Below are 63466 nucleotides of genomic sequence, written 5' to 3' on the forward strand. Positions count from 1 at the left end.
GTCCTTCATCGTTCTGGCCTCACTGAACATTGGCCTGCAGGTTGCACTGGGGCTGTTTCTAGTATTATTTCCTCCGAGTCTGAGGAAGACGCTGGACTTGCTGTCTCGGGGAGGAGTTCAAGCATCTCAGGAAGGAGCGATACTCATCCACATTGAAAGGAGACAGTCGGGTTGGTTCAAGCATCTGATCAGGAGGAGATTCCAGCTCAAACCTCAAACAAACTGGAGATATTCTATTCCCTAGAAGAGTTGGAGGAGGTGGCTTGGAAGAGTTAGAGCTGTGCTCTTCAGCTTAGACTGTGGCATTGTGACCTGGGCCTGGATAAGTGACAAAAAATGGATGGCTGGATGGACAAACGTCCCACCAGAAACAAAGACTTTGATCGTCAGTGACTAGAACACAGATAGGTTTTTGTTCCCATATATCCAGGAGTAAGAGGAATATCGTGTGTGACCTGGAGTGGGCAGTTTTTAAAAAACTATAAAGGCAGAAATCGGCACATAAAATCCCTGAGCACAATCCTGTTACCAGTCACAAACATCCCCACAGATATTCCCAAAAGAGGAAGGCAAAGAAATTTCTTTTTTAAATTTTGGGGTGTTTTTTCCAAAGATTTTCTGTTGCAACATCTCCCTCTGTATAATCTGTGGCTCTGAGCTTCTGTGTAGACAGATCATTAAAATGGCAGTAACTCGTGGCTTCAGCCCGACTGGGAGGTTATAAAGACAGACGTGAACAACCGTGGGAAACAACACCAAAGTGAGGCTTGCACTAACTGTGAGGGTGAGAATAGTTTCTATAATGGTCCCCTCAGCTGTAACATGCTTACATCCGCTCATCACTGAGTACGCCTGAAGCCCAGTCTGCTCTCGGATCTCCCACAATAAGCTCTGAATCATGAGACGAGTGCATGACCTTTGATCCTGCTAACAAGATGTTTTGAGCATTAAGTCAAAGCAGCTGTTTCTGATTAAAAACCTACCAAAAACAACCAAACACAAGAACCTTTAAAGGCACAAAACCTTCAGAGGAAACAAACATTTTACTGCTTTTCACCACCTAAAATTACCTTTTTAAATTTTCCATGTGTAGCAGCATATAGCGCTTATAGAAAGTAACTCTCTGGACGGTGTGCAAGCGATCAGTCTGCGATCTACAGCGGTAAAAAATCTGTTTTTACAGTAAGTTCTGTCGTGTCATGATTGGTCAGTACAGAAACCAATCTAAACCCGCCCAATCCAAGTATCGATAGCAACGCTGGTATTGGTATCAGGCCGATACTAGTGCAACAGAATTGATGCTTTGGGTTGTTTGTCTTCCGTAAGTTCCCTACATTGTTCACGCGAGTTTCTGCGGCCTATAGGTAATTTTATATTTTTATATTTTAACCATTTTTGCGGTAAAATAAGCATTTTCTAGCCTAAAAAAACCATAACAATACAAATATCGTCTTACCGCTGAACACCACATTGATGATCCAGCCTATAGAGCAAGGTGTTTTTTACATGCATTTAAGGCGTCTTATATACGAAACGCCCTGCACCACCGCCCTGCTGAATACACACAGAAGTGTCTCAAAAGTGTTTTTAAGAGTGTCAGGAGGGTTTTTATGGCTTTAAATTGATGAAAATAATAAAATAAACACATGGTTTCTGATTCGCAGATTTCCCACATCCTGGACCATAAACCCTGTGTTAATCCAGGGGATGCTGTATTTGGTGGGTTGTATTTTCACACACAATATTGTAATACGATGCTGTAGTGGTCCCACCCACTACTGCATAGCCCGGCCGGATTGGACCCTTTAGCGTGCCACTTCTGGGTCCCCGGGCCATATGTTTGACACCCCTGCACTCACCCCTTTCCTCTCGGTTTTTTAATAATGGGGTCTGGGTGAAGCAGACTGCCTCTGCCTGCAGCTTTATAGCTTTTTGTTGTGACCTCCTCAGCAGACTCTTGATCTCCACCCTGTCCTGTTCCTCACCAACACCCTCGTTGTGACCGTCCTCGCCCCTTCTTATCAACACAGCGCAGTCACACCGTGTGTGGTTGAATCAGGACCTTTCACAGCCGTACACACCTATTCTGTATAACTTTACTTCGGGTTTCCAGATGATATCCAGCATTTTCCGCTGCTGCTCGATCTGCGCCTCGTACCGGACGGTGGTTTCCTCCAGCGCCGAGCACAGCTCATCGCCCACAGCCGACATCCGCTGCCTGAGGCGCTCTCTGAAAGACCCAACCGAGGACATCTTCACTCCCACCGACGGCTGGGTTTAGTGCGAGCACACAACAAAGAGGTCCTCCAGCCGAAAAACACCGAGATAATGCCGGTAGCGCCTTCTTCGTCTTCAGCCGGGCAGCAGTGGCGCAATGCTGCCCTCTGCCGTTCACTCGTGAAATCCACATGGAAAAACATGCAGGACATTAACGCTTTTTCCTGTATGTTAAATTTGATCTGTTTTGTGCTGATGTCACTGATGCTCAGAGAAACCGTAACAAATTTGGATTTTACATTGTGACACTTGGCGAAGACATAAAGTTATTTCGGTTGCATTTTGATGATATCATACACTGTAAATGATGAAATATTCAAAATCTCTCCCAGTTTTACGTTGATGATTATTCTGAAACTGTTCCACAATTTGTAGGTGCAGTTTTTTGCTGATTGGTGAACCTCTGCCCATCATTACCTCCGAGAAACTCTGCCTCTCTATGATTTTAGAGGACGCTTTTTATACCCAGTCACATTAATGACCTGCTGCCAATTAACCTAATTAGTTCCCAAAAGTTCCTCCAGCTGTTTCTTTATAACACCACTTACTTTAAATTCATGATTAGCTCATATTTTTCTTAAATTTTCTCAGTTTAAACATTTTGTATGTTTTCTGTGTTTTAAATAAAAAAAAAGGGTTCATTAGATTTGCAAATCGGTGCGTTCTCATTATTTAAAAAGCTATGCAATACTTAAAATCACTTACATTATAATTATTTCTTTGTTTTCTGTAAGGACCGGTTTGTTACACTCTTTAAGCATTTGTAAGTAAATATAATTACATTGTAATTTCTAATAAAATACATTGTAATCCCATTTAATCACAGGGGAATTATGCCCCTAGTTGCAGGTCATATTTCAAAGTGTTGGCTTGATTTACATTCCTGACTGTGAGAAAATGACACTGCCATCGTGTAACATTAAAGCAGTGACTTCTTTATGCAAACCCAGACTGAGGCCTGGGTCAGGACTCTGTGTGCACCAACACTCTGGGTGAGCTGAAACCAAACCAAAAAGAGAAACACAGTTTTTTTCCCCCCCTTGTGGTGTTCACATCAAATCATTTCTCATTAGCAGTGTGCCTTTGTCATGGATGCATGCACGTGGTCAGCATGTAAGAGGAAGAACAAAGTCTTGGTGAACTTTAGCTGCCCATCACTCTTCACAGGAACGCAGAACTGATCCAGGGGCTTTCACAGGCCTGAGCCCATCGCACCAGGCCGCCGCCTCTGAATGTGAACGTTCTTATAATCCTCAAAGTCCTCCGGAGCCTATAGCTCCTTCATTCCCTTCTTCAAACAGTCCCCTAAGCATTTTTTTTTTTTGGAAAGGAGCGAGAGTTTGCGATAGTGGAGATCTTTTTCATGTCGTGTGTTTCGTCCTCCTCCCCCTCGGAGGTCCACAGATTGCTCTTCTGTTACATCTCTCTCACTTTTTCTGCACCCGGTCCTCTCATGACTGCTTGAGTTAGAACGTGACAAGAACGCCAAATCTCAGGTTAAAGTCTTTTAGACAAGTCACTTTATTTATAAGAAGAAGCAACACCTGTATAAAAAGAGATACAAGCTGGAATCAATGATAACAATTACAAAAAAAACCCCTTTTAGCTTAGGAAACAGTTATGCAGCAGTAAGACGTTAGATATTATTACACTGTGTGCATTAACAGGGAAACAAACTGTTTAAAGTCAGCTCATTTACAGAAAATAGAACTTTTTTGTGTTTATATTTCAGCTGAATCTGTTTTCCCGTGTAATGAATCTAACACAGCACAGCAGTGCAAACAAAACTACTGCTGAGAACATGCCAGACACGAAACGAGTCCTGCACACTTAAAGTACATCAGAAATTCAACTACTTTCCACTTTAATGAAAACAGTTTGCAGTACCAGCATAGAGGAGGAAGAGGGCGCTGGTATTTCAGAGTAAAGTGGAGCTCACAGTGGGCTCAAAGAAGTGAAGAACTCCCACATTTATTATTATTATCATATACATTAATAGTGATCATGCCGCAGGTCCCAGCAGAAGGTTTTAAAGCCACATATTCCCGTCAGATTCAGATCTAGGCTTTGATTAGCAAAGCAATCAGTGGATTTGGAATATTTTGCCATCATGAAGAGCGCACTCAGCAACTCTATCTCTAAATCTTCCTGTCACCGAGACAACAGGTAATAATTGGGAGGGATTAGAGTGCTTTATTTCTGAGGGGTAACCCCCTCAGGGAGCTCCTCACAGTTTACAGCTGAAATTAGCATTGTCTGCTAACAGGACGAGGACTGAACACTTGAATCACCCGACTGGATTACTTCAGCCCAGAGGTAAAGGACAGAATACACACAGAAGAGCCTAAGTGATGCATCAAGAACCTGATTTATCATCTTTTAAACTCCAATCCGGAGCTGATTTATAAACAGGAATTTAGTTTCTTCTGGGACTTTGTGCAAAATTTCATAATGAGGCAGAAGGTAAGACTGAATAAATGGAATTATATCCTATTAGTTTGGAAATGAAATCATTTGGCCTTTAGTATTAGAGTCACAGCTTGTATCTGCTTTGTGCAAACCTCACCTCCCTTTGGTGGAGCTGCCAATAAGGCCCTGGTGATAAAATTTAAGAGTTTACTGAGCAACATTGTTATAGTCTGGCTTATTGGACAAACTCTTATTATGAAGAAAGCCAACGTATTTCTTTCTTATTAGAAACAGCATGCATTTGGTTTTGTCTAGATGTTATACACACTCACTGGCCCTCCATGTTGCTATTATGGACATGGTCACCAATCTTATGTTGTCCAGTTTTCTGTTTTGGTTCAAAGGTTCCTCTTCTAGGCTAACAGGAGTAGCACCTGGTGTGGTCTTCTGCTTCTTCTGCTGTTGAAGACTGAGATGCTCTTCTGCATACATTGGTTGCAATGAGTGGTAACTAGAATTGAATTGCTGTTGCCTTCCTATTAGCTTAAAGCAGTCTGGCCGTTCTCCTCTGAAGATATTTTCTTCCAGAGAACGGCTGCTCACTCAGTATTTTCTCTTTTTTGTCTGATGATTCTCTGCAAACTCTGGAGATGGTTGTGTGGGAAAATATCAGGAGATCAGCAGTTTCTGAAATACAGTCACTTAAATCACCTTTCTCCCTCTTTCTGATGCTCACATTGAATTCCAGCAGAATGTCATGACCATGTCTACATGTTTAAATGCTGCCATGCGATTAGCTAATTATACATTTCAAATTAAATTTAAAATCAAATTAATTCATATTTAACATGGGCTATTTGTCCTCCTGAATGTTTTTAAATCTGCCAACTTCAAGACAAAGGATAATTTAAAACATTATTTTACATAACCTTGGCTTTTCTATAAAGTCCAACATGCTCAAGTGACACCCAGAAGAAAGCATTATTTCTCTGACATCAGCTTAGCTTAGTTTTCATTTTGTAACTATTTTCAAAATGTTTGCTGGGTATTTTAAATGTTATGCACATAGAAAGGTAAGAACTTATAAGAACAGGGGTTTAGCCTCAGTTTGCCTTTCTCAGTCGTTTTTATGTGTGTCCTCAGTAAAAACTGTTTATTACAATTTAGAGTAAAAAAACCCTATTTAGAGTAAAATAGATGACAAAGCAGGATAGTTTTTATTCTGCATGTTTACCCATTTGTTTTCTCAGTCAGATCAAACCCTCACCTGTCACATCTGGTCTCTAAGGACCAAGAAGGCAAGGTTTTACATCAGGACTGCCCTACCATTGGGTTACATTATGGGCCATCTTTTATATACCAACTGACAACATCTTCCCAGGTTTTTGGCTTCAGTCCTCAACCATTTGGTAGCCCTTTTCCAAGCACAACATTCAGAACACTTTGGATATTTGTGGAGAAGTAAGAGACATTATGGAGGAAGATAAAAACAATGGTCTTGTTTGACGTTGAATCTTTCTCACTTGCATTCCAGTTACTGGAGTAGTGGAGGTAGTTCATAAGACATTAAAGGGTGACCCTAGCCTTCACATCAGGACCAGTCCTCAGTCTACATTTCACATACAAGTGCCATTACTTCAGGCAGAAACATGGTTGCACCAGTTTTACCCAATGTAGGTAAAAGAGGGCTCCAATATCCTATCCTGAAACACCACCAAGCCATTGAGTTTGTTAGACTGTTAGTATTGAAAAGCTGATGTGTACCATAGGCCAATGCATATGGATACATTAAGGCTTGAGCACGTCATGTACTAATCCAAAAGTTTGTGGTTTGATCCCCTGGCTGCTCAAGTCTGCATGCCAAATATCCTTGGCAAGATACTGACCTGAAGTTATGTGAATGTTAGATAAAAAAAAAGTGAAAAAAGTGCTTGGGTGAATGAGGCATGTTGCATTAAGTGCTTTGAGTGCTGTATGAGAACCAGTCTATTTACAGGTAAGTGATGAGGATGTGCACATCCTGGTAGGAGTCAAGGAAGCCATTTGTGTGAAAAGAGAATGACCATCTCTGAACTGAGGAGGGGGCCTAAGGGTGCCATGTCTTTGTATTTATACAACATTTTAATCATTATTTATTATTAATCTCCATCTCTTTTTGACAGTGTGTGTTTTGTCCTCCTATTACTCCCAACTCGATGCCTAGTTTTGCCAGAGGTTTCTTCCTGTTAAAAGGGGCCTTGTCTTTCTCACTGTCACTACGTGCTTACTCATACACAATACAATATAAAGCGCTCTGAGGCAACTGTTGTGATTTGGCACTGTATTGCAAGCATTCCCCAACTCTGTGTGAATGGTACTCATAGCCACTGATCAGTGGTCATGACATTTTGCATATTAGCAATTATCAAATTGAGCCCGGTCCTAGTTTCAGTCTTTCTTTAATAGCACTGTTTTTAAGATCAGGGAAACCTGATCTTAAAACCTGCAGTCAGCTGAGACTCATGTAGTCAGTTGGATTAGTGATGAAATGTTTGTTCAGATTGACAGAATCTACTTCTTCTGATTACCGAGCATCCATTAAGACATACAGTCCATAATGAAACCAAACTTTATTTTAAACTGCGCTCCAAGCACTGTAAGAGCCAAATGGCAAGAGAGAACAAATACAATGTATGCTTTAGAGAGGTTGAGTTTAATCCTCATCATTTCCAGATATAGTTACAGTATGTAGAAAATAACTCCGGCCTGAAAACACCAACTCAGCTTTGTGTTTATCTGCAGAAGCAGCCAGAAGGTGAAGCTGCACGTCTACAACATGCTTCATGCTATAAATGATAAATGTTGAGATTAGAGTCCAGTCAAACTATGCAATCATCAGTGTGGTGACTTATTTTTACATTTAACGAATATGTATTGATTTCTGGATTATCCATTCTTAAAAGAAAAATGACTATTGATTATTGAAAATGTTTGATAAAAGACCGAAACAATCCAGCTTGTTGTTTTTGTCTGGGGACCTCTAAAAGTGGTTCATGCATGCTGTAGGAGCTGTAGCGACTTCAAATGGAAAGTATTCATTTATAATTATGACAGCTATTGATGCATCTGTCCAGTAATCTGTAATAATCTGCAATGGATTACATGTTTAAAGTAACAGGGGGGGCCCCTGCCTATAAATCTGTCTGCGGTGGTCCTGATGCTGGCGGGCTCTGGGCTGCTAGCGATAAGGGTTAAGCTGTATTGAAGCTGGATGGATGCAGAGATCAAAGTCAGAGCCTCAGAAAAACCCCACGAGTTGTGCACTTGAGATAAAATACTTGACGCTCCTGAGCGACCATGGCCAGCCCGAGGGGCTTCACGAGCCCCAAAAACAGCCCATTTCTGATGGAAGTTGAGTTGTTTGACAGTGAGAGACAATCAGAGGTCTGTTCTCACTGCTGCCTGAACTCTCTGACCTTCTGGATCTCCATACTTTGTCTTATATAAAATCCATAGCTTATGAGGATTCCTGTTGGTGTTCTCCCCTATTTTCCTAACATTTATAAAGCATACCCAAAGTTTACTATTATAGTTGTGGCTCTCTTTCATTGATGATGGGTGAAAAATCTGTGCAGGCCAGATTAACTGTTCCAACCAAACCTGGGAAAACCACTGCTTTATGGAGCTGACTGTGTCCTGCTAATACGGGAAAGGAGTTTCCATATACTAAGGTAAAACATTTTGAAGCAACCCATTGGTGGATCCATACACAGGAAGTATAGTTATGGTCAAACATTTACATCTACTCATCATGGGCATGAATGCCATGGCTTTTAGTTATTTCTTTGCAGTGTTTTTTTTTCCAAGTGAAATTGCTCTTCTTGATGGAGGACACAGTGAGCTCCATAAAGACGTGGGTTTTCCACTTTGGGTTGGAATAGCTACAACTTGGCGTCATAGAGGATTGGGCTTGGATGAATCAATCAAGATAAAGTTACACCAAGAAAAGAAATATTTAATAGAACTTACAAACAGCAGAAAGCAGTGCACAAAAACTGGCAGGTTGAAAATATGAAGCAATAATACAAAGATCTAAAAGGAGCACAAAGAAGGCTAGGAACAACACAGTCAGAGAAGCACAGGAAATGACCACAGAGGACTTACAGGTGGGGGGCAGTGGGGCCAGACAATCACAAAATCGGGGGGAAATTAACAAAGGCAGGAAGTAAAAACCACAATGAGGGAAAACTAACCTTCGATGGCTCTGACGTGGCCACTGAAGCTGATCACGCCAACTCAACACAATGCTTCCTTGTGTATTTTATAAGCGTCCCCATGGTGCCAGGTCTATTTTTTAGGAGGCTGCACAGAGCAGGTGAAGAGGGCAGGAAGTCAGATACAAGCAGTACATAGGGATCCAGGGAATTTTCAAAATAAAAGACCCCACACAGACTAAAGGCTCTGTTTCTGAAATGCTCCCAGTGGGATTTGAAGCTGTGCAAAGGATGGAACAAAACAGTGATGGGAACGTGACATTAAAGGCCATCCAGTGTAGTCCCACGGTAATGCTGGTAAAAAGTAAGTGACAGACAGCGACATACAGAAGGCAGGAGGAAACGGGAAGTGGAAACAGAAAGGAGTAAAATAAAACGAATGATTACTTGTAGAATGATACAAACCAGATGTTTCGCACTGTGCAGCAACCCCTCTTCTTTTGACAAGAATCTGTAACACATCTTCTTTGCATAATAGAAGTTTTTTTGAGTTCTATTTTTGTGTTTTTGAGCCCTTTCACTGATGTCCACAACAGAAACGTGACTGTTTTTGATGCAATGCTGCATGAGGGCCTGAAGATCCCAATCCAGTACTGATTTTCAGCCTTGTGCTTTGCGCACAGAGATTCCTCCAGATTTTCTGAATCTTTTGATGATATTATAGACTGTAGATGATGAGATATTCAAAAGTCTATACATAGAGGACATTATTCTGAAATTGTTCCAGAATTTGTGGGTTTTTGCTGATTTATTTAAGATGCTGTTTTTTTAATACCCAATCACGTTGCTGACCTGCTGCCAATGAACCTGATTGTCTGCAAAATGTTCGTTCTTTTTAGGTAGCACTTACTTTTCCAGCCTTTTACTGTTTTACTTCATTGAATATATGAGTTAAACCTTTCATTAAAATATTAAACTGTCTTAGTGTAAACATTTAATATTTTTTCTTTGTTCTACTGCAAATAAAATACGAGTTTATACGTTTTTTGAATCATTGCATCACACAGCCTACCAACTTTTTTTTGGAATTGAGTTTGTACATTTCATTCAAAATTCCTGCCCAGCCTTCTGCGTGGGAGTTTGCTTGAACCCATCTTCCCTAAACTAACAATACCTATTTCCAGTGACAGAGAGCTGGTGCAGTTGCTGGTGCCTTTTGAGAAGCTGCAGACTGACAGGTTTGAGAAGCGATTGTTAGGATAGTTGGGGAAATTAAGGTAGGAAGAGAATCCTGGCGGACAGAATCTGCAAGCTGCATCTGTGAATTATCGATGAATTTCCTGGAGCATCCTCTCCTTTAGCTGCTCATGTCAGCAGTTCCAGCTTTAGCACTTTTCTTTTTAGTGGAGCTGGTTTCAGAATGGCCACTGGGACTGCATCAGTGGAAAGAATGACCTGGACCTGACCTTGGTCAGTGGTTTCCTTTTGTTTGGGGCAGCATATTGACCTCTGTGATGTTGCCTGTTTCTGGAAGTTGTATCTGATTAATTATTTGACTAAGCTGTGGATTTTTGTTGCTTTTTTTGTTCATTATTGTGTCTTTATTTGATGTACTAAAGCAACATCTGCGCATCTGCCAGCTGTTTCTTTGGAAAGGCTTTTGATAACTAAATGAACACCTTTATTTCCTGGTCTTACTTTAACAAGTGTGCCAAAGAAAAAGAATAACCCACTAACCCCAAGGTCACATCTCTACAGAGGAAGCATGAACATGCCGCAAAACACAAAAACCTGTGTTGGTCCCTTTGTTAGTCTGGGAATGCACCATACAACACAGGACTACAACATTAGCTAAAAGTGAGGATACATCAAAGCTAACACAGCACATAAAAATGTGAAGTAGTTGATCCATTGTTCACATTGTTTCACTTAATCACTCCAGGACTATTGTAGTGATAGTGATGAATTAAAGAAGAACCAACTAGGAAATGTTATATTAGTAAATCATTGGGTACCAGTTACTTCAACATTTGTTCCTATTTTTGTACACCATATTTCATATTTAATTTAACAGACACACAGTGAATTTTGGAGCCTTTGAGGCCTTTATGAGCTAAATATCCATAAATGCAACATGAAAGGTGCTTTTACATGTTGTTCTTACACCTGATATCAGTTATGGGACATTAAAAGTGTCTTTTTGCAATGAACTACAGCCTGGGTACACTGTCTGCTGCTCGATCTTTGTGTAAAAAGTGCATGAAAGAACTTTTAATCCCTTTTTCTTGCGCTCTGTAGTTTTGCTCTTTGGTTATTAGCAATATGAATAGCAAATGATTTCAAACTCAAGCCAACATCTTCTTCGAGGCTGGGATCCAGTGGTAACAGCTGCACAAGTTTCCTTTGAGCTCCAGACGGGGGTGTCTACATACTTTTGGTTATACAGTGTATTACAGTATTGCAGGGACTTGGCACTGACATATACTGTGTATGCGATGATGCCCTAGCATGACTTTGTGGATCAATAGATTTCCTATAGGCTAATTTTTGTAAAACATTCCTGTCTGTGACCTTAATTCAAGGTGCTATAGGAACTAGCACTGTTTGGCTGTTAAATATCAGTTATTGTATTGCACTCCCTTTCTGCACCTGTCAGTCACCATCATCATCAGAATAAATTGGATGTTTCTCAGATACCGTTATCGATTTATCTCTATCTCAGCTCGCCACGCCAGGGCACCCGAACGGCCCCAGATATCGACCTGCAGGCCTATTAAAACCTCCTTGGGAACATCATCCTATAAGACCTTTTTTTCAAGTCATGAAATCAATGTTTTCAGCCAGATAGAAGAGAACACATGTCACCAGCTGCAGAGTACAAATCAGCTGGAATAACTTGAAATATTTACATATGTATGACTAAAAATGTTTAGGCTGCTGTTTAAAGGATTTGGCTTTTCACTGAAGACTTTTAGAATGTAATGTTTTAGAAGAGATTTTAATCATATGGACAGGAGCGACACAAGGTCGTAGGATATATTCAGCATCGGCGCCTCCATTTATTTCCTCTGTTTGGCCTTTCTTGGTGTAGGTGCTGAATTCGGGGCCTTTATCTTTGCTAACGGCAGCAGAAACTGACTTCTTTAATGCCACATCTAACCAAAGGGCTGCAGAAATGTCAGGCAGCCGATGGCCAGAAAACACACACACACACACACACACACACACACACACACACACAAAAACACACTTACACACTCCTACAGTCATGCCTCGGAAAATTCTGTGTAAACTCTGCCAACTTTGAAAAAACACTGCCAGTGTGACCTTTACATTCATATACAGGCATACATACGGTTTCTTATAGCTTATTTTTTAATGGATCTCCAAAGTTTGCTTTTCTCATTATTTATCAGAAAAAACTGACAAATTAACTAAAGAGGAGAAACGCTGCTCATATTACTTTTGCTTCTTTTCATCTTACTGGCAGGCGTTAGCATCCATATTTACTGTTTCCTGCATGAATCGTGCAAATTTTGCATTAACTGTGTTGCAGCATTTCACACGAATGCAGCCAGCTACCCATAATGTGTTAGTACGGGTGAGTACTTTATGGCATTTTTGCATGCATAAAAAATAATAAGCAAGGACAAATTGTATAATTGATTGATGGACTTCTTTAAAATAGTGGTTTAGGTATCTTTTCTCAAATTAAAAAATTTGCATTAATACGAACCAACACGTACAGAAAGAATGAGCTTTGCATAAAAACAACGTGACATAAATTCGGTCTATGCAAGAAGTACATTTAAAAAATGCAAACTTACATATAAGTTTGAAAACATAATTAAAATTTAACAGCAAAATAAAATAATTGAATCTCTTTAAGAATGCGTTTTTACATCAGTAGGTGTTAGAAAATTGAATTAAGTGTTATATATTGTAATTAGAATTGTTAGTAAATCTAATATAATATTTTTAAAGGGACTTTGAATTTCCTCCGATTAAAGATCAAATGTCCAACCATAGTTTCAAATAAATGATAGAAGGCCCAGCAGTCCAGCCAGTGTAACTTCATTTAGTCTTTTATTTATGAAAGTGTGGACAATGACATCTTACTCTGAGAAGACAACAGAGGTTAATGAATATTATTAATCACTAATAAACATGATGGGACGCCTTGTCTCGTATCAAAATGCCTTTGTACACAATGAGAAGCAGGAGAAAGCGTAAAATAAAGTCGTCTGAGTCACTTGCAGTCCATGATTTTGGCCTGACGGGCTCATTAAATCACACTGTACAGAGTAATAATCGTAGGAAAAGCTTATTTCAGTCTTGCAATGAAATTAATCCTCTTTTTCAAAGTCATCAGCATGCTTCAGTGACGTTATATTTAGAAATAAAGTGGTCACAATTCTTGGATTAAATTGCTTCCGCTTCTCATATCACTTGTTCTCATCCCAATGTGATCTTCTGGCTCGGTATTAGTTTTTAAAAAAATTTTTGTTTCTTATTTTTTTGTGCACAACATCCAGATAGTCAGCAATTATTATCGGGAACAAAGCAAAAGAGGTCTTACAGTGCCCTCGGCGAGAAAACCACAGAAAAACGTCCCCGTGTGTGTCCTCGCTTCTCTCTAAAATGGCAACGTGTCGAGGAATAACTTATCTATGATGGCTGGCGGTGGCACCAGATCCTCCAGCTTCAGGTAGAAAATCCTCTGCAGGCCCTGGATGCACAGAGTGCGCAGTTCCGGCAGCTTTTCCAAAAGTCTGGACAAATGATTGGACCAACAGCTTGAGCCTCCATCCACGCTCGTCCCGCCGTCCTTCAAGCACCTGACCACGCTGCTCTGTAGCTCCTCAACTTTCTTTGGCTCCTTCAGCCCATGCCGCTCTGCAGAGAATTAAGCAAAAAATTAACTAACTTTACAAAGTTAACCACTACAATAATTTCATTTAGTAAAATTACTACTTGTAAATCAGATTTCTAGTAGCTACATTCATCTCAAGGCTTTTGTTCTGAAATAACAAAGAATGTGAACTTTTTAAAATTCAGTTTCATCAACCAAATTTCAATCATTCAATTCAATTTATCTTATAAATCACATATTTAAGATTGTTTTGCTTGGGTCTAATTTTCAATCCTTTTCCAGTGATTATTTTTAGCTAAGATTTTGCCAAATAGGTTTGACTAATTATATTAATAATTTATTCAATTAATTTTAAAGCCCACTTATTGGGCCCCAACTTGTAGCTAACAAACTCATTTGTCTCAAACTTTTAGCTGTTTCAACTATTTTTCTTTTACTATTTCAAATTAGCTTTAGCTAGTTTTTCAACCCAATTACTTTTAGCTAACCTTTTTTTTTAAATAACATTCTAAAAATTATTTATCCCATATTAACTTTTTTAAAAATTTAATTATATGAACCACATTTCAACCATTATCAAATAAATTGTAGACTAAAGAGTTTTTTGTTTAGGTAGAAGTGTCAATGCTTTTCCAATCATTGCTATTTGTAATGTTAATTAGCTGATAAGTTTAGCTAATTATATCAACCATTTATCCAATAAATTTAGTTAAAAAATTTTTGAGCCTCTAGTTGTCGCTAACAAACCTATTTAAACAATTTACTTTTATCAATTTGGTTTTCTTTATTTCAACCACTTAAAAAAAAAAAACTAATTACACTATTAAATTACCTTAAACTAATTATTCCCCAAAAGTTTTTAATGTTTTTACCATTTTTGTTATCTTAAAAGATTCTATGTAATATTACTTCTTTGCTTTTAGCTAACTTTAGCTGTTGTCTTTACTTTTTCGCAGCCATGTTTAGCTAATAGAAATGTATCCATTACTTTAAAATCATTTTTAAGATATTTTTAACTAGAAAGTTAGTTATTATAATTTGCTATTTCAACCATAATTACATGACTAAATTTTATCAACAAGTTGTCACACAAACTATTGTTTTGTTGTTGTTTGTTGTTTTTTTCACTATTACCAGCCATTACCCTTTACTTTGGGCTAATTACTTGGAACTTTTAGATAACTATTTAAACTATTTACACTAATTTTTGCACTTATTGTTCTACATGATATCACAAATTATGTAAAATTGCACACCTTTTGCCAAGTTTCGCATATTATGTTTACGCATTTTTACTTGATCAGAAGAAAATGCTTTTGATTAGGATTACATTCAGGGTAAGTACCCTAAAGCCTCAACTTGGCAAGATAAAATGCAAAATTGTGATTTTAGATAACAGGAATTGTTTCAGCTATTTTTTTCTATTATTTTTAACTGTTTTAGTTGATTATAATTTAAAACATTTCTGCTAATGTCTTATCCAGTTATCTGTCATTTCACATGTTCAGATGTTACCACTGACTCATCAAGAGGATATATTTTTTCTTATTAAAATCTAATCTTTCTTTATTATTTAGAAATTACTTCGGTCAATCAGTGTTGCAGGTACCTTTGACTGGAAAATAGTCATGAGATAAGACAGAGAAACTAAATCAATAACAATCAGTCCAGCTTACGTGCCATCCCTTAAACATGTGGTTCACATTCAGGAAAGTTTATCCGCAGTAAATTAAAGCTTCACATCCCGGCATGATTTAATAATGTGACTGTAGATTATAGAGCATTGTTCTTTTATCTTTATTTTGATTTTTCTTTTTTTAAACTGGACCTGTGTTAATGACAAAAAAGATTGTAAATGGTAACATTCCCATGTTGAATATTATGAAAATGGATAATCCAGGGTCACTATCGGTTATGTCTTTAAGCTTTGTAAATAGCATGAAGCGGAAAATGTTCTTGGACGTCTCACCGGTGACCAGGGCGAGGGTGCATATACAGGAGAAGGTGGAGACGTCCAGGTTCATCCTCTGCAGATTGGCAGAAAATTCAACAATGCTGTCAATCCATTCCCCAAAGCCCCGCAGACACTGGAGCCGGTGCCACACTGACCCGTCACAGAAGATCAGTTTCCCTTCTTCTGGGTTGGATCTGAAATGTTACAACAGCCTGTGCTTAACGTGTGAAGCTGGAGGGCAGAGGTGAATAAATAAATAAATAAATAGGCAAATAAATTCTATATAAAATGTGTAAAAGCTTATTTACCTGTACGACAACCGTAAAACAAAAAGTTCCAGGAAGGCCGAGTAGAAGAGAAGGTCTTGGTCGTGTTTAGGTAGAGACGTGAAACCCGGGATCTTCTGCGCCCAACCCCGAATAACCTCCATCGATCTGGTCAGGAGGTCATAAAACTGGCGGACATGCTGAGCATCGTCTCCTGGGGGACTTCCTGGATTCTCTTTAAACTTCATTTAAAGGTCACCGGTCGGATCAGATTGGAATGAAGGACGATACCAATGATTATAACTCTACTATGTCTTAGTCTTTTATCAACAGTGTCAGTTCTACTTACTTTGGAGTAGTCCAGGCGAGAAGGTGGAGGATTGGACTCCACATGCGCCCTGATGAGGGCGCTCAGGAGGGTGCTGCCAGGTGAGGAGGCATCTGGAAGAGCTCTGGGTTTGGACGGCAAGCGACCCCTTCGACCTTTCAGGCTGTCTGTCCTCACCACTGCAGAGCAAAAGATGAAGAGGGCGACACTTTTCAGCTCTGACCTCCTAAACGGCACCAAGAATAATGGTTTAAGAAGCTTTTCGGGTCTATCTGTTTACCTTCTTTGACCATTCCCACTGCGAGGCACTTCTGGAAGCGACAATATTGGCATCGGTTCCTTCTGCGTTTGTCCACAGGGCAACTTTTGGCAGCCAAGCACACATACTTGGCATTTTTTTGCACTGTGCGCTGCACAGAGAGAAGAAAAATCTGCATATTACTCTATATACATTTTGAAAAATGCAATCCTGGACTTTAATAGGTTCATGGCTCTCGGGCTGAGGTGTGGTCGAATTTACATCAGTTCAGTCTACTTCCTGATCCAGCAAACACACCTGATGGTTAAAGGACTCTTTGGTTAATAAAAATCTAACTTGTTGGTGTATTTCTTAAAAACTTAAAACAACTTTCAGTGCTCTTTGGAAATTTTCTTGTAAAAGTTTCAAATTATAGCACAATTTCGGGCTCTAGAAAGGTGTGCTGATGGATTAGTCTCTAATATGGAACCATATGGATCTTTTAAAAGATCTAATATGAGAAAAGGGAACAAAAAAAAAACGGTCCCTATGAAAGAAACAACTAGAAGAGACATAATAATAGTAATAGCGGACTTTTTTTTAATAAACATACTGTCATGACAATACATCTCGGAGGGCTCATTGTTAAAAAAAAATACTTTTGAGCCATTTTAGAAAGATAAGAAAGCTAAAAGTAACCTAAGAAAGGGGTTAAATTGTCCCTTCAAAATTAACAGCAGCACTCCTGCTCCTGTGGGCCATCTGAGGCACTGAGCAGTCGGACAGGCAGGTCTGGGTAAATAGAGGGTCGTGGTCATTCATAATTTGGAGACTGGCCCCGGGGAATCTCCCAGTGAGAGACGAAGGGGAAGGTTTTGATTCATGGCACGTTGGTGGCCATTTTCATACAGGACATTTGCGACGTTTAACGAGCGTGTCAAGAGACCAAGAGAACAAAACGTGCCTCTGGAGTCTAATGTCCAATTTAGAAGGCCGGTCAGAGCTCCCCGGGGGAAGCTTTATATTATAGCCAATTACTTGGAATTAGAGTTGCATTATGGGATATAATTCCCGTGGGTGTGTAGTTATTTTTTCACCATATTTTCACAGAAATGTTGGAAGACTTTTGAGCTTAAAAAAAGAGCAAATATCCATAAAAAACAACTTTCAGATCTTCATCCTCTAAAACTGCAGATTTGTAATAAACCTTCACTGAAAACAAACCTTGAAGAACCCCTTGCAGCCCTCGCAGGTACGCACTCCGTAGTGCTGGCAGGCTGCGTTATCCCCGCACACCGCGCACACCCCCTCTGAGCTCAGCGGTCCTCGGCCGGGCGCAGAAGAAGTCTGGTATTCCATAAAGTGGTGGCCGTGCGCGAGCTGGAGAGGGTGAGCAAATCCAACACCGCTCTGTTTGCCCAGGCCGGTGGAGCCCAAAACGGTGGGTGTTTCCAGCTGCTGGTGCGCCAGAGCTCCGTCAAACTTCACCTGGCACGTGGACAAACTCTGGCCGTCGTGTTGCGCGTGTTTTAGGGACAGCAGGGAAAACCTGGACAGCGCGTTTTTCCTGTGCGCCGCCAAATAGTCCTGCCGAAAGCTGTACAGGGAGCCAGAGTCCTCCCAAATGTGTCCCGACGGAAGCTGGAAGTTGGGCGTGAGGGAGGAGTGCGGGGAGGGGGAGCGGTAGTAATAGACGGGGCTCGGGGAAGAAAGGAGCTCGTCTGACTGGTGCGCGGGGTGCTGATTCGGCTGATAGCGCGGGCACCCGTGCGCATCCTCCACCTTGACGCACGGCAGCTCCCCCTGGACCTGCATCTGAAACAGACACGGGGGCTTTACGTCGTACCCGGAGCCATAAGAGTCCGCCAGGGGGCCGAAGGTGGGGCCCGAGGCTGCAGCCGACACTTCACTGTTAGTAAGATCCATGCTGAACTTGACAAACTCTGGGGTGAGGAAATCGCAGCTGCGCTCTCCGCCGGAGCTCTGGGAGGCTGGGCTGGCTCCTTGAGGAGACGAGCCGCACTGGGTCTGGACGCACGGCATAATCACTGCAACAACACACGTAGATGATGAGACGTGTTTAAAAGTGCGAAAAAGTGATGCTCTAGTGAGGCAATGTAGCTGGAATTCACCGTCAATGCTTTTTTGTTGATATATTTAATAATAATAATTTTAAAAAAGGTGGAAACAAGCAAACTTACCTTACAACTGATTTCCCACAACCTCCTATTGTGCCCCAAACTTCTCCTGGCACGAAACAGAAACAACAGATAATTTGGAACCGTGCCCAGTCCCCCCATTTAGCTCAAAAGAGTAACATTTCCACTACCTTAGATGTGGATCCAGTGCGGGAGGACGCTGGTGAGTAATCCCATCCCTACTGTGTTGCTGCTCGTGGATCTTCTGATGCTCTCTGGCAGTATGGAGAGAGCGATGGAAATGACTGTTCACTTCAGCCACTCTTTGGCTTTGCAGACTGGCTGCCAGTGGCACCGACAATGTGCTTTTGTTTACGTGCTTACGCGCTCCAAACCCCATTACGCACGCACTGGCCACAGAGGGGTGGTGTGAGTGAGTGTATGTGTGAGTATGTGTGTGTGTGTGGTTAGAAAGCGGCTCAGTGAATTTGGAAATTATGTTTATAATTTAGTTTAATGTAGTTTTTATAGAAGATGTGCGGCTGCAGTGGGGGGATTGATTCAAATTGGACTTATTTAGTGATAAACGTGTGTAAAAGTATATAAAAGTACACTTTTTATGTAGTTTTTAAACACACAAGAATACCATTACACATGCTTTAATCTGCAGGGTGCTTGGTTTACTTATATGTGCACGCCTTCTGTCCTAAATAACAGAGAAAACGACAGCTGGCGGCAGCTCTGGCTCGTTATTATTATCCCCAAGGAGGATGAAGAAAAGAGCGGAGTTGCGCAATCCTGCCTTTACCTTACGTCAATTTACGTGGCCCGCCTCCGCTCGAACCCAATTGGACGCTCTGAGCCGAGCTCCGCCCTCCGATTGGCTCTCCCCGACGTCGCTCGACGTGCCCGCCGGGCTTCCTGGTTGTAGCTGTCAAGCGCTCACTCAGGCTACGGTTTGGATAGCTACCGATGCCCCCAGTCGCCGCCCTGCATCGCCCCGAGCGACTTTTATCCAGCCACGAAGCACCAAGTCCTGTAAGTGGGAATGTTTGTTGTGTCACCCGGTGATTTTCAGACATTTTAAAGCCGCTCTAAATGATTGGCTAACCCGTGTTTTTCTTTTTTTTCGGCCCCAATAAAGGAAAAAAAAAAGCAGAACATCTGCGAATTTTTCTTCGCTAGCCGCTGTAGCGCTGGGAGACTACCCTTCAGTTTTATCGTGTTCGTGGAGCTAAACACGGGCCATATTTACGTGTCTATTTAGGCTATTTAAGCCCGCATGAACGGCTAAATATTCCACACACCCTTTGAAATGTATGGCGCCTTTTCTTTTTCTTCTTCTTCTTTTTTTTTTTTTTTTTTTACAACGTAAAGTCGAAGGTCGATGGTAATTTCCCCCCTCAAAGACCACACCGACACTGATCGCTCACATTTTAATCCACGGCAGAGCAACAGTTAAAGATCAAACCGACTTCCTCTGTGGCCCGGCGTACCTGCATCGGTATACCACCACCTGCTGTTAAAAGCAAACACTCCTAAGTAGCACATTTTGAATTAAAAGAAAAAGCCACAAATTTCACGTGTTTCTTCATAAAAATCACCCCCCTCCTCCTCTTCCTGACTCATAATGAGCCTGCAGGCTGCTCTAAGTGAAAACTGGTGACTTTCCCCAGTTACACGAAGAAAAAGAAGTTTCTACCTGCCAGTGGTGGCATGAATATGGTGTGCCATGTTAATAACGTAGAGTTTAAGAGTCCTAGCTGCTTCACTCACAAAATCAGGGGTGTCAAACATGAGGCCCGGGGGCCAGAATCGGCCTGAACTTTAAAAAGCATGAATGAGGGCGTAAATTCTGGCCTTTTAACTATATTTCAAAGGTTTTAGCTTTATCTTAACTGATAAACACCTCCCACATGGCCATTCATGCTACACCAAAGTAAATAGCTACATAATAGATTGTTTAATGATGATAAAGGGGTTTTTTGTATCTACCAAATTCTTTTTTTCTTTTTTTTTTTACAATGGATTCAATTACATTGGATTTTGTTTATATAGGGCCAAATCACATCAACAGTTGCCTAAAGGCGTTTAATAAAGGGTATTAAAGATACATTGTGTACCCATGGCTGAATTTACACATTTATTTCTTACAGTTTAAGCCCTTACGTTTTTTTTTCTTACAAATTAAGAGTCGTGGTGACAGATTTCTTTCATTCATCGATCATGCACTTTTCCTTCCCTTGTACTACAATATCTCAAGGGTTAAATTAGTAGTTAAACTAGTTGTACTGGTCTAGCCCATTTCAGGTCAAAGTGGGCTGTATCTGACCCACGATGTAAAATGAGTTTGACATCACAGCACTAAAGGAAGCACTGATTGTGAAAGTCTGGGCTAGTGCTCATGTTTTAAAATACCAGATTTCCCCACACAGCTGGTGCAATACCATGTGTGTGGGTTTTTTTTTAGTTAATTTGTATAATTTATTCCTGTCTGTGAGAGACAAACTAGTATTTAGTCTTTGAACACTTAGCCAGCACAAACCTAGCATGACATTCGTACACTTTTGGAAAAGATTGTTTTCTTTTTGGAAAAAGAAAAAAAGTGAAACGATGAAGTGACCGATCTCATTGCGAAACTTCAGGCTGATTATTTTCATCGTCACTTTGTTGGCGTCCACATTATGGGGACCAATGATGTGGACCACAAATGGGACCTTAATTTTCAAAATTAGCGTCATTTTCTTTTAAAGTAATGATTTAAACTTGTGATTGGGACCATAAACATATTAGAATAGTGCTTACTGAGGCCATAGGTCAAGGAAGACCTATCAGGGCTGTCAGATTTGTTGTTGAAAGTAGGGAAGTCGGCCCCTGCTGGACTTTTGGAGGCAATAAATTGCACACTGAGCTAAATTTGTCAGACTCACCTAGTCTTAATGCAGCTATTCACACAGATTGTGTAATTTAGCCAAGTTAAAGTTAACATAGCGAAATTGTGCTTTGTTAATTGATAACTGGCTGTTGGGTAATTGCTAATAGTTAAAAAGCTCACCCCATTCGACAAGTCAGATGGCATTTACTGATCTTTGCGGCTGATACTTTAAGTTTGAATCGGAATCTGGTCACAAGAGAGTGAATCCACACATCATTTTTCCTCCATTGATCCAAAGCTGTGTCACAGTGGCAGCAGACCGAGCACGGTGTTCCTGATGTCCTTTTCCCCAGGAACGTTTTCCATTTCCACCTCAAGGAACCAGAGGTGCCCCCAACGAGATGAGATATGTACTCTCTCTGGGTCTGTCCCTTGCCTTCTTTCCATCCAGGCTTGCTTGGAAACTTTCAAAGGGAGGTGCTGTTTAGATGCCACACCGCATCAGCTGGCTCATGTTGACATGAAGGTTCAGAAGCTCTACTTCGACCAAAAACCTTTTTTTCCAAGACTGCTTAAAGTCCTCCTGTAGGGTCCATGCGTATTTGGTACATTGTGGTGTAATAACTAGAAGATAAAATGCAGACTGGGGATGGACATTTCAAGCAAAATGACTGTTTGTTTGATTTTGATGTCTTTTGAACATGTTTTAATTCACCCAAACAAAATCAGAAGAAGGCAAACTTCAGCCTGACTTATAGGTGTGAAAAAAGTTCATACTGTTATTAATTTGTAGTTGTTGTTTTAAAAGGAAAAGTTTAGAATTTGGTCAAAAGTTGGCAGTAAAAATAGTAAAAGACAGCGTTTGTGTGGCTAATGTCTGGCTGCCACAGTGGTATGCTACATGTAATAGGTCATTAATTACAGCAAACTGCTTGTTGACCTTTGGGCCATCTGCTTTATTAAAATGCATTAGAATCTGCTGCGGTGCACTGCGCTCCCTGGAAACCTGTTTTTCGGCGTACGTTACAGTAGGAATGCAAATACTTTACTGGGGCTCACCTGATGGGAATTGAGGCTCGTGGGCCGGCGTGCAGAGCTGGTGTCACGTCGTGCTCGTTACGACACAGACACATTATCAGAATATTAAAGAGTCAACAGCATCAGATTCATTGGGGATCAATTTTAGTTGCATTTTATTCAAGTATTATTTCCTCTGATGTAACCTGTAAAACCTGACCAGACGAGTTATTAATTGTAGTTGTTTACTGCATGTAACCTGGTTAGACTTCATACTTCCTTTGTCAGAGAGCTGAAGCAATTATGTTTTTTGGCATGTTATGCATTTGAGGCTAAAACTTTCCCCAAGTTCAGCTTCTTCTTTGCCGAGATTTGCTGTTTTTTTCTTTGTTAAATATCAGCACTTACTATTTGCTACCCTTTTATACACCAGATGACCGTGTAATGTGAGGCAGTAATCGATGGGTAGGTTAATGATGAAACTGTTCCTTGTATAGTCCCTGTTTAGACCGGTAGAATTACACTTTGTGGCCAAAGGTTTGTGGACATCTAAACGATTTACTGATATGTTCCAGTAGAAATGGAATTTGGATTCACATTAAGGGTTTTTCTTGGTTGAGAGTGAGCCTTTTTGTTCCACATATACATATAAATATATTATAAATATGAGTAACTAAAATCCATACTTGTTAGAAATAACAGTGATCACCTATTTAGCTCATCAGGCAACAGCTATGATGTAAGGCTAATGAAGAGGCCTGCCCCAAGGCCATTTAATGTAAATCTTCTCCTGATCTTTTTCTCCTGAAGTTTTTATGTCTTCTCTCATCTGAGCTAGCTAAAATGCTGATATTTTTGTAGAAATAAGCCGTTGCATTAAGATCCACATTGAATTGAACTTGTGCACCCTACATGTCACATCTCACCTGATAATCTTTAGCTTTGTTTGAAGTAAAACAGGATTTTAGCTGCTATTGCCATGGTTCAGCAGTGTGGAAGGCAAGAAGTTGATCCCAATGCAAGGCTCAGGAGACAGGACTTGATAAAATTACAGCTTTATTGCTAGCAGTCCATTAAAAACAGGGTCAAAAATATGCTGAACAGGGAACTTACTTGGAGGAAAAGTCAGGGAGCGCTGGACAGTGAAAACACACTACCATGTGGGGGAGGATGCGACAAAGAACAGAGAAAGACTGAAAATAAATCTGCAACAGGTAACTAGGGAGATGGGAAACACCAGGGAACACAACTGCAATAAATCAGGTAAAATAGAGAAGGTAAAACTCAATACAAGGTACACGAGACTATCAAAATAAAACAGGAAATAGCTAACACTGAGACACACTACGACATGCAAACTTGACGTGAATAAGCAAATGCAGAAACACGACAGAAACAGAATGAAGTTCCAAAAAGGGGAAAGCCAGACAACCACAGGGACACAACTGAGGAAACAGAAAGACATCACACAAAATGGTAACTAAATATTACAATACCAAGAAGATGAAGTGGAATATAAAGAGAGACTGTTGACAGAGGGTAAAATAAATGATGAGGGAAAATAGCAACCCAACTAAAATACAGCGATGATTTTCAAAAACAAAAGGAGCCACTAAACCAGCAGAGAAAACACAAAAGCCATGACAGCTGTCATCAAAGATAAAATCAACCTAAATGACTTCCTAGTATCAGGTCTGTGTTTGCATGTTTAACAGGACTCAGAAGAGCGCCTGAAACTTGAAGTTTTCACAGCTCTTGTGGTTTTCCTCCACAGTTTGAACGCCCTGCTGGGCAGCAGTTACTTATGAAAGCGTGCTGAATGTGTTAATCCTGCTCTGCTGGATACACATAATGATTTTCCAGGAGGTTTAGCTAACAGTATTTTCCTTATTGATATTTTCCAGTAATTTTATTCTGATACTTTAAATGACACATGGCGAATAAACTTGTCTCTTTCATCCTGACTTGCAGTTTTTGGACCCTCCCACCTTCCCTTTATTTGCATACTACCTCACAGACCCGCATGCCTGTTTCATATGATCACCTGGCATGTCAAAAGCCTGCTAACCCGGGCGTCTCTGCTCTCTCTCTGTCTCTGTCCTGCACTGTACCTTCGCTGCAGGCCCGATGGCATTCAGGAGGGCTCTGAAACGGACGGCCCTTGTAGGCGGCGGGGCGGTTGCCACGGCGTTTGGCCTGTCACAGCTGATCGAGTACAGAAAGACACAGGTAAGAAGAAAACTCGGTCCAACAAATGTTTGCTTTCAGTTTTGTTTTGTGCATGGCTAGGACATCCACACAGATGTTCTTTCACGTTACATGGAATAGTTAGTTTATACTTTATGAGAACTCCTTCTCCTTAACAAAAGAAAAAGAAGAGGGAGACGTCTGCTTTTTAGGAAGGGAGTGCCATTCAGGGCATGTCCTGTCTAGATGTTGGAATGTGTTTCAGGTCTATTGGGTGTGTTTTCAGTCTTTGTATTTGATGCTTCACCTGCTGCTGTGCAGGAGGTCATGATTGTACCTTGAGCTGCACAGAAACGGTGATTACAAATAGTATAATTGGCCACAGCAGCATCGGGTTTTACAGTGTTGTTAGGCTGTAAAATGGAAGTAATCACCCACACACTCTGCTTCCTCCACTGGTTCACTGCCTACCCACTCACCATGGAGGTGTGGCCATTTTAGTATTTGGCCTTTCAACATAAAGGTCAAGTGCCTGTCACTAGCATTTTTTTTTATTTTGTGCTATACTGGGAATATTGACCCCCCGCTCATTATTATGCTCTTTCCAAGAGTTAAATGAGAAAATTGATACCACTGTCATGTCACTTCTCTGAATATGAAGCGACTTTTAACAACCAACAAACTTAGCATAAAGACTGAAAGTTGGGCCAAAGCCACGGTTCTCAAAGTGTGGCCTGCAGGCCAGTGGCAGTCCCTGGTAATTGGCAAGAATCCTCTGCTGTACATTTAATTCATTCACAGTTTTTATCACAGTCATAAATCATACATGTAGTGTTGAAAAAGAAAGAAAGTTCACCGACACTGGTTCCACAGAAATCAAGAAGTTAAGCAATAGCCAAGTGCTGCTAAGCAACTACACTTTATTTTCTCATCTGCAAACGTGAGCACCTCTGTAGATACATAAATTCTGCTGTGTCTTAACTCAATGCCACAATATTCCTACTAACAGACCTCCCAGCAAATTAAGCCCAGGGTCAGATCATGCAATACTCGGAGAAAGTGCAAAAAACCCAAGAAATGTTCATGACAGAAAAATTAGAAAAAAGACTGAACAAGTGTGGCCTGTTTGGAGAGTTTAACAGGAAAAGCCTCTTATCTCTAAAAAAAAGAACTTGGCTGTGCAGCTTAGGCTTACAAAGTTACATCTCAACAAATCACAAGACTTCATATATGTGCCATATCAACAAAAAGACCTCATACTAGCTGTCAGCACAGTGGTGGAGGGGTCATGATTTGGGCTTGTTTTGTAGCCTCAGAGCATCTTGCAGTCATTAAGCTAAACGACCATGAACTCCTCTGTATACCAAAGTATTCTACAGTCAAATGTGAGACATCTGTCCAACAGCTAAATGTTGGCCAAATTATGTCATGTAATAGGATAATGATCCCAAGCATGGCAGCAACCCTACAAAAAAACATCCATTAGCCAAAAGGAAGGATGAAACTATCCACAGAGGCTAAAACATGTAATATGTTTGTTTCGACTAGCCATACTTGTTCAGTGAAGTATGTGAGGATTGACCCACTTTTGTAGCCAGCTTCAAGTGGCCATTAGAGAAACTGCCGTTCAGAACAACAGTAAGGAAGCATTTTTTTGGACAAGTAGGCTCCAGCGGTTACTGAGAAATACAAGCATCATCCTCTAAGCAGAGAGATTACAAACAGTGAAGTTTTTTAATCCTTTGTTGCCTTCATTTGCGCTCATTCATGAAAACTTTGAGAAGCCCTGGTCCCTGGATTGTACATTTAGTGGAACTGTAGGACTCTGTGTCCTAATAATGAGCCCATACTTCCTGCCTGTATCTCTACTAATGTTGTCCAATATAGCCAAAAACAGAAGTGTCAGGGTGTCAATTCCTTCATTTAACTCTGAGCAATACATGTTTCTACCTTTGTGTTAAAGTTTTCCTTCTTAGGAGGAGCTATAATGGAAAACTTTTTTCCAACTTTTTTTTTTTTTAAAAAAGCACATTGTTGTTGTTTTTATTTATTTTTTTCATCCATTTGACGCTTTGCGAATCTTGTGTTTATCCACAGGCGACATCAAAACTCTTCATACAGTAAATGATGATTTAGGATCTTTGAGAACAGCCGGAAAGATAAGAATAGATGATGTCTTTACATTCAAGCTCCAGTCTCAAGCTTGTCTTCTTCAAAAAAAACCTAAACAGCTGTTCCCACTGACTTTATGACGTGTTTTAGGCTTATTATAGGCATGCCACACAACTACATACCAGGCTTTATTTGACTGCACAACCTAATGTGAACTCTGCTTTGTGTCCCGGTGCGATAATGTCTTCTCTTGCCCGTCGTCGTCCCCTCAACCAAGCGTGGATTGGTAAGCAAGAAGTCGACCCTGATGAAATATAATTATTTTTCACAATAGTTTGTAATCATGCATGCCTCTAATCCCAGTAATTGCAATGCTGATGAGATGAATGTCCGTCTTGTCTCCTTTAGCAAGGGCACATGGCTTGGAGAAGTTTTCAAGACAGCGGCCGATTGGCTATTAGCGTGGGCCTGGCTGCGCCACTCTGACTTAACTTGATTACGTTGGGGAGGGTGGGGGGTGGGAGCACACACCGTCGCTTAATTCTGCGGTGGTGTTTGTCTATGTGCATCATCAGAAATAGACAATGATTATATCATGGTCTTGTTTGCGGCTGCAGGCTTAAATTACAAAAACGCCTGCTGGTATTTGCAAGTCAAATGCCGCGGTGGCTTCAAAGCAGCTTGATGCAATCATTTAGCTCGAACTGCTAAACGAAAAAAAAGAAAATTAATAAATATTTCATTAGAAGAGAAATCCTGCATCCTTGTGTCAGAGATGAGCTGTTTTCTTTTTTATTGTAGATGTGATTATTTCTTCTTTAAATTCATTATTTTGCTAATCAGACAGTGGGCAACAACGATGTTCAAAACCTGCAGTGTGAATTTATTTTATTTATTTTGTATTTTTGTAAAGCTGAGCAGCATGCTGCAGCAGGTGGTAACCCTCCACACTCTTTGCTTTGCTACTAATCGCACCAGGAATGTGTTCTGTTTTTTTTTTTTTTGTATTAGCAACACTTCACTTGTCGTGGGACATCATAAGCACGTTGTGATTCCACTTTCTGCCAAAAGTAGCTTCATAAGAACAATTTTCAGATTTGAGCCGGAGAGCTCGTTCTTTGATTTGTTAAAAATGCCATCTGTAGTCACTTTGGTAACTCGACCATTTTTACAGTCCCCTAATAACTTCTTTCAGTCTTTACCAACCTGAGCCCCTACAAGAAGATATCTGTAGGTGATGAGCAACATTTTGTTACCCGCACCACACTTTCCATTTGTAGTGTATGCAACAGTCCCTGTGAAGAGCAAAAAGAGAGGCCTCTTGAAGCCATCTATCTTCTGATAATGACGAGGCTGGGCGCAACTTCATATCCTGTGTGGCCCTTTTTTTATAGCTTGTCGCTATTTACCTACTTATTACTTATTTATTACCAGCTGTGCTTAGCAACAAAGTAAAATAATTAACTTCAGTGATTAAAAGGATGATGGGAGAAGTAATAAGAAACTTTTCTCGTAAGTGAAGCGTCAGGATGATGAAGTAAAAATTGTTAATGTGCCTCAGTTAACTGTGTCTAAGACTGCAGTCACCCACCTGCAGCTAGCCTGGGCTGCAGGACCTTCAGAGAGCAGCATCCCCCTTTGACAGGAAGTTGGAAACAAGTGAGGTGGAAAGTAAGATGACCCACATCTACGTGAAACGCCACGTTCTGCAGGTTTTTGATTGAGAACATCAACTTTTTAAAGTTGGGAAAAGTGACATAAGCACTCAACTGGGGAAATACGCAACCATGTTAAACTGCTTAGGCCAGAGCATGACTGTGTGTGCAATGAACTTGCGATCTCATTGCCTTTGTACTGGGTGCTTCAGAGACAGAGACCACAGTCGAATCGACTTTGGTGCATGAAGATGGCGATAAAACAGCAATAAGATGGAGTCGGTCAGCTATCAGTTTTGACTGAATGGGGTTAAAGTGGCAAATGCATGGAATCTGTTATCGATAGTACAGCAACAAAGTGTAGGGAATCAGTAAAACAACGTAAATCTGTTGCTTTCTGCATGCACAGAAATTCATAATAACTACTTTCATTCAGAGTTCAGTCCGAACCTCATAGACTTGAAACAGAGGTTCCTGCACAAATAGTGACGTAGTTACTGCAGGACTGCAGTTTAACTGCAAAAAGCCATAGGTGCTCGGCAACCTTACTTTTATATAGGAACGCAACCAGCTAGCAGTCAGTTAAGTCGAGTACGATATTGGAAAGAGATGCGACTCAGACTGATTGCACCGCGTCAGCAATCTGTCTGCATTTATAAATTAGACAGCAGTTATTTGTAAACCTTTGCCAATCTAAGAGCGATTGCAGTCCAAGTTGGACTGTCACTGTTTGGAGACGGGTTGCATTCCACCAGGCGACCTGTGCAGGTAGTTTGTAAACAAAAAATGTTGCACATTCAAGCCCTGCGGTGTTTACCCGACTGACTGAGTCATAATTGTTGTTACGTGGCAGAAGTTGCCACATATTTTAGTGACATTTAGCATGCAGTTTCATTGTTGAAGAGCGTAGCCGGCTATGTCAAAAAGCTTTCAGGTACAGATGCAGTGTTGCTACAATTTTGCTCAAGAAAAGGCGAGCAGTAGGTTTTTAGCCCTGTTTTATCAAATGCTTATTTACTAACTATAAAGTACTCAAATGAGCAGTATAATATTGGATATACTTGCATAAAATAGCCTTATTTGTGCTGTAATTACATGATTACTTTTCTATATGTGGTATAGTCACTTGGGTTGTGCAACATTAAAATAATAAGCAGCCAGTTTATTCACCAGAATCTGCAGGTTTTCAGATTCAGCATGTTGTAGAAACTCCTTTTAGCCAATTAAGAGCAATGATCATCCATCAAGTCATAACTGTTTTCCCATACATACATTATGTTCCATTCGCTACAATGCATATTATACTGTAAGCATGTCTTACAGTAATCTCATTACACAGTCAATCCAAATGCATAATGTATTGAAATGATTGCAAGTCATTATGCATTATGTCCCATGCCACTCTGAGGTGATTATGGTGCGAGCATAATGTCCTCGTAGTGTGCTTATAATGTTTCAAACGCACCTCAAGGAAAGTGTTGCTACGTTTTCTTTTAATTTAACGTCTAACATAGAAAAGCTAGTGATTCGCATGCATTACGAAGAACCTGTGACTCTTTAAAGCCTCGTGCTCTTTGTGTTCGTGCTGATCCATGTGCGTGTCTGTCACATCCAGGCTCGGTTGGCCCACGTGGCAGCAGAAGCAGAGCTGAAGGTTCCCTTCGTCGACGAGCTCCCCTCTCGGCAGGCCCAGCTCGCAGCGCTGACAAACACAGAGGAGTTCGACGTTCTGGTTGTCGGAGGAGGGGCCACAGGGGCAGGATGTGCCTTAGACGCTGTCACACGCAGTAAGCCCGCCATCAACAGGGTGTCTCTGCTTTCAGGTTTCACTGGGCTTTGAAAATGTCCTCAGTGAATCATGGTTGATGGTTTATGATGGTCCTGTACTCTATGCTTCAGGTTTAAGAGGTTATTCTAGATTCTGTAACTGTGCTAAATGGACTGGTTCTCATATCGCTTATGTCCTATTCACCGATTTACACACACATCCATATCCACATCCATCCAACATCTAAATCCACGAGTATTTACCTTACTTACTTTAGGGTTTTCCTATAGGTGGTAGTACTTGGTAACAGGTACTTTTAAGTTCATTTCAGTTCTTAGTTTATGCAGAGTACTGGGCTTGTAAAAGTTGGCTGCAATCAAATCCATGTTTATGTTTAGTCATTACTGTGTGGCAGACTTTTATGACGCGGCCCTTACTTGTTTAAAAGCCGTCACTCCTACAGGTTTATAGATTCACTGCGAGCTGATGAGGGCTCATTTATCACAGATCAGACTTTGAAGTTAATAGGTCAGAACAACATTTTTCACTTGTATTGATAATAACCGGATTCATTAGAGCGAAGAGCCGTCTGTTTATTTGCTTTTTCCCTTGAAGCTTTCAGGTGAGTCTAGGCTAATTGTCTGTAAGGTTTAAGTTTTATATAAGTTTAAGTTTTAGTGTAAGAAGGAAACAAGGCTCTTCTTAAAACCGTTATCATTAAGGCGCTGTGTCATTTTCCCCAGACCTTAAGACTGCTCTCGTAGAGAGAAGCGACTTCTCTTCTGGCACGAGCAGCCGAAGCACCAAGCTCATCCACGGTGGAGTCCGCTATCTGCAGAAGGCCATCATGAAGCTGGACTACGAGCAGGTTACTCTGTGCTGCACCTTCACCTTATTTAGATGCTCTTCTCTCACCATCATCATTTTAGTTTAGATAGACATACATAAATTATTTTATATTAAGTAGAAATACACACTTATATGTGTATAAATAAGAGCAACATAGTAAAAAATTTATTTTGTTTGTGGGTATCAGTATAAATATATATATATTTTTTATCTTTATTTTTTTTTTTAAACAGTACATGATGGTGAAAGAGGCCCTCCATGAGCGAGCCAACCTGCTGGAGATTGCACCTCACCTGTCTGCGCCGTTACCCATCATGCTTCCTGTTTACAAGTAAGATTTAGAACAAGCTTTTTTGGTTAAATATGGGGGTTTATGGGGGCGATTCATCTTCAGTGAGTCTGTGTCATCTTACCTGGGTAGCAGGTGCTCTGTGAGACCACAGTAGGGGTGTATAAATGCAAACCGAAGTTTTGAGTAAATGTAGCCACATTTTGATGATGATTGGGGTAAGGACAAAACCTGCCTTGTTTAACCAGCTGATAATTTGTTTAATACCTGTCTGAAGGAAAAATAGATTTTTGCATCTTTGTGGTGACTTAAAATTGACCAAAAAACAAGATTTTGTATCCAAATATTTAAGTAGACAGAACTTAAATCGCTGTGTTTGCCTCGCAGATGGTGGCAGTTGCCTTACTACTGGGCAGGGATCAAGATGTACGACTTGGTGGCGGGGATCCAGTGCCTGAAGAGCAGCTACGTCCTCAGCAAGACGAAGGCCTTGGAGCTCTTCCCCATGCTGAAGAAGGACAAGTTGGTGGGGGCCATCGTGTACTACGACGGTGAGCTCACGGCTCCGTTATTGTTGGGGTTTTGTTTTACGCCAGCAGAGCTGTTTGTTTCATCCGCGCTGCCATGTGTTTTCAGTTATCCAAACAGCATGCTTTCTTTGCTTATTTGTTACTCATCTCTTTTATTTTGTGTAAACATGAAAAGACAGCTGAGTCAGTCTTGCCCTTTCCCCGCCGTCTTCCTCTCCTGCAGCAAAGATTTACAATAGCGATGGCTTGATGGAAATTTGCGTGAACATGAGGTTTTATAGAGCAGCTCTGTAACCGCTATTTAAACGCCTGACAGCAGCAAACGTGATGACAGAGGTCTTGAAATCTTTTTCAGAAGCACCCATTGACTTCTGGGGTGTTGAAACATCAACGTGAACATTCACGAGATGACTAAACAGATAGGAGGGAATGAAAAAATATGTTATTTGGACTGACCTTTTCTGCTTATGAAAAACAGGATATCTAACCCTCGTAGGCGTCTAAATAGCTCATATTAAATTGTCAAATGCAAAAACACAGGTGTGATGTATATAACTAAATATAGTATTTCTTTCTTTCTGGTTGTATATTTGCTGAAACAAAACCTAAAAACAAACTCTCAGTAGCTGCAGAACTTGACTAAGATTACCAACATGTTTAAGTTTTCTGCACTATGAATTGAATCTGTTGATGGCTGTCTACACTAGGAGCCGCTGAAAGGCTATTTTGAAGTACCGTACTCATTTAGTAGTCTTAAGAGCTTGAAAAGAAGGCGACGGGATTTTTAAAATGACATTTCATCTCTCATCCAAGAGGTTTCTTTAGCTCTAAAGTAAAAGATCTTCAAAACACCCAAAGATGTCCAGTCACCAACTCTTAAGACTACCATGACCACAATGATGAGAACCTACACTCACATAATCATGTGCAACTTAACACTGACCCGACCTGATAAATCTTCTGTGTTTACGAAGTTACATTATTCGGGTAAAGTTTCCTAAAATACACCTGTTAACACATTCAGCACTGACTGTTCATGTACTCGGGCTGGTAGCTTGTAGAAAGAATACGAGAGGACTAATATTAATGGCAAAAAGTGAGACTATAGATTTTATTTTTTTAATTTTTTTGGCCTGGAAGGAGGATAAGTTGAGTGAGAGCTTTGGGAGTCATCTCATAGAGCCATCAATTCAATTCAATTCAATTCAATTCAATTTTATTTATATAGCGCCAAATCACAACAAAAGTCGCCTCAAGGCGCTTTATATTGTACAGTAGATAGCACAATAATAAATACAGAGAAAAGCCCAACAATCATATGACCCCCCTATGAGCAAGCACTTTGGCGACAGTGGGAAGGAAAAACTCCCTTTTAACAGGAAGAAACCTCCGGCAGAACCAGGCTCAGGGAGGGGCGGCCATCTGCTGCGACCGGTTGGGGTGAAGAAGGAAAACAGGATAAAGACATGCTGTGGAAGAGAGACAGAGATTAATAACAGATATGATTCGATGCAGAGAGGTCTATTAACACATAGTGAGTGAGAAAGGTGAGTGGAAGGGAAAAACTCAATGCATCATGGGAATCCCCGGCAGCCTACGTCTATTGCAGCATAACTAAGGGAGGATTCAGGGTCACCTGGTCCAGCCCTAACTATATGCTTTAGCAAAAAGGAAAGTTTTAAGCCTAATCTTGAAAGTAGAGATAGTGTCTGTCTCCCGAATCCAAACTGGAAGCTGGTTCCACAGAAGAGGGGCCTGAAAACTGAAGGCTCTGCCTCCCATTCTACTTTTAAATACTCTAGGAACAACAAGTAAGCCTGCAGAGCGAGAGCGAAGTGCTCTAATGGGGTGATATGGTACTACAAGGTCATTAAGATAAGATGGGGCCTGATTATTTAAGACTTTGTATGTGAGGAGCAGGATTTTGAATTCAATTCTGGATTTAACAGAACATCAGTAACCCTAACCTGTAGATTTAGCCGTAGCTCCTCGGTTTCTAACATGCTCTGCTGCTTTAAGTTCAGATTTTGGTGTCGTTGACTTTTCAATGTTTAGCATTTCTGAAACTTTTACCAGGGTCAAGCTTTAGTTAACAGTTTATATCTCGGCTGTTACCAAGAGTAGAACGTTAAATGATAGCTCGCTAGTACATGTCTATTTGCCACCAAGTGAGCATGAAATCACAAATGGTATGTGAGCCCAGCAGTAACATTTTGGCAAAAAGAGTTTCACGCCCACAAATCTGAAAAACTGCAGCATTTTCAAAACTTTTAGTTTTGCTCGGTTAGTTGTGATCAGAAGTTTATATCCACTCATAATTGACATGAATCTCATGGAAAACTCCATTATCAGGGTGGCATGACTGTACAGCACACATTTTAATGGCTTTAAAAAACAAGAATTGGGTGCACATTGAACAACTCATTTAAATATTTTAATAAGTGGTGCAGAAGAGTTTTGACAGCACTTATTGACCAGTGCTGAGAACAATGTGAAAGTCTAAAGAACTCAGTGAAGATCTAAGAAGGACAACTGTGAATTTACACCACCTGTTAAAGTCTCTTAAAGTCATTTCTAAACAAACGCAGATTCCAGGCTCATCAGTTCAAACATTTTTACATAAGTACAAATTATTCAGATGTGTCAGCACTTTGCCGAGGCCTGTAAGAAGACCCAAACTGCCACCCTCAGATGAGAGGAAATCGGTTAGGATGTTAAAGAATAACCCAGACACCACCAAGGCTCAAGCCTGCCATGAAAAACTGTTGAATGAAAACTGTTGGAAGTGAGTTTTCTATCACCATGAACTGAGAGGGTGCCAAACAAGAAAGAAGCCCCTCCTCCAAAATCAACACCTTCAAGCCCAACTGAAATCTGCAGCAGCCCACATGGACAAGCCAAAAAGTTTTATGGTCAGACAAAGCAAATATTGAGCTATTTCACCACAACGACAAGATGTAGGTTTGAAGGAGTAAAGATGAGGCTTTCAAACCTAAGAACAACGTACCAGCTGTCAAGCATGGTGGTGGTAGCATCATGCTCTGGGGCTGTTTTGCTGCCAGTGGTACTGGTACATTGCACAAATTGGTTGGAATAATAAAGAAGGAATTTCTTCAACTTCTCCTGGAACCAACAGCTAGATGGTTGAAACTCGTGTTTATTCTTGACCTTGTGTTGATTAGAGGAAATCCTAAATAATATCAAACTTGTACTCCCAGGTCTTGTTTTAAACAGTTCAATGAAATCATTAAAAGCCCCAAATTTACTATGAGATTGATGCCAGTGTGAGTAAACTCCTAAACACAGCAGTAGTAAAAATTAAACACCTTTAAAATACAATCTGTCTTTTTTCAACATAATTCATAGACATATTTTAGCTGTGCTGTTCAAAACCTGTACGAGTACAGACAAAGAAGCAAAAAACTATTTATTCTTTACATAAAAACATACTTTAACTGAATTAAATTCTTAGCATAAAGTGTACGACCAATTTTCTCTTTTATTCACATTTAAACACAAATAGTGCAAATCTGAACTATACTTCAGGAAACATGTAGGGTTGTATCATTAAGCCAAACAGCAGATTAGAGAATGCAGACCTCGGATGCAGCTCTGCCCGAGGCCTTCACATCTCCACTGGTGCCGAACAAAATGTGTTGACAGACTGGTAGGATGCCCCCTCTACCCCCGCGGCGCTAAAGGTTGCGTGTTTGCCGTTTCACTACGAAGGAGAACCAAACATATGCTGAGCGTCCAGCTGAGTGTGAGGAGCTTCGTGCCTCCGGCGTCCTTTCCGTTCCACCGCCGAAAATAACAACGGCGTATCTGCGGGTGATGTGTTTTCTACTGCTGGCTTCGCTGAGTATGGGCTCGTTGTGTTCACTCACAACAGGCTGGGTTTTTATTGTTTGTTTTATTTTAATTAGAGAAATGACGCCACTTAGAGGTTTCTGATGTTTGTCTTTATCATATTTTTACTATGAAATAAAATGCGATATCCATTAATATTCAGCACAGTAAGGAGCGCTTACCTGAAGTTTAATTTATCCATTTAAAATACTTTTACTCTTAAATGATCAGAGGTTCCTGCCTTTACTGCAGACTGAGAAAATGGAAGAGTGTTTTCCTGGTGCAGAGCAGCATATGTTTGATTTTCACCTCCTCACCATCCTCCCATCATCTGCTCTGAAGGGGTGGGGGCTGGGGGCCAGGGTGATGGGGAGGAGGGAGAGGGGGAGGGGTGGGTCGTCTTTTCTCCAATTATGCCGTCTGGAACAATCACGCCCGTGACATTTCGAAATATGACCTTCTCTCCCGGCGGTGTAGAGCGCAGAGCAGCAGCGTCGGCGGCGTCACTGGTCGGAGCGGCTGAGCAGCAGCAGCTATTTCTCCCGCTTCCTTGGTTACTGCCGCTGCCACCAGCAACAGCAGACGCTCCTTTATTGTCACAGACACACACCAAATGTTGGGCCTAATCCACTTACGCCGAGCTTGCTGGCTGCTGTATTATATATATATATATATATGTATATATATATGCATTCCTCAGATACTTCCCCTAGGTACAAATTCTCCTATCCATGTGAGAAGTCCAGCTAAATGCCTGTAAAAAGGCACAAATTACCTCTTCCTTCCATCTTGTTCATGTCCTTCTTTTCTGTCCTGCTTCAGGTCAGCACAATGATGCCCGTATGAACCTGGCCATCGCCCTCAGTGCCGCCCGCTACGGCGCCGCCATCGCAAACTACACCGAGGTGATTCACCTGCTGAAGAAAAAGGACCCGCAGAGCGGCAGAGAGAAGGTGTGCGGTGCCCGCTGCAGGGACGTCATCACAGGTGAGGGATGCGGGCGGCAAGATGGCGCTCTAAAGTTTAATTTTTTCCATCTGAAAGTGTCTCTGAGCTCCTAAAGCACAGGTTAGAAAGATCATCCTGACCCTGAAGGGTTAGACTTCCTCCAACACCATAAAAAGAGAAGATGAAATAATCATTTAAAAAGGCCAAGCTGTGTTGTGCCGCTTCAAACTGTTTCATCAGTCTACATGGAGACTGACATTAAAAAGGCTCTTAAAAAACATTAGGATTAAATATATTTATGAAAAATCCCTGAAAGTGAGGATGGAAAGAGTCAGATCTATACCTGCTATATACCTGAAGACCACCATGTAACCATAACAACGGCATGTCCATTTAATCTCTTTCTTTTAACTTCTCATTAACGCCATAGAGCCAGGGTTAATAACTTAAGTTCACTCTTCTCGCTTTTTGGAGAAACATGTCATATTGAGCTCAAATACGCCCCAGTGGTGGGAGCGGGAAAATCAGAAACACCAATTTCACCTCCACTGTGGATTGCTTTTTTTTTCTCCCACCCATTCATCACCTTTCAGGTTTCTTGTGTGACATCATGCGCACATTGATCAATAGTTATCCACCATAGTGAACTTTAAAAATGTGCACCAACAACCAGTTGGTGAGTAGTTCCTGGAGGTTTCTGGCAGTTGGTAGGTGAAATTGATCATAAAGACAGTGCTGTAATTGAAGTGTCTTCAATCCTTTCTGCAAACACTTGCCAACTACTCATTGAACGGCAGCCAGAAACAGTTTCCTTTAAAGTAAAATTTGGACCTACACAACCAACACGTTTCAAAAGGTGCAACCTTTACTTTGAAAGCGAAAGATCTCCATCACTTCCACTAGGAGAGTAGTTGGCAAGTGCTTGCAGATAAGTCGGTGTCCTCCTAACGATAGTTTCCTGGTGTCCAAGGCATTGTGTATGTCTTTGCAAATACCTCTTAAAAAGTTGATTCTGTTCATCTAGACGTAGTGTTTTCAGTGGGAGAAACGTTTCGTCACTCATCCAAGTGACTTCTTCAGTCTCAGCTGACTGCAGGTTTCCCCAATCTTATAAACAGTACGTTTGCACAATAACTGAAACCAGCCCACTGAATGAACAATGGGCTGTGAGGTCAGTTCCCTTTGTCATCAATATGCAAATTATCATGACCATTGATCAAGCAACCACTGATTAAAGTCAGTGGTTGCTATGGCCATGAGTGCCATTCACAGTGGGAATGGCTGCAATCACAGCATTGTAAGATGGCAAAAGATGTACCCTTAGGTTCCCTCCTCGATTCAGAGATGGTCTTTACCTTTTCACGTAAATGGCCTCCTTGACTCCCCTCAGGCTCAGTCATTCAGAATTTACTTACCTGGATGATTGAGCATGCATCAAGACGTCTTTGCAAGTAGTATCACCTTGCCACCTTGATGAACATCTAGAACTATAGTGTCACATGTTCAAAATAGCAGACAAGTTGAAGCCAAATGATTAGCATTCGCGTGATTGCAAAAACTGAATTCCATGTCTAATAGGTAGAGCAGGTCATGTCTTCCCCCTGTGCATCCATCAGAGTGTGAGTTTGTGAATGTTAGGTTCAAAGCACTCAGATGTAAGAAAAAAACACTTCTGTAAATGTGTGTCAAGGGGTCAGTGACGCTTGTATTAAGAGGCGCTCAAACAGAGGAGAAAAGTGCTACAATTAGAGCCAAATATTTGTGCACTGCAGTCCAAAGAGAAGTTAAAATATAAATAAAAGTCTTATCGTGTCCAGCTGTAGCAGTCCAGGTCAGTAATAACAGTTATATTATCAACTACAAGCCTTACATTAGATTATTAATGAATAAGTTATAGTAATACTTCAAAGCTGATAAGGGAAATTCCCATTATCTTGTTGCTGTTTTTCTTGTTTCTGTCTCTGATGTTTTCTGCTGCTATATCTACGGCTTCCTTTTGAGTTATGTATTGTTCTTAACAACCATGAAGGCTTCTAAAAGAATTTTTTTTAGGTAAATGCATTATTGTAAATGTAAGTAGAAATGAATGTGTATAGCAAATAATATATACATAGGCAGGACGGTGCTGCAGTGGTGTGAAATAAAAAAACTTCATTTAATTGTGATAAGAAGCTGCTGTTTGCATTAAGAAGCCAGTGAACGGTTCCTTCCACATTATTGTTTGCTTATTTTTGTATTTGATGTCTCTCTTAATCTAATCTGTCGACGTCTCGCTCGTCTTCACAGGGCAGGAATTTGACGTGAGGGCCAAGTGTGTGATCAACGCCACCGGGCCGTTCACAGACGCTCTGAGGAAGATGGACAACCAGGAGGCCTCGAACATCTGCCAGCCCAGTGCTGGAGTTCACATCGTCATCCCCGGATACTACAGGTCTGACATAATAATGCCAAAAACAACCAAAGCTGTTCCTGTTGTTTTCTTTTTCTCTTCCATTAACATGTATAGTAGTTCCTGTGTTTTCTCATTCCTGTGTGTAAATACTAAGCTAGCCAAACTATTATCTGACCTCCGCCTACATACATAGGACAATCTTCTCCGGTTAAGATACAGCCGAGTGGCAGAGTGGTTTTGTTGAAGTCGGAGGTTTTAAAGTTCAGCTAAGCTTATTGAGTGAAACCCGAGGGAGCGCGAGCCCTTTGAACAGAAATGCCAACCACCTAATTTTCTTCCTCCTGCTCACTTATTCTCATCTTCCTCCTGCTGCTATCTACCCCCCACCCACATACTCCCGTGCCTCCTCTACCTCCTCCATATCGGTGTTCATTTGTCTCCTGCTCAGTTTGGCCCTCATCTCCTCATTTTTAGTGCCACCATTCTTTCTTTTCCTGCTGTTTTCCTCAATTTTTTTGCGGCACTCTCCTTTTTTATTTCAATAAACTGCACAGACTCCTGCTACTTCTATTACGAGTGGTATATTTAATAAGAAGAAATTCTCTTTTTTTCCCTTCTCCTTGCCACAGTCCTGACAACATGGGTCTCCTCGATCCAGCCACCAGCGATGGTCGTGTCATCTTCTTCCTGCCGTGGGAGAACATGACCATCGCCGGAACCACCGACACCCCCACCAGCGTGACAGCCCACCCAATCCCAGGGGAGGACGACATCAACTTCATCCTGACGGAGGTCCGCAATTATCTCAGCCCTGATGTAGAAGGTACAGGAGCGCTTTGTGATGAACTTTTGAGTAGCCTACTTTTTATTTTTTACCAAGTGTCTGCTTCACATGGAGCCGCATGCTTATATGGTGACTGAATCTGCAGTTTTAAAGGTTTTTTTAATTACTGACTCACAGGTTTAGGCATTCAGTGGTGCATTGGGGAAGGGTAGGTAATCGTAATCTCATCTTTTTGGCTAGAGCAGCGAGTTTCTAATCAGAAAGATTGCTCTTAAGGGTCTTAAATCAAATCTTGTTGTGCTTGGAGTCCCTCAAGGATTCATTCTTGGCCCACAGTTATTTTTCTTTTTAGCTCTATATTCTCCTCTTTGGCTCCTTCTTTAATAAACATGGCATGGTGTGACATTTTTGTGTCTGCAGTGCGTCGAGGAGACGTGTTGGCAGCGTGGAGCGGCATACGTCCCCTAGTGACCGACCCCAGCTCCAAAGACACCCAGTCCATCTGCAGGAACCACATCGTCAGCATCAGTGACAGCGGACTGGTCACAATCGCTGGTGAGTTGGCCTTCATCTGTTTGGTCATCTTCAATGATAGGTACCTGTGATGGATTTTAAAACACAGCTTTGGTGTTCAGGTGGGAAATGGACCACCTACAGATCTATGGCTGAAGAGACCCTGGACGCAACAATTAAAGCCCACGGCCTCTCAGCTGACTCCTGCAAGACTGTTGGTCTGATGCTGGAGGGAGCCAAGGGGTGGACGCCGACCCTTTACATCCGCCTGGTGCAGGACTACGGCCTGGAGAAAGAGGTCAGATGTTACGTTACTGCAGCTGGTCATTAAAGCCTAATACTGTACTGTTTACTATTAAAGCTCAGCAGGTTTTTAAACACAGCTGCTCATCCGTGGCTCTTTTCCTTTCATTTTCTCTGCTTCTGCTTTTCTTCTGTTAACGAGTCTCTTCCAGTAGCCTAAACCAGTCCTACTCGGCAGGTTTGATACTTTATACATGCTAGCCTTAATTTCTCAAACAGTGGCCTTTCCTTACATTAACCCCAAAGCATACTACGCCTTTATTTAAAGTTTCCTTCTCTTGTACATTTTATCAGACTTGCCAAAGAAGTGTGTCGTTGTGGACTGACGAGTTGAGTTTCTTATGATTTTATGCTTTAGGTGCAGTTTTGTTTCTTCTTTTGGCAGACTTATGATCCAAGCTGCAAAACAATTGATAAATAAGCCCCATAATTTACCACCACATCTTCAAATCTCTTCATATGCTACATCTGTTTATTCCTGCTGTCTTGCTCCTGTAACAGTGTGAGTTACCCAACAGTGGGACTAATATAGACCGTCTTAGCTTATCTTCTTGCATTTGAGCATCAGTCTAAACCTTGAAAATGTTAAATTGATATATAGGTGCCTTTTGTCCTTTACGGTTATAGCTGGTTCATCGATGAAGCTCTACTTCTGATTGTTGTCAAAATGCAACACTCTCTGTTTTCATATTAACAGCTTTCATTTAAAAGGCTGAAAGACTTTTATATGAAAAGTTTGGTAAAATGGCAAAGTCGAACTTGTGAAGCTGTACTGGTGGAGAGGAAGAACTAGAGGGCAGGGAAACATTCACCAGTTCCTTTTTCCCGTCTTCGATTGTCTAATTAGTGATCTCATGTGAACTGTAGCCTCAGTTTCCTGTTTGTAGTTGACAGACATGTCACCCAGTGTGGTCTTCTGCTGCTGTTGAGATGCTCCTCTGCATAGCTTGGTTGTAACAAGTGGCTATTTGCGTTACTGTTGTCTTCCTATCAGCTCGACGTGGGCTGAGCATTCTCCTCTGACCTTTAGCATTGTTTTCACCCAGATTAGTGAAGCTCACAGACTATTTTCTCTTTTTCAGATTGCTCTAGAACTGTAGAGATGGTCGCGTGGGAAAATCCCAGCATATCAGCAGCTTCTGAAATACACAGACCAACAACCCTGCCATGTTTAAAGTTGCTTTAATCACTGTCTTCTTCCTCTTTCTGATGCTTTTTGAATGTAGCTCATCATCTTGATAATGTCCACATTCCTAAATACACTCAGTTGCTGCCATGTAATTGGCAGACTGGATGTTTGTGTTAACGAGCAGTTAAAAAAGTATACCTAATGAAGTGGCTGGTGAGTGTACAAATAAGTGTCTGACTTTAATGTGAAAGTCTGGATCTCTCTGCCACTGAGATAAATGACGGTTTATATTTAAAGCCACATCTTCCAGGTTTGTTTTCAGACCAATCAATGAGATTACTGCTTCATTAAGAAAAGTTTGGGAATGCGTAGCTACTGTACAAACTGGCTGACACAGCCGTGTACAAACCGAGCTGTAACCGCAGCTCTCGCAGACACATTCGGTGTCTTCTCCACCAGATGCTGACATTAAAGCCGCTGCTGTAACAAAGCTGACATTTCTACTACACAAAAGACTGGACACGCGTTACAACGCACTGTGTGCTGTCCAATTTACCAGTGGCATTAAGCAAAGGCACATCGACTCACATCAGCTTCGCAGCATCTTTCTGATAATTAGCCTGCTCGTTTTCATTAAGCGCAATAGAACATAGTTTCATAAGGAAAAAAGAGTCCTGCGCTGAGTGCCTGCAGTAAACGTACTCCTCATTAGGGGCCTCAGCTCCGGTTGTTCTGGTTGTTCTCTGAAACATTCCTAAAAGGTCACTGTTGGTATTTGGACAGCGTTTGCCCTTTCACACGATCAGCAGGCCAACGATCTGAATAGCAAATAACCTGTTGTGTTCTGTAAACATGTGACACCTCATTGACAAAGCGGCGCTATCGTTTGTCGTTTAACTCAGAAGAGGTGAAATCGATCATCTGAATACCAGCAGCTGCAAGTTTACACAATTTAAACTGTATTGAAAGGACTTAAACATGCGTTTAAAAGCAGAAGCATTTTTATTGTTTAACTCTTTAATTGTGTGTAACGTCTGTTAAAGTCAGTCTTCAGTTTAAAAGTGAAATATTTGGTGGTTGATGGACAGTGTTGAATGTGTTAATATCAGGGTGTTTTTCGTTAATTTTGTATTAAAACTATGTTTTTTGGACTGTTGGTTAAACACAACAGCCAATTTAACAGTTAATCTAACAGTTTTTGCTATTTTCTGACCTTTTTTTAAAAACATGCTGGTAAAGAGGACAGAAAACTAAATAATCCTAAATAAATTAATCAATATATTAAGTAAATACAAACATTTATTCGTGGAGGGAATTAAAAGATAATTTCTATACATACTATTCAAAATTTTATTAAGGCTACAGCTGTTTTTCTACGTTTGATATCTTTAATTTTATTCTACATTTTTAATATTTTTTTTATTTCACAATTCATGTATTTATTTATGTATTTATGCTCTGTTTTACTACAGTTATTTAGTTTAGTTTTAGTTTACAACATTAATTTATAGATTAATGTATTTAATATATATAATGTATTTATTTAGTGTATTTACTCAGTTTTTATATTTATGTTTTTAGTTCTGCAAATCAATTTACGTAGTTCTACATTAATCTAGTTAATTCTCTATTTTGCATCATATATACTTCAACATTTACTTATTTATTTTTACATTTATCTTCATTTACACTCAGTCAGTCTTTGAAAGTGATTTATGTCTGTGAAACTTCATGTGTTCATTTTTTAAGCTACATTCATTTAGGTAGTTTTGCATCACAACATTAGTTAGTAGATATTAATTAATTAATTGTTCTGTTTTTGCATTTATATATTATTTCTCCATATGAATTTATGTAGCTATCTAATTATTCCTACATTTTAACTTGGATTTATTTCTCTGCCTACATTCAAACATTCATTTTGTGCATTTATTCTTAAATGTATCTATTTACTTATTCAGACTTGTGCCATTATTGCTCATTCTTTCACTGGCAGCTGGGAAAAACTAATCAAGAGCAAATTGATTTTTAGAATAATGGACTTATAGGTTGTAGCAGGGATAACAGGAATTATACACTCACACACTTATTATACACACACTGAATTCAGCTTATTTGGGTTTTTCCAAATAAGCACACCTGTAATTCTTAAGTTGGAGTAAGATGTTCAACATCTTTCTCTGTAGAAATATTTTAGCCAAGGTCGCAGCCCCCCTTTATTTAACCTTTATAGCAATATGCCATTAACAGTGGAGGGAAACAGTGGGAGTAGCCATGTGAAAGTATGATATACTGTTAAACTGTAATGTTTCTGTTTACAAATGTATTAATCAGTCAGTGTAAGAGGTGTTGGTCATTTTTTTTCTAGTGTAAGAAAAAACTTGTAATATCCCTACTAATGCTGCTTATGTATTTCTCATAAATGATCAGCTAATAACTTTATATAAAAGCTCCTATGACAAGGATGGTAAAAATGTTTAGATATAAAAAGCAGTTTAGTGTAAATTATATATTTAGGAAAATCAAATTATAGACCTTAATGAGACTTTGTTCTGGCAAATGTAAGAAAAAAAACAAAACAAACATGAGTGAATAATGTATTCATCTTAATAATAGCTTTATCAGTGAATAACAGGTCGGTCACATGTGTTTCGATGTAACTAAGTCAAACTTCTAATAAGTGTTTCTGAATATCCGATAATTTAATCCTGTTATTAACACAGTTTAAATTGTGTGTTTGGGGGTTGACTACACAAATTCAGGCAGTCTTTTTGCTTTAGTTTTACCTTTGTGTTTATGCACGTCCCTGTTCATTTTGGACCTTTGATAATTGTTTGAGTAATTGAGTAATGGTGTTTTATCATAGTCCTGGTGATTTTGCTTTGGTATAAATTCCTAGACGTGTTTTCAGGGCAGAAAACCTCTGATTAGCATTATTATTAAAATAAATTAATATAAAATCTATGTATTTAAGTAAGTATTTATATCTTTCTCTGGCACAGGTCGCTCAACACCTGGCCTCCACGTATGGGGGAAGGGCATTCGACGTTGCCAAAATGGCTCAGGTCACCGGGCAGAGATGGCCAATCGTCGGGAAAAGATTGGTGTCTGAATTCCCGTACATCGAGAGCGAGGTAAAATGGGACTGTTGTGTAAACAGTTAAAGTTCCAGCTGTGTGTCTGAAGAGTGTCTGAGAGCTTCTCGTCTTTTTCAGGTGCTATATGCGATTAAGGAGTACGCCTGCACCGCCATCGATGTCATCGCCCGGCGAACTCGCCTGGGCTTCCTGAATGTGCAGGCGGCCGACGAGGCACTCCCACGTATCGTCCAGATCATGGGCAAAGAACTGGACTGGAGTCAGGAGAAGAGGACGGTACGTGTTTACAACACTTGATGTTTTTAACCCCTTAATATTCACCAGGTCACCGTTTGGTATGGTTAGATTTACAGAATCTCTGTCGTCCACAGAGAGAGGCTTATTAAAAAAAAAGGAAATATAAGGCCCAAATCTTCTACTGAAAGTGTGCTTATGGTTAAAACATAACCTAACTCTATATCTAAAACTGTCACCAGCATCCTGAGGTGCATGTCTGCAGGTTAAAACGACGTGTACTGATGGGATTACTCGTTTTATTCCCCTGGCTTCTGCATAAAGCTTAAATCCCTGGTGGGTTTCTCAAGTTGGGGCAGGGATTCGTTTTTGATCAGAGTACAATGGAAAAGTCCACACCCTTTGCGCTTTCATAGAGGAGGCTCTGTGCATGCATGAAAGTTGAACTCTGAGCTATTTTAGACCTTTATTGTTAACCAGCAGAAGTAGTGAGAGAATAGCTCATAAACAAGTCAGTTAATCATACACCAAACGCTCTGGTTTCTGGTTTTCCTTGTGTAAAAGCTTTCAGTTACATTGTTGTGAAAAAGTGTCTGCTTTCTTCATGATTTTTTTTGTTTGTTTTTTTTGCATATTTGTCACACTGAAATGTTTCAGATCATCAAACAAAATTTAATGTTAGGCAAAGATAACCAGAGTAAATACAAAATGCAGTTTTTAAATGAAGATTTCATTTATTAAGGGAGAAACCCTATCCAAACTCACCTGGGCCTGTGTGAAGAAGTAAATCATGAATTAACTGTATTAACCACATTTTTTGGAACCCTGACTTCAGTTTCTTCAGCTACACCAAGGCCTGATTACTGCCAGACGTGTTGAATCAAGAAATCACTTGAACAGAAAATGTCTGACAAAGTGAAGCTAAAAGATCTCAAACACCAACACAGCACGTCATGATCTAAAGAAACAGCTGAGAAACAAAGTCAGTCTGGAAAAGGTTACAAAGCCATTTCTAAGGCTCTGGGACTCCAGTGAACCACAGTGAGAGACGTTATCCACAATTGGAGGAAACTTGGAACAGTGGTGAAGCTTCCCAGGAGTGACTGGCCCACCAAAATTACTCCAAGAGCTTCGATGACTCATCCAGGAGGTCACAAAAGAACCACAACAACATCTAACTCACTTGTCTCAGTTAAGGTCAAAGTTCATGATTCAACAATAAGATAGAGACTGGGCAAAAATGGCCTCCATGGGAGAGTTCAAGGAGAAAACCACTGCTGACCAAAAAGATCACAAAGGCTCGTCTCACATTTACCAAAAACATCTTGATGATTCCTTTTTTTAATTACAGTTTTTCATGTAATAAATGTAAAAGCTGCAGTTTGTATTTCCTCAGACTTACTAACTTCTTCTAGTATTAAATTTGATTGATCTGGTTGATCAGGAAGGTGGCAGATACTTTTTCACAGTACTGGAGCTCCAATGATCAGTTTTCCAAAAAAAAGCCTGTAACATCACCTCAAAATTTGGTATTGGTAATTCTTTGCCTGTGATTGAGAGATTTTAATCAGCGTAGTCCTGGAGTATGTTTAATGAAACACAGATGAGAAAGTCTCACTTATAGGATGGGTGGAAGTTATGCAGCCATAATAAATAATTTCTCCTGCCTTTCTTTGTCATGTGACAGTGACAGACTTTCTTTAGATTTGATGTGTTGGTCAGACACAAAGAGACTTTTGAAGATGTTATTTTGAGTTTTGGAAAACCAGATGTTTTCCAGTGTTTTGAGGTTTGTTTAGAGCTAAAAGGTCTGATGAATCAGGTAAACTAATATCGAGCTGTGCATTTTTAGACAGCAGCTTGTATGAGTGACATGGGGGCGATCGTGGCTCAAGAGTTGGGAGTTCGCCTTGTAATCGGAAGGTTGCTGGTTCGAGCCCTGGCTTAGACGGTCTCGGTCGTTGTGTCCTCGGGCAAGACACTTCACCCGTTGTCTACTGGTGGTGGTCAGAGGGCCCGGTGGCGCCAGTGTCCGGCAGCCTCGCCTCTGTCAGTGCGCCCCAGGGTGGCTGTGGCTACAACGTAGCTTGCCATCACCAGTGTGTGAATGTGTGTGTGAATGGGTGGATGACTGGTTGTGTAAAGCGCTTTGGGGTCCTTAGGGACTAGTAAAGCACTATACAAATACAGGCCATTTACCAAATACAGGCCATGTAGCAAGCTGGTGAAAAATCTCAGTTTTTGTTATTTTAGTTCTGAAAGAAACATTTTAGCCATTTACACACATTGTAGTGACCTCATTAGACATTAGATGCCTCATTTAACGTTATAACCTGAGTTACAGAGGGTGTATGTGTGAATCTGTTTGTTCTGATTAATGAGAAAATGACTTTGCTGATTAGTGTGGGCTCACCTTTTTTTTTTTTTTAAATCCAGGAGGAACTCGAGGCAGCGAGGAAGTTCCTGTACCATGAGATGGGCTACAGGTCTCGCTCTGAGCAAATAACCAAGACGTCTGAGATCAACCTGGACAACCATGAAGTAGCCAGGTAGTGCTTTTGAAAACGTCAGATAGTTCATTTAAGTTTCCTGATTGATTTATGCATTTTTTTTCTTTCTTAATCATGTTCCATATCAGTTACAGACTTCTCAAAAAATTAAAGGAACACTTTTTAATGAGAGCATACCATCCAGTCAGTTAAACCTCTGGGATGTTGTTCTGGTCAGAGGGGCTTGTTAATGAGTTTCAGTTGCTTTGGTGTTAATGAAATGAACAAGTCCAGTAGACATGTGACAATGAGGCAAACCCCAACAAAGGAACGGTTTGCAGCTGGAGGACACACATTTTTCCTTCTTCACTTTTTCTGACTGTTTTTTACTAGTTTTGCATTTGGCCAGTCTCTGTGTCACTACTGCTAGCATGAGACGATAACTGGACCCTACAGAGGTTGCACAGGTAGTCCAACTCCTCCGGGATGGCACATCAATATGTGCCATTGTCAGAAGGTTTGTTGTGTCTCAGGATCATGGAACAAACAGGCAGTTACTGTAGGAGAGTTGGACAGGGCCATAGAAGGTCCTTAATCCATCAGCAGGACCCATATCTGCTCCTGTACGCTAGGAGGAACAGGATGAGCACTGTGAGAGCTACAAAATGACTTCCATTAGGTCACTAGTTTAAATGTTTCTGACCAAACAATCACAAACAGACTACATGAGGGTGACCTGAGGGCCTGATGTCCTCTGGTGGGCTCAGTGCTCACTGCCTGGCACTGTGGAGACTGATTGGCATTTGCCAAGGAATACCAGAATTCCCAGGTCCACCACAGGCACCCTGAGCTTTTCACAGATGAGAGCAGGTTCACCCTGAACTCGTGACAGATGTGAAAGTGTCTGGAAAAGCCGTGGAGAAAGTTGTGCTGTCTGTAGCATCGTTTAGCATGACTGGTTTGGTGATTGGTGAGGGGAGGCATGTCCATGGAGGGGCACACAGACTCTGTGGTTCTTACTGAAGCCCCACAGAGCAAATTTCAACTACAGGATTTCCTGCAAGTATTTAAATAATCTTAAAATATTATTTTTATAATAATTTATGACCTTGATCATATTTAAGTTCGCTCTCATATTTTTATTATAAGGGGAATATTTTTCCCCACTGTAAATTTGGGTAGTCTGTCTCTACAACTCTTCAGATTTTTTTTGTTCGACTTGCTGGCTCTGATTATTACACAGCTAATAGACCCAGAACCAGATTCAGAGATTCTGGAGCAGACATTCAGGCTCTGGAAAAACCTGCTGCTTTCAGGGATAAAGGACAATATTTGTGGCCCAGTTACTCAAATACTGTCTCTGTGGTACTGATCTCTGGTTGGATGAAGAGTTGGCAGCTATTTCAAGCAATGCCCTTTGAAACTCTTTGAAAGATCTGGTAGAACTGTGATGCCAAAACTCCTCTATGTATAAAAATAATATGAAAACGTCTTAGATTACCTGTCATAGATAAACGAAACAGTACCGGGGTGATAAACACAAATGAAGCTATTAAATACTATAAGTATAAATAAAAAAGTATAAGTAGGTCATAAATAAAACATCTATGGTGTAGTATAGTTTGGTCATTTGTTGGTCAAGATGAGGTGGTGGGTGAAAGGAGTAAAGTCAGGCCTTTAACACTGAAGATTTGGGGGTTTTATCCTGTTTGGGGAAAATACTTATTTATTTCAGTGCAGATGGTATTAGTTACAACTTACTAACTGTTGCTGTTGCACCTCAAAGGCATTTCCAAACCAGCGAGTAATTAGAAGGTCAACATGCTTTTGAGGAAAGCATAACAGCCTCTAACAGCCACTGCTCGCTAGGGAAAAATGTTTATTCCCAAACACCAACCAGGGAATGAAAGCTAGAATTTAAGTAGTGGTTACTGGAGGCCATGTGGGTTTTTTGGGTCATGGACTGGTTCCAGTGTTGGTCCTGGGCCAATGCTGGTTATGGTGTTGTATGCACAACATCAACATGGTGGTATTTGATCCACTGCTGTTGTTGTTGTCTGTTAATATCGCTGCTGTAAATCTGCTGTTACTGCTGGTGTGTCTGACAGGTACAAGAAGCGTTTCCACAAGTTTGACAAAGAGAGCAAAGGATTCATCACCACTGTTGACGTCCAGCGAGTTTTACAGGTGAGTTTCTTTCTCACCACATATTTGTTACCCGCAGCTGCATGTCATTGATCCCGAGTGCTGTGTTTCTCCTTCCCTGCAGAGCATCAATGTGTACATTGATGAAAACGCGCTCCATGAAATCCTTAATGAGGTGGACCTCAACAAGAACGGACAAGTCGAAATTGATGAATTCCTACAGGTAGGCACTAAGTACAGAGATGATCAGCAGCACTTAGTTTTAAGTGCCTTCATTTAGCATCTGTAAGCACACGACAGACATCAGTTATCTGTGATCTGTTAATGGAGCAGCTGTGCACAATAAATGCTTAAACCAGCTTTGAGCTACATGCTCTGAGTGGCCACTTTGTTAGGTACAGCTGTCTAATCAGCCAATCACCTCTTGACACCTCAAAGCATTTGGGCATGTAGACATACTTCATGCCTAAATGCAGTCAAGGTATGCTCTTCTGCATACCTTGACTGCATCTCCGAATGGACAGCACGTCACTTCATTGTATTAGCCAGTTATCAGATTTCAATCCAGCAGAGCAGCTTTAGGATGCGGTGTAATGGGAGATTCTCATTTGCAAATCTGCAGTAACTGTGTGGTGCTATTATGTCAACATGGACTAAAATCTTGGAGGAATGTTTCCAGCAACTTCTTGAATCTGCGCCATGAAGAATTAAGCCAAAAGTGAGTCTGACCCAGTACTAGCAAGGTGTACCTAAAAAAAAAAAAATGGCGGGTGATGTTACATAGAAACACGTCTTAAAAGTTTAGTTACAGCTTACAAATCCTAAATGCGGTGGTGGACTGGATTTTGTTTTGTTTTTTCTAGATTTTAGCAGGCAGTGCAAAAAGAAACAGCTGGAAATGGCTGGAAATAAAAAAAAGTGGCAGGCTGTAATCATGCAAATATATTTGTTATCATTTGCAGAAAAAATTAAAAATGCAGATTTATGGAAAAACTGAAAAATATTTGGATTGCAGATTTCAGCTACAGGATTTCCTGCAAATATTTAAATAATCTTAAAATATTATTGTATTTATATTTTAAACCTTTACAGGAAAATCCAAAATACCAGAACAAAATAAAAAAAAAAAAGCAAATAAAAATGATTTTTTTTTAATGCACACATGCACAGTATGCAGTGTGGTGTGTGTCTGATAAGAAGAAGCATTAATGCCCAACACCTCTGTGAGTGTGCCCGCTCTTCTCAAACCAGCAGAGCAAATATGACTGAGGACACAAAGGCTGGATAATGGAAGCCCTCGAGGGCGTGATCTATTACACACGGATTCAGCCTTTTTCTTCTTTGTTTTTTTTGTGGGAAATTGAGCCTGGAATTAACATGAATTCAGCCTCTAAGTGTACAAATCCAGTTTTTCTAATAGTAAAATCACCAAAAGTCAAAGGTTCAGTTCCTCTTCTCTTGCCTGTCATTTTCAGTATTATTACCCTGATAAACGCAGCATATTCCTCCTCATACATGCAGGAGAGCTGGAACTTAAATTATCCTGTCATTAAGAGAGGAAAAAAAAAGAAAGGCCCGTGTCCACCTGAGAAGTGAGTAAACATCCGCTGCTGCAAACCGAGAGTGTGAAGTCCAAAGCAGCGGCAGGTCAGGCTAGATGAAGCTAATTAGAGAGGAGAGGCTCTGTCAGCGACTCATGTAATGAGGCCTGAGGAGTGTCCGGGGAGCCCACACGTCTGTCTGCCGCTAAATTACTTTCTCACTCGAATCCAGAGAAGAGTCATTACAGAGGACTACCTTTGTTAGCGAGCAATCTCTGCTGCGAGCGAGCCGATGTTCGGACGATAGAGAAGCTAAAAGTGAAAAGAGCTGCTGTCGCCTTTGTGATGACATCTGTATCTGTGCGTTTGTTTCTGCTCGCCTGACTAGCCATGCGAACAACAAACAGAAAGTAGTGAGGAGGAAATTGATGTTTTAACCCTCACACAAAACCTAACCCAGTTCTCCGGTTAATGAAAACTATGGCTGGAGGTGGGAAATGAACTAAAAAGGTCCAAGAAGTGTTAAAACTGAACCAGGTGACTTTATCTGTGGTGGATAAGATGATAAGATATCTTTCTTACTGTCAACAAATACTTGCTTCCTGCTAACACCTAAAGACTGTTATATCTCATTAGTTTGTGCCATAGTGCGCCACTGCTGCACCGTCCTGAACGTGTCACCAGAGAATCAAGCGTGCGTTAATCTCTAGCTGAAAATAGTCCTAGCTAATGCGTTCAAGTTTTGGTTTTTTGTTTCTTTTAATACCAACAAATGAATCATCTCCAGGCACTATATACTGGAGCCACTACAATGTTACAAATAAAAACCCAAAGATCCAGCATATCCCTGAGCCTGGTTCTGCCAGAGGTTTCTTCCTGTTTAAAAGGAGTTTTTCCGTCCCACTGTTGCCAAGTGCTTTCTCATAGAGAGTCATCTGATTTTGGGGGTTTTGTCTCTGTCTTCACCTTACAATATAAAGCGCCTTGAGGTGACTGTTTTGGTGATTTGGCACTGTATAAATAAAATTTAATTGAATCATAAATCAGTGAGAAGGAAGAACTCAATTTTAACAGGAAGAGACCCCCCAGTTAGTTAAAACAAAAGAAAAGATCCATGCAAATATGACTAAATATAGTGATTTCATAAACAAATTATGATCCATGCTTTCATGTTGCTCATATCAATTTTTGACCCTACCATCTGAATGTTGCAGCAGAAATCGAGACTCATCAGAACAGGCGACATTTTTCTTGTATTGTCCAGTCTTTGTGAGGCCTTAGTTTCCTGTTGTTAGCTGACAGGAGCAGCAGCCAGTGTGTTCTTCTGCTGCTGTAGAGATGCTCTCTGCGTACTTTGGTTGTAACAAATGCTTATCTGAGTTAATGTTGCCTTCCTGTCAGCTCCCAGCAGTCCAGTCATTCTCCTCTGACCTCAGGGTTCAACAAGGTATTTTCACCTAGAGAACTGCTGCTCACTGGATGTTTTCTCTTTTTCAGAGAATTCTCTGAAAAACTAGAACTGCATGAGTGGGAAAATCCCAGCAGATCAGCAGCTTCTGAAATACTTAGACCAATAACCATGCCACATTTAAAGTTACTTAAATCATCTTTTTTTCTCCATTCTGTTGCACAGTTTGAACTTCAGGAGGCCACCTTGACTATGTTTACATGCTTAAATGCACAGAGTTAGTGCCATGTGATTGGCTGATTAGATATTTTTTGTTAACGAGCAGTTAAACAGGTGTACCTAATGAAGTTAGCATAGATAAAGCTGCTTAGCAGTACATAAAGTCCTTAAAATAAGGGCATCTTTGACCTGAACCGATTTAATAGAATTAATATAAGGAGTTTAAATATTTTTGTTTCGTCTCTAAATTTATAAAAAAGAAAAAACAGTGAGAGCATTTTCAGAGCACGTCATCTTAACCATTAAAACATTGCTTTGCACTCAATTTGTTGACACTAAGATTAAGAAGAATATATAATCATGTCAGAGAACATTAAAATCGTCTGTTTGTTTCCTGCCGTTGGAGAAGATTACATGACCTCATTAAAACAGTCGCACCTTGTTCAGCTTTAACACATGAAAACTAAAAATGGTTTCATCGTCTGCCTCTCAAACTCAGGGATGTGGCGGTGAGCTCTAAAGCCTTTCACTGCCAGGCAGGCGGTTTCCTCCTCGTCCTGCAGATAATTATTTCTGCCCGAGGAAAGCGGCCCGCCTCGCTTTGACAGGTTAACCTTTCCCGCCGTTGTCCTACACGCCACGTACTCTGTTCTCTGCTGTTCCCTCCGCAGCTGATGAGCGCCGTGAAGAAGGGGCACGTGTCGGACAGCCGCCTGGCCATTCTGATGAAAACTGCAGAGGAGACTCTGGATCAGAGGGAACCGGTGTCGGTGGACCGAAGTGGGGGCGGAGTCTGAGTCGGATGATGACACAAAAAAAAGATGCAAATGGAGCTATTTGAATGACAATATTGCAATCAAGCATGCAGCCGGATGAATTTGGCCAAATCAAGCACTCCTGTGTGTTTTGGGTGAAACAGTATCTAATGATTGAGGCTGAGATGTGTCTGTTTATTTCATCTGTTATGTCCAAAGTCTTAACATCTGGTGCCTCAGACCACACACACAATGTTTTATACTGTCTTTTTACGCAGCACTTTTAATACTTTGACTTTATCTTTGTCCAGCACTCCTTGATTGACACTGATTATTGTGTAAAAACCATCTTCAGGTGGGTTTGCTTTACGCAACACAATTTACAGGTAAATGTGAAGTTTCCTAGAAAAAGAAGGGGAAAAAAAGCAATTTGGTTCCAAGTATTGAAAACAGAGCGCTTCATTTACGTTTCTCAGAAATAATCATGCTCTTCAAGTTTTATTAATAAGTGAAAAAAGATTTTAGCAGCTGCTTGAGGAAGATGCTTTTGCCTTTTACCTTCTAGCTGTTGTTTAGTCATCGTACATTAGCTGTATCAGTCAACTCATAAATGACTAAATGGTCCACAGCATGCGGGCAGCAGAATAAAAAGAAAAGAACTCGAACGTGCCACTTCAGCCAGAAGAGACGAATATGCGAGACTGAAGATGAAGAAAGCGGGTATTTGGTAATTGTAGTGGCAATTTATCAATTTTGCTACCGAGGCGCTGCCAGAGACGTTTAATTGGTGAGGTCTTGATTGTCAGTTTCTAAAGTTATAGTTCAGCTGAGGCAAAATGTCCACATGAATCAAATACAATCAAACAAAATCCATTTGTGTATCCAATATATATCCATGAAATGTAGAGGGGGAAGAATCGATACATTGTAGTATCACGGCATTTTGTGTGCTGATATTGTATCGATACAGGGAGACCAAATATCTGTACTTTATTAGATAAATTAAAATACAACCGATATGTGATTTTCATTTATTTTAACAGTTAATAGTTGTATTATGAGAAAAACAGACTGATAGCAAATTGACTCCTTCTTATGGAAATATTTATTGCAGATTTTAGTGACAAGTTTATCTTATTGTTCAAAGCTTACTGATATTGACAGATATTGAGGACATAATTAGTGATAGTTTGTCACTGCTGTAGTTAATTTAGTTTTATTTACATAGCGCAAAATCACAAGAACGGTATTTTATACTGTAAACACTATAATCCATCTAATAATCCAGTCACCAATCAAACGACCCCCTATGAGCAAGCACTTGGTGACAGTGGAAAGGAAAAACTTTCTAACATGAAAAAAACCTTGGCTAGCTTGGCTTAGCTTAGCATCAACTCTTGAAAAGGTGGAAAAGGCTAGTTTCTGTACTTCCAAAGCTCCTTGTTTATTCTGGAGATTTTTATTTTGCAAAACTCCAAGTTAAAGATGTAGACTTGACTTTTTTCACGTGGATGAACTGTTTTAGGCAGGAGAATTTTTTTTATTTTATGAAGTGTCACCATCAAATAAGGACAAAAGTCAGCTCCAGCTAAAACTGGGCCTTTTAGCATAAGAGCCTTTAACATAATGTAGTGTTTAAATGGAGCCACTCTTTTTTTAAAAAAAAGAGCCAGTTTTTATTTTATTTAGCACCAAATTTCCTTTTTTTCTTTTTTTTAAAATAATTTTTCTTCAAGGAAACTTCCTGGTAGGAAATGTTGGACCTTTAGACAAAACCTCAGTGATGGTTTCTGCGTGTCCTCTCTGATCTGAGCACGTTAAAAGCACAAGTCAGGTGATGTTAAACATATTTAAAGTATTTCTTCAGCCAGGTTTTGGGGGTTTTTTCCTCTCAGATGAGTTATTTTTAGGCTCATCTGGGATCTGCTGTGTTTTCCATTGGTTGCACTACTTCCACTACTGAGGTTTACATGACGATCTTCATCTTCAGCGCAACTGTTTGAGGATGCTGTCACTCTGGTCTCCTCGTGTATATTTTTTATAATTATTTATTCTTTTTTTTTATCTGTGTCATCTGCTCTTTCGGAGATTAAACAGGAAATTATAAAAACAGGATTTCAAAGGAACTATGAGTTATTTTTACTGGCTATAAGATTGAAGTTTGTTTTGTTTCTGTGCTTGAGGTCGAGAGCAAAGACCTGAAGTAACGCTGTATTAACGCACATCCACCAAACTGTTGTGTAATCCTGCATGCAAGCTGATGATTTTTAATCACATATCTGACCTAAATGAGATGTTTTTAAGTGCAGCATGCTTCGTGTGCAGACTTTGTCTGAGTGCAGTCGAAAGACAGTTCACTGTATGAATGTATGATGTGCCTTGTTCTGCCTATAATATGACAGTCTTCTTTTTCACAAAGCTACATGAGTTAAACATTAACAGGAAAACATGTTGAGAATGTAAAGACATTTATAAAACATTTATTACATGAAAAAGTGGATTGTATGCCTGATTTGTTGAAATAGAGGCTTATTGACAGAAGTTGAAGGGTTCTTATTAGTTACATATAAGGGTCTTTTCTTTATGGAAGCCGATTACTTCGTGCTTTAGTATAAAGATTTGTACTTAGATTGTTTTTTTTTGGGGGGGGGGTGTAATTTTCTGTATCCCATTGAAGGATTGTTTGGCTGAAGTGACTCCGCAGCACTGTCTTTCTGCATCTTAAGTCAGGATCCTTGTAGCTAAAGATAAAGATAAAATTATTAGCTGTATGATGAAATTTTAAGGTTTCACAACACAAAACCTTTAAAATGTTGAGTGTTTATTTTCCTTATTGGTGCGTGTGGATGTGAAAAAGAATGTTTGGTAGAAATGGAGAAGAGGATTCTGGCACAACTTAATACTTCCAAGGTGTCCCAAGAAGAACATGAAGTCTGAAGAGGTTAAAGATCCAGCAACAGTTGTAAGATTAAGAGCAGCTTTATTTCAGCCTTTGGCCTGTACCAGGCCAGTAAAGTAAAACAGTTTTCTTTCATATGAAAGCTCTTCTTAGAGCTTTAACCTCCAGTTTTCACTGCAAGTTCACTCTTATTGCTTCTATAGGAAGATAAAAGGTAAGTCAGCTAGAAGCAATTAGTACTCTATCATTGCCATTAATAGTTATACCTGGGGGGGCGGGGTATAACTAATTTTAATTTTATATTTTACAATATTAAATATTTATATTTTATTAAATAAATTACACTCTGGAAATACCACAAATAACAGTGCACTACCTTGCTGAGATAACATTAGCAGAGCAAACATGACAAAGCTTCCTCCTGATTGACAGCAAGCTGATGGCTCAGTTACACAAGTGAAAATAGGACAGCAGCCTCCTGGAATCTGTTGGTGATTGTTGTGAATTTTTCCACGTGCTGCGACCGATCGTAACTTGTGGTGACTAAATGGTTGCCCAGATCTCGAAGGTGTTGCACTTTTGATTGCACGGGTCATCTGATAGGAGTCAACCTTTCTGCAAAAGGTCTTACTTGGACTGACTGCAGTCACTTGGAGAAATTGACAAAGGTTTGAAAGTAATTATTTTCTACTTTACAAATGTAGACAGATTTCCAGCATGTTTAAACAGATATTGACAATATTTTACTTAAACTACATAATTTTAAGTAAAAGAAAATGTGATAAATCACAGTATGTTATTGCAAAACGCACAAAACGTTAAAAATCTTAACATCGTATCATGAGCGAAGTATGGTGATGGTATCGTATCATTTTATTACAAATAAATTTCCACAAAAGTTGGGCTGCTGTGTAAAATGTTCATAAAAACTGAGTGCAATGATTTGCAGATGTCAGGAACCCATATTTTAGTCAAAATAGAACATTAAAAAATGTTCCAATGTTTAAACGGTGTGAGACAGTGTGCCATTTTAAGGGGAAAAAACCAAGGTCACTTTGGAATGGAAACAACACGGTTAAAAAAAAAAATACTTGGGACCGGGCCACGTTTACCACTTGTTTACAATATCCACAGCTACACTGTGGATTGTCTATTAATGACGTGGTTGATTTTCTTGATTTCAATTTTTGAGGTGTCCTTGGGTGAGATGCTGAACCCCGAATCTTCACAGAGTCCCAAATAATGAAAATATTTCATGTTAAACAGTATCTGAATCATCACCTCCCACATGGCAGCACATCTTCTCTCACTACCAGCCTCTCCTCAGGTTTTATAATCTAAAAGAAGCATGTGCAGGCTGTTCCGTCCTTACTGCCTTTATGGTGTGATTCATGCTCACTAACAACAAGTATTCAGTTTCACTTAGGCCTATTCTTATTCCCTTCACACAGTCATGCTGGAGGTTTTCCTCCCAAAACACTGTAGCTGTTATTGCGGTGTATCAGTGTGTGGTCACGTGGGGGTTCGACTACAATACCTCGACACTGAGGACCCTTCAGGCTGCCACCGCTGCCCGTCTAACCCGAATAGCTCGTGGGCAGCGCGACTTAAATCCTGATGCTTGATTGTCTCCTTTGGATGAAATTACAGCCTTATCCAGGGTCAAAGAGAATCATATTCCTCACTGCTTTTCTCTTCACCAGCTCTGTAAAAATGCAGCGATCCAGTCTCCAGGTGGAAAAAGAAACAACAGCAATTATCTAATTAAATGTATCTGGTTGCTTGCAGAGCTTTGTGTGGTTTTTGTGTTTCTGGTAAGCATCAGTCAAAGCTGGCGTCACAGCAGCCGAGGATGTGAGCGCCTGTGAGGGGAAAGTGAGCATTTTAAACCAGAAGTGTTTTCCTTGTTTTTAGTTTTTTGAATTTGATGTTATTTAATATCAGAAACCATGTGATAAGAGTACAGCAGAGCTTACTTACAGGGACCTGTTTGCCTTGTTTTATTCTTATTTAGAATTTAGGTTATTCTGCAAAAAGTGGTAAAAAATGTGAGTTGAAACTTGCCAGATTGATTTTTCCTGCCTTTATCTAAGTACTAACTGAACAGATGTCACCTTTGGTTTTGGAAAACTGTGACAAAGAAGTGTGACACACCAGAAGACTGACAAACTATAGACAAAACTATAATAGAAATGACCTATATTCCCAGGGGGAGGGACAAATGCCTTTGGGGGTTGCATCCATCCAATGTAAAAGTCTGCCAAATAAAAAGATGTTGAGCTATTTGCTGAGGTGATGAAAGTATCTTAGTTCTTGGTGTCAAACTCACTACTGCAACCATGCTGTGCCTCATGCATGTATGGAAACCCTTATGCTTGAAGGTGGAAGGTGCATTATGGACAAAATGCGAGTTCAATAACAGAACACCATTTGTGTTCAGGCCTGGCACGTTGTTCCTCCCAGTCAAACCCCTTGAGGTCATAGTTTCATCGCCCACGTGAGAGTTGAAGTACCCCTAAATGGACAATGCAGTATCCAGATGGGGCACTTTCCGAGCTCAGTCTCCTTCCACACCCAAGAGATGATCTTATACAGCCACTTGGGATTGGACCATCAGGGCCTCAGCCACTGAGAGCACTCTGACTCCCCACTGAATAGGTCTTCATTTGACTCTTGGGAGTCTGAGAGATGGTTTGGGGCTGCGTTGTGTTGGTATGGTGTGGTGAAGAGACAGAGTGTAGAAACCCAGCTGTCAGTTTACCCACTGATCTACACCCCTACCCTCACCTATGGTCACAAGCATACGTTAGTGACTGAAAGAATGAGATTCGGTTTGCAAGTGGCAGAAGTGATCTTTCCATGAAGGGTGGCAGGCTTTTGCCTTAGAGATGGGATGAGGAGTTCTGTCATCCCATCTATAAGAGTAGAGCCACTATTGCTCCACATCAAAAGGAGTCAGTTGAGGTGTTTTTCGGCATCTGACTCAGATGCCTTCTGCGTGAAGTGTTCCAGGCACGCACTACAACGAAGAGGCCCTGGGGTAGACACAGAAAATGCTTGCCTGGGAAACCCTTAGTGTTCACCTCGATAACCTGTAGAAGGTAGCCAGGGAGTTGTAGGTTTGCACTTGTTTTGGCTAATGCCCCCACAACCCAGCCCCGGATATGTTGAAGAAAATGGATGGATGGTCTTTATCTGGCTTCTCAAGGACCAACTTGCTTTGGGAGATTTTGTCAGGGTTAATTCACCTTTGACAACATAGCTGTTGCGATTACAAGGGCATAGATGGCCCGCAGGTCAGGTGTTTTATTCATATCCTGCCAGGGGAAGGCCTCAGGGCAGACCCAGGACCCACTGGAGACATTATATCTTTTGCCTACCTTGGGAACACCTTTGTTTCCTCCTGGTGGAGCTGGAGGAGGTGGCCGGGGAAGAGAGGTATGGGCTGTTTAGACTTCATCCCCGACTTGCCAGACCCAGAAGAGCAGCAGAAAATAGATGGATGCATATATTTTGGTGAACACATTTAGTAACTTTCTTTGCTCTAGTCTTCATGTCTTTCATGCATGTCGTGCACTTAATTAGTGACTTTTTTTATTTTGGGACTGAAGCAGTTCAGTTTTTTGCCTTTTTTTAGTCTTCATGATCAACTAAGCTAATTAGTAGCTGGCTATAGGTTCATATTGTACATGTACACATGGATGGAAGAACAATTCTCTCACAATTCTTTTATTTATATGGTAGTTTTTCAGAAGAATTCAGTCATATTACAGGGTGTTCCACAACAGACTATTGAAAAATGTACACATTCTGTAACTCCTTGTTCAAAAACCTACCAACTTCTGAATTTCACTGACAACTGAGAACAAAGCTCTCATGTTAAGCTCCAGAGCAGCCGCTGAAAGTACCAGATGGTGACATTTTTACTTTTAGGAACACCTCACAGCAGACCTATGTTTTAAATGTCGCACTCCTTCCGTAACATCTCGGTAGCTTATGGATATTTCTAACCAAGAGTTCATTCAGTTAAAAAAAGAAGAGCTTTTCTCCTAAGTGTTACTTTTCACTCTGCGGCTGTAAAACATTGGGTCAACTTGGACCGAGCCAAAACGTCCTCACAGAGGCTGAAGTACACGAACACACACACACACACACGCATTAACCTTCATGCAGTCGGCTCCTGCAAACTGGGTGAAAAACAGCCTTTTCTCCTGAAAGGTCACAGCCAGATTTGAGTGACAGCTTTAAGTCCTGCGCTCATATTACAATCTGCAGCCGAGACGTCTTCATGGGAAAGGCCGAGAGTACGGGGAAGCAATTAATTGTAATGAATAATGGGACAAATCTGGTTGGCATATGACCACTAATGCTCCTTTTTTCTCCGGAGGATTAGGACGCTGATGCCAGCCACACCGCAGCGTCCGCCTGCACGCTAATTGAAATGTGTGGAGGATGTCAAGGGATGGTGTCAACTACTGCCTTCTGCTTAATTCAAAAGAAGATGAGGTTTTTTTTACGCCCTGTTTTTAGTAAACTTTAAAATAGCATAGATTGGGCTTACTTTATAAATGATGAGGTCATAAAATAAAATAAAACAAGTCACTGAATGAATAAATAGCAAAAAGGTGTTTGAATGTCATTTAATGGACTGAATGTCTTTGAAAAATGCTTGTGCTGATATTTTGTATCAGTATGATGCGGTTTGAAAGTCTGCAGCCTTTGAAGAAATAGGAAATTCACACATATTGGACAAAAAAAGTTAAATTAAAAGAAAAAAGAGTGGACGAGTCATCAATGAAATGAAAACTTAAACTATAGAAATTATTTTAAAATTACATTACAACTACAATTATAAATTATGATTTATTATAATTAAAAGTAAATCATGCAGATCATAAGAATTAGCTGTGGTCCTGTCCAGCACTTCAGCATTGAAGTTGCAGTACAGACAAAAATCAAAAAAGGCAAAAAAAATAAAAATACAAAAACAGAATATAATATTATATTAGGTAATAATTTCGAGTTTAATGCAACTTAAACATATAAAATCAAGGGTTTATTTATTTAAATGATTAAATGTTAAGGAAAATATGGTTGGTGTAAACTGACTGTATACCAGTCAAGTCAATGTCGTGTGAATAGATTCCATTAAATTAAATATTTTACATTCTACTTATGTTTATATGTAACATAATTACACACAAAATGTAATTAAATTACTTAAAGTCAATATCATTTTGAGAGCAGTCACTGCAAGGTGCTTTATATTAGGGTAAGGTAAAGACCCAAAATATTAAAAAGAAACCCCAACATTACACAACTCTCTTTGAGCAAGCATTTGGTGACAGCGGGAAGGAAAAGCTCCCTTTTAACAGGAAGAAACCTCCTTCAGAAACAGGCTCAGGGAGGACGGCCATCTGCCGTAAAAAGGACAATTAGACTTTGAACAATGAGTTAATGTTAATGTTTGTTCTTGTTCTTCTGCAGGGCTCCAGATGAAACCTGAAGCATTTTAGAAGCAGTAGTCTGGGTGGGGTCTTTTACTTTGAAAATTGGCCTTATTCTTTATGCTGTTTAGACAGCTTCATGTGTCTTCCCAGAAAATGGAATCAGTGCTGTCTTAAATGACACAGACCAGGTGGCCACATCTGGGATGCTTCTTAATATACGGGGAGTGCAGAATTATTAGGCAAGTTGTATTTTTGAGGAATAATTTTATTATTGAACAACAACCATGTTCTCAATGAACCCAAAAAACTCATTAATATCAAAGCTGAATGGTTTTGGAAGTAGTTTTTAGTTTGTTTTTAGTTTTAGCTATTTTAGGGGGATATCTGTGTGTGCAGGTGACTATTACTGTGCATAATTATTAGGCAACTTAACAAAAAACAAATATATACCCATTTCAATTATTTATTTTTACCAGTGAAACCAATATAACATCTCCACATTCACAAATATACATTTCTGACATTCAAAAACAAAACAAAAACAAATCAGCGACCAATATAGCCACCTTTCTTTGCAAGGACACTCAAAAGCCTGCCATCCATGGATTCTGTCAGTGTTTTGATCTGTTCACCATCAACATTGCGTGCAGCAGCAACCACAGCCTCCCAGACACTGTTCAGAGAGGTGTACTGTTTTCCCTCCTTGTAAATCTCACATTTGATGATGGACCACAGGTTCTCAATGGGGTTCAGATCAGGTGAACAAGGAGGCCATGTCATTAGTTTTTCTTCTTTTAAACCCTTTCTTGCCAGCCACGCTGTGGAGTACTTGGACGCGTGTGATGGAGCATTGTCCTGCATGAAAATCATGTTTTTCTTGAAGGATGCAGACTTCTTCCTGTACCACTGCTTGAAGAAGGTGTCTTCCAGAAACTGGCAGTAGGACTGGGAGTTGAGCTTGACTCCATCCTCAACCCGAAAAGGCCCCACAAGCTCATCTTTGATGATACCAGCCCAAACCAGTACTCCACCTCCACCTTGCTGGCGTCTGAGTCGGACTGGAGCTCTCTGCCCTTTACCAATCCAGCTACGGGCCCATCCATCTGGCCCATCAAGACTCACTCTCATTTCATCAGTCCATAAAACCTTAGAAAAATCAGTCTTGAGATATTTCTTGGCCCAGTCTTGACGTTTCAGCTTGTGTGTCTTGTTCAGTGGTGGTCGTCTTTCAGCCTTTCTTACCTTGGCCATGTCTCTGAGTATTGCACACCTTGTGCTTTTGGGCACTCCAGTGATGTTGCAGCTCTGAAATATGGCCAAACTGGTGGCAAGTGGCATCTTGGCAGCTGCAC

At 40.4% G+C, this 63466-nt stretch overlaps 2 protein-coding genes across 5 annotated transcripts; one reads left to right on the top strand and one right to left on the bottom strand.

Annotated features, from left to right (window-relative positions):
• Nucleotides 1-12948: 12948 nt before the first annotated feature.
• Nucleotides 12949-19614, bottom strand: LOC100694602 (nuclear receptor subfamily 4 group A member 2). 3 transcript variants are annotated; one of them, XM_025903038.1, is made up of 9 exons: nt 19485-19614; nt 18868-18951; nt 18740-18785; nt 17763-18586; nt 16581-16710; nt 16322-16479; nt 16015-16214; nt 15722-15900; nt 12949-13775 (listed from the first exon to the last, which is right to left on the bottom strand). In XM_025903038.1, the coding sequence occupies exons 4-9, from the start codon at nt 18579-18581 to the stop codon at nt 13516-13518; spliced, it is 1746 nt and encodes a 581-aa protein (XP_025758823.1). In that variant the 5' UTR covers nt 18582-18586; nt 18740-18785; nt 18868-18951; nt 19485-19614; the 3' UTR covers nt 12949-13515. The 3 variants fall into 3 exon arrangements, with proteins under 3 accessions (XP_025758823.1, XP_005452334.1, XP_003446577.1); XM_005452277.4 differs by lacking the exon at nt 19485-19614 and having other exon boundaries at nt 18868-19416; XM_003446529.5 differs by lacking the exons at nt 18740-18785; nt 19485-19614 and having other exon boundaries at nt 18868-19416.
• Nucleotides 19574-55419, top strand: gpd2 (glycerol-3-phosphate dehydrogenase 2 (mitochondrial)). Of its 2 annotated transcripts, XM_005452278.4 has the most exons (18): nt 19574-19714; nt 24691-24797; nt 27145-27153; nt 30138-30309; nt 31034-31158; nt 31373-31470; nt 31816-31979; nt 36630-36794; nt 39042-39186; nt 39777-39970; nt 40352-40486; nt 40567-40742; nt 44879-45010; nt 45092-45250; nt 47645-47757; nt 49806-49884; nt 49967-50065; nt 53682-55419. In XM_005452278.4, exons 2-18 carry the CDS (start codon nt 24696-24698, stop codon nt 53805-53807), a joined length of 2193 nt encoding a protein of 730 aa, XP_005452335.2. In that variant the 5' UTR covers nt 19574-19714; nt 24691-24695; the 3' UTR covers nt 53808-55419. The 2 variants fall into 2 exon arrangements, with proteins under 2 accessions (XP_005452335.2, XP_003446575.3); XM_003446527.5 differs by lacking the exon at nt 27145-27153.
• The last annotated feature ends 8047 nt before the right edge of the window (nt 55420-63466 follow it).

This window comes from Oreochromis niloticus, linkage group LG23 (genome assembly GCF_001858045.2).
Source record: "Oreochromis niloticus isolate F11D_XX linkage group LG23, O_niloticus_UMD_NMBU, whole genome shotgun sequence".
Lineage (NCBI taxonomy): Eukaryota > Metazoa > Chordata > Actinopteri > Cichliformes > Cichlidae > Oreochromis > Oreochromis niloticus.

What these genes read in the sequence shown, in the direction of transcription:
- gpd2 (XM_005452278.4), top strand. Translation starts at nt 24,696, where the DNA reads ATGGCATTCAGGAGGGCTCTGAAACGGACGGCCCTTGTAGGCGGCGGG. An exon ending in GGAGTCAGGAGAAGAGGACG is followed by an intron (nt 45,251 to 47,644) that starts GTACGTGTTTAC and finishes TTTTAAATCCAG; the next exon opens with GAGGAACTCGAGGCAGCGAG. An exon ending in ACGTCCAGCGAGTTTTACAG is followed by an intron (nt 49,885 to 49,966) that starts GTGAGTTTCTTT and finishes CCTTCCCTGCAG; the next exon opens with AGCATCAATGTGTACATTGA.
- LOC100694602 (XM_025903038.1), bottom strand. Translation starts at nt 18,581, where the DNA reads ATGCCGTGCGTCCAGACCCAGTGCGGCTCGTCTCCTCAAGGAGCCAGC. An exon ending in AGTGGGAATGGTCAAAGAAG is followed by an intron (nt 16,480 to 16,580) that starts GTAAACAGATAG and finishes TTTGCTCTGCAG; the next exon opens with TGGTGAGGACAGACAGCCTG. An exon ending in CTCGCCTGGACTACTCCAAA is followed by an intron (nt 16,215 to 16,321) that starts GTAAGTAGAACT and finishes CTTTAAATGAAG; the next exon opens with TTTAAAGAGAATCCAGGAAG.